General features: G+C 41.4%; 4 protein-coding genes across 10 annotated transcripts in view; 1 reads left to right on the top strand and 3 right to left on the bottom strand.

The window, feature by feature from the left end:
* itprid1 (ITPR interacting domain containing 1) overlaps positions 1-13,404 on the bottom strand; it is a 24,711-nt gene extending 11,307 nt beyond the window's left edge. The window contains exons 1-4 of one of the 4 annotated variants that reach the window (XM_021620549.2): positions 12,200-13,404; positions 4,222-4,267; positions 3,904-3,944; positions 1,741-1,794 (exon numbers count right to left, since the gene is read on the bottom strand). In XM_021620549.2, the coding sequence (XP_021476224.2) occupies positions 1,741-1,794; positions 3,904-3,944; positions 4,222-4,267; positions 12,200-12,320 (262 nt within the window). In that variant the 5' untranslated portion in view covers positions 12,321-13,404. Of the gene's footprint in view, positions 1-590; positions 1,155-1,740; positions 1,795-3,903; positions 3,945-4,221; positions 4,268-12,199 lie in introns of those variants that run through there. The other 3 variants (XM_021620548.2, XM_036935213.1, XM_021620550.2) reach the window with 3 other exon arrangements.
* A 17,866-nt stretch (positions 13,405-31,270) lies between these two features.
* neurod6a (neuronal differentiation 6a) lies at positions 31,271-34,769 on the top strand. Of its 2 annotated transcripts, none has more exons than XM_021620547.2 (2): positions 31,271-31,471; positions 31,894-34,769. In XM_021620547.2, the coding sequence occupies exon 2, from the start codon at positions 31,944-31,946 to the stop codon at positions 33,006-33,008; it is 1,065 nt and encodes a 354-aa protein (XP_021476222.1). In that variant the 5' UTR covers positions 31,271-31,471; positions 31,894-31,943; the 3' UTR covers positions 33,009-34,769. The 2 variants fall into 2 exon arrangements, with proteins under 2 accessions (XP_021476222.1, XP_021476221.1); XM_021620546.2 differs by having other exon boundaries at positions 31,940-34,767.
* A 23,553-nt stretch (positions 34,770-58,322) lies between these two features.
* eif1b (eukaryotic translation initiation factor 1B) lies at positions 58,323-61,033 on the bottom strand. The gene is made up of 4 exons (XM_036935212.1): positions 60,793-61,033; positions 60,053-60,216; positions 59,304-59,405; positions 58,323-58,506 (listed from the first exon to the last, which is right to left on the bottom strand). Exons 1-4 carry the CDS (start codon positions 60,821-60,823, stop codon positions 58,462-58,464), a joined length of 342 nt encoding a protein of 113 aa, XP_036791107.1. The 5' UTR covers positions 60,824-61,033; the 3' UTR covers positions 58,323-58,461.
* A 100-nt stretch (positions 61,034-61,133) lies between these two features.
* On the bottom strand, positions 61,134-69,895 carry LOC110535505 (putative ferric-chelate reductase 1). Of its 3 annotated transcripts, none has more exons than XM_021620541.2 (16): positions 69,751-69,895; positions 69,124-69,307; positions 68,841-68,974; positions 67,216-67,313; positions 66,853-67,012; positions 66,491-66,685; positions 66,143-66,244; positions 65,782-65,926; positions 64,304-64,411; positions 64,069-64,181; positions 62,604-62,690; positions 62,311-62,402; positions 62,160-62,218; positions 61,904-62,041; positions 61,611-61,636; positions 61,134-61,488 (listed from the first exon to the last, which is right to left on the bottom strand). In XM_021620541.2, exons 2-16 carry the CDS (start codon positions 69,305-69,307, stop codon positions 61,399-61,401), a joined length of 1,731 nt encoding a protein of 576 aa, XP_021476216.2. In that variant the 5' UTR covers positions 69,751-69,895; the 3' UTR covers positions 61,134-61,398. The 3 variants fall into 3 exon arrangements, with proteins under 3 accessions (XP_021476216.2, XP_021476217.2, XP_021476218.2); XM_021620542.2 differs by having other exon boundaries at positions 67,216-67,310; XM_021620543.2 differs by lacking the exon at positions 69,751-69,895 and adding an exon at positions 69,369-69,663 and having other exon boundaries at positions 69,124-69,251.
* Between the last annotated feature and the right edge of the window lie 2,194 nt (positions 69,896-72,089).

Genomic DNA, 72,089 nt, shown 5'->3' with positions numbered 1-72,089 from the left:
CTGAAAGCAAACAAGGCTGAATATTTGGAATATCTTGCTATGACTGACAACAAGCTAGTTATCCACTGTGTCTCTGCTAGTCACAACTGCTAATTCAGCACATCCTGTCTCTGGGATGGCTCTGTTTAGTAGCTATATTAGGCATTAGTGTTCTTTCAGTCAGTGTTTTCTCTTGGCTGTCCTCTCTACCTCTATTCAAGGTTGGGACTCCATTTTACCCTGGCATGGTGACAGGGACAAAGTGGTCTGTGCTGCCGGCCGAAGCTTTATTTTATTTCATTTACACGGAACCTTTTTTTGTCCAAGAACGTCTCCAAGATTCCAACATCCAACTCTTATTTTCTGTCAGGTCTCGTTCTGCAAAGTTCTTCCATCTGAAGAGGAGTTCTAAAATGAGTGTTTGGAAAGTTGGTGATGATGCATGCCATTCCATTGGGTTCTGTTCCGAGCTGACTCCCTAAAGTGCCATGTCATTTGGTGTTACGTAACCAGGTCTCCTAAGGTGGTGCTTTTCAAGGCCAAGGGGCACTGAACTGTATATTCCCATCTAACATCGGAGTTTGGGGTAGCATTCTTTTCAGTTGACTTACCTTTCTGTTGAGTACACTGGCAGTTCCTTGGAGGAGATAGAGTAGTCTGTGGGGTGGTCAATCTTTCCTTACGGTTTGGGGCAGCAGTCCCTTTTGGTTGACTGGCCTTTCTAAGTAGCCAATCCCTTTAATATCTTGAGTAGCCGGTCCTGGGAGGAGATAGTGGACAGCCTTGACCAATCTCTCCTTGGGTCAGTGTCTGGAATTGACCCCCTGTCCTCTCTGTAAGGACAGGATCTCCCTGTGCTCTCTGACTCTGAGGAGAATACAGTGGTTCATGCCAAATGTCCTTGGCTGTCCCTTCTAAGACATCCTGTCTCCTTCTGCTTCTCCACTTTCTTCTCTTCCTTTACTGTCTCACTCCAATTTTATTCGATTCTGAGGCCGGCCTAAGTGATGACTAAGAAAGGATACTGTGGAAGTAATGCTACTGTACATGGATACGGGGAATCACACGCGCGCACATACACACACAGCCCCCAGTAGGTGTCAGTGAGGACTGGTGAGCATCAGATCCTAGCTGTGTTTGTATAAGATTTGCTGTGGTGTTTGCCAAAGCTAAGCAGCATGATTTTCCTTAGCCATGTTTAGGGTGAACTGCCTGGGAGGTGTGTATAGTCCAGACCTGGGCTCAAATACTAGTTAATCATTTCAAATACTTTATCCGTGCTTGATTGCACTTGCCTTTCTTAATGAACCAATAGAACAGTCCCAAACCCAGAACACAAGGCATTCCAGGCAGGCTAGAGCAAACGCTCAAAGTATTTTGAAGGTTTTCAACCACTATTTGAACCCAGGTCTGGTATGGTCTTCTCCCTGTCTCTCTGAGGCTTTCATCCTGGTCTTAACTGTCCCTCCCTCTGTCTACTGCTGGATGCTCAGCCCTGAGATTAGCAAGAAGTACAGACACCACCTCTCCTCTGCCAATATTTTACCCCCCTCGCCTAAATATACCAGCCCTCAGCAACATTTTTCTCATTGTGTACCCACTCTCAGACAGCTCAAATGTTCCTCTGAGCACACAGTGGATAAATCATTGTGATGGTTTAAAACCACATAACCTGTTTTTAACTTACTCCTCTGTCCTCGGCTCTACCTGGTGTTCATGTCACCCTAAAAACAACGACTACAAGATGAAAGATCTATTTACCTTCGACGCCCAACGCTAAGTCATCCTCACTGCTGGCGTTCCTCTTTAAAAGCCCTGTAATATTTTAAACATAAAAACAGAAGAGATTCAGAGAAAACACCAAAGTGCTTTTACTATACTATATATTACACTGAACAAAAATATAGTGTTGGTTCCATGAGCTGAAATAAAAGATCCCAGAAATGTTCCATTGGACAAAAAGCTTATTCTTCTAAAATGTTGGGCACAAATTTGTTTACATCCCTGTTAGTGAGCATTTCTCCTTTGCCAAGATAATCCATCCACCTGACAGGTGTGGCATATCAAGAAGCTGATTAAACAGCATGATTACACAGGTGCACCTCGTGCTGGGGACAATAAAAGGCCACTCTAAAATGTGCAGTTTTGTCACACAACACAATGCCACAAATGTCTCAAGTTTTGAGGTAGCGTGCAATTGTCCTGCTGACTACAGGAATGTCCATTTCTCTACCACAAGCCTCCTCCAACGTAATTTTAGAGAATTTGGCAGTATGTCCAACTGGCCTCACAACCGCAGACCACGTGTAACCGCACCAGCCCAGGACCTCCACATCTGGCTTCTTCACCTGTGGGATCGTCTGAGACCAGCCACCCGGAAACTGAGGAGTATTTCTGTCTGTAATAAAGCCCTTTTGTGGGGAAAAAAAAACGTTCTGAGTGGCTGGGCCTGGCTCCCCATTGGGTGGGCCTGGCTTCCAAGTCAGTGGGCCTATGGCTGCCTCCCAGACCCACCCATGGCTGCGCCCCTGACCGGTCATGTGAAATCCATAGATTAGGGCCTAATGAATTTATTTCAATTGACTGATTTCCTTATATGAACTGTAACTCAGTAAAATCGTTGAAATTGTTGCATGTTGCATTTAGATTTTTGTTCAGTTTACTTTCGACTAGGGCCCTTAGGAAATTGGGTGCCATTTGGGGGACACCCTGACTGTGAAATAGAGATTAGACAGAGCACAAACACAGAACGAGATAACAAACATCACCGTCTGATTCTTGAAATACCAAGTCTGACAGAAGAGGCAGACTTGGTATTTCTGTACTCAGCTTCTAACAGATACAAATGACCTCAGAAGAAGAAAGTGATAAAGGAATCAACAACAGCAGTCTTGTTTTGTGTGACATAATAAACCAGTGATGGCTAAGACCAACAGTAAAGGACATTTAGTGGATGTTTAGGGGCTGGTTGGTTACAGCACAGAGTTATTGTCACACCCTGATCTGTTTCACCTGTCCTTGTGCTTGTCTCCACCCCCTCCAGGTGTCGCCCATCTTCCCACTTATCCCCTGTGTATTTATACCTGTGTTTTCTGTCTGTCTGTGCCAGTTCATCTTGTTTGCCAAGTCAACCAGTGGGTTGCCAAGTCTCTGGTTTTCGTGTTCTGACTCTGTGCCCATCTGCCTGACCATTCTGCTTGCAGCCCTGTACTGTTTTGGACTCTGACCTGGTTATGAACTCTTGACCTGCCTTTTGCTGACCCCTTGGACTATAATAAATATCGGAACTCAAACCATCTGCCTCCCGTGTCTGCATCTGGGTCTCGCCTTGTGTCGTTATGGTTATAACAAGATGTCGTTCCCATGGTTTTCACGGTCCTAGTTTGCATGTCGTTTGAATCTATCTGCCTTGCCGAGTCTCTGCCTTTCTAGCTACACAACCTCTTCATTACCCAGAGATAACACCCATGTATGGTGAATATGACAATTCCAAGTTACGTATACAAATACATTTCCATATATCATCTCTGTTATACTAAGGCTTGATTTTTAACCTTTACATTACAGGATGAGTTGATTGGTTTTGTAATGACAGGTGTATTGTCGTGTACCATTTCTTACACTCACATTTTCCAACAGTTTCAATCTAGCTCAACTGGTAGTATGTCATGCTCAAGTTTAAACTTGACTTAAATCCAAACATCTTTCAGTAACCACTGGTCTATGGCTAATATTGAATGTACTTCACGGTGTTAAGCTGAAGTGTCACCAAAATAACCACAATGAGCAACTACACTGTAGATAGAACTCCTACTGTACCAGCACTAACAACAAATGACTCATGAGAAATGACTCAAACATTTTTAGATGAACCTTCTTGGTATTAAACTTCAGTAAATCAAAGTAAATGTCTATGTGCCGTACCTGCTGCAGCTTCTCTGGTGTGGTCTGGTTTTGCATCCGCCCTGCAAGTAAACGTCAAGCGCTATTTAGGAGGGGTAGTCAGGAGGCTCACACCAACCCAAACAGCACACAAAGATGTGGGAAATAAACAGGCAAGGAGTGAGCTATGAAATCCCAATCAGTTATCTGCAAATGAACTCTGTTCAATAAACTCTATTATAAATACAACTCTATTCATTCAAAGTCCACTATGTAGACATTGGTGGAAATGAATTCTAGATATTTTCCATCAACAAAGCAAAACATCTGTCACATGTAAGTAGACTTCCTAATACTCACTCATGACTTCTAAGCCACTGCTGGACGTTGTTCTGTCTACAGATTCCTGTACAAAAGGCATGGAAACACGCATCAAGACTCATCCAAGAAACATTCATCAGTTTTTTTATAGGATGTGAAATCATACCTGGGATGAGTACACTCTTAGAAAAAAAGGTTCCTTATAGAAGGGTTCTGTCGCTTGCTTCATATATGGAACCCCTAAAAGTTCTATACGGAACGCTTTTATAGGGTTCTTTGATCAGAATCCTAGAGGTTCTTCTTCACTGAACCAAAATGGTTCCATATAGAACCCTGCATGGTGCCTTTTATGAATTATGGCTATTCATAGCCTCGTGAAGTAGGGGTGCTGATAAATTAGGGGGTCGACAAAAAATATGCAGCACCCCCATCCCTAAACATTTTCCTGTGGCCATGTAGCAACTACTATTAATAAAAGAGTCATATTTTTAGCTATGAATATAATTTAATACACAGTTAAACAATGGACAAAAGAATAGCAGCATACTTTTTTAGAATTTATTGGCATTATATGCAAACATAGTTTGGAAATATGCACTGGTATATAGTTTACTTTTGTCATGTTCTTCTTATTTCTATTTCTTGTGTTTTTGTTCTACTTTACTTTATAGCACTATATTGATATTGTTTGTTCTACTTTACTTTATAGCACTATATTGATATTGTTTGTTCTACTTTACTTTATAGCACTATATTGATATTGTTTGTTCTACTTTACTTTATAGCACTATATTGATATTGTTTGTTCTACTTTACTTTATAGCACTATATTGATATTGTTTGTTCTACTTTGTAGCACTATATTGATATTGTTTGTTCTACTTTACTTTATAGCACTATATTGATATTGTTTGTTCTACTTTGTAGCACTATATTGATATTGTTTGTTCTACTTTACTTTATAGCACTATATTGATATTGTTTGTTCTACTTTACTTAATAACACTATATTGATATTGTTTGTTCTACTTTGTAGCACTATGTTGATATTGTTTGTTCTACTTTACTTAATAACACTATATTGATATTGTTTGTTCTACTTTACTTTATAGCACTATATTGATATTGTTTGTTCTACTCTACTTTATAGCACTATATTGATATTGTTTGTTCTACTTTACTTTATAGCACTATATTGATATTGTTTGTTCTACTTTACTTTATAGCACTATATTGATATTGTTTGTTCTACTTTGTAGCACTATGTTGATATTGTTTGTTCTACTTTACTTAATAACACTATATTGATATTGTTTGTTCTACTTTACTTTATAGCACCATATTGATATTGTTTGTTCTACTTTACTTTATAGCACTATATTGATATTGTTTGTTCTACTTTACTTTATAGCACTATATTGATATTGTTTGTTCTACTTTACTTTATAGCACTATATTGATATTGTTTGTTCTACTTTACTTTATAGCACTATATTGATATTGTTTGTTCTACTTTACTTTATAGCACTATATTTATATTGTTTGTTCTACTTTACTTTATACATCTGTACAGAAAGCAGGCATTCCTGGTTTCTCTGGTTGCCTGGAACATACTAGTATGATTTGGCACCAGATCCAAACAGCTAAGAAGGACAAGAGAGACCTCTATGTCATCTTCCTCGACCTGGCCAATGCCTTTGGCTCAGTTCCCCATGAACTCCTATGGGAATCCTTCAACTTTTTCCACGTACCAGAACCCATCACTACACTGGTAAAGGCCTATTTCCAAGACCTGCAATTGTGTTTCACAACACCTGACTTCACAACAACATGGCAGCGCTTGGAAGTAGGCATAATGGCAGGCTGTACAATTTCTCCTCTGGCCTTCACTATGGCCATGGAAGTCATCATCAGGGCATTGAGATGGGTGGTCGGCGGTGAGAGAACTAAGGAAGGGCTCCATCTCCCACCTATCCGAGCATACATGGATGACATGACTACACTGACCACCACTGCAGCATGCACCAGGCGGCTACTTGTAAACTGCAGGATAACATCAAGTGGGCCCGGATGAAAATCAAGCCAAGCAAATCTCGAAGCATTTTCATAGTCAAGGGACAGCTTAAAGATGTGAGGTTCTGCATTGGAGATGACCCGATACCAACGGTGTCTGAGCAACCCATCAAGAGCCTGGGAAGATGGTACAACAAAAGCCTCCGGGATATAGATCAAGTGCAGCAAGTAAGGCAGGACATCGCCGACGGTCTTGAGAACATCAACAAGACCCTACTGCCTGGGAGGCTCAAGCTTTGGTGCCTACAGTTTGGACTTCTCCCCCGGGTAATGTGGCCACTCACCGTCTATGAGGTCCCAATAACAACAGTGGAGAAGATGGAGCGAACCATTACCTCATACGTGAAGAAATGGCTGGGTGTCCCACGATGCTTGAGTAACATCGGCCTCTATGGCAAAGGGGTCCTTGAACTACCTCTTACAAGTCTAACGGAGGAGTACAAGTGCTCTAAAGTAAGACTTCAGATGACATTGAAGGACTCCAAAGACCAGACCATTAGCAAGGCTGCACCTCCCCTACAAACTGGACGGAAATGGACATCATCCAAGGCTGTGCAGCAAGCAACATCAGCCCTGAGACACCAATACATTGTGGGGAATATCCAGCATGGAAGAGGAGGCTTTGACCTGGCAGCAAGCAAACCAACGTTCCATAAGGCAACAACATCTGAACGCAGGAAGCTGGTGGTCGAGGAGGTGCGCAGACAGGAGGAGACTGCAAGAAGTGCAAAGGCTGTCTCTCTTGCTAAACAAGGGCAATGGACGCAGTGGGAAGGCCTGGAGAGGAGAAAGATCAACTGGAGTGAGCTTTTGCAAATGGAGGCAAGCAACATCAGCTTCATCATAAGAGCTGTTTATGATGTGCTTCCATCACCAAAAAATCTACATCAATGGTATGGCGAGGACTCGACCTGCCCCCTCTGCCCAGCTCCAACGACTCTCAGGCATATAATGACAGGTTGCAAGACCAGCCTCTCACAAGGCCGCTACACCTGGAGGCACAATCAGGTCCTCAAGAGCCTGGCTGCAGCACTTGAGACCAAGAGGAGTGCAACCAATTCATTACCTCCAAAAACAAGCAATCCCGTCAAAACAACAATATTCATCCGGGAGGGACAGAAAAGGCCCAAGTATCCTCCTACAAAGCCAGAAACTGGACACCTAGCCATGGCCCGGGACTGGAAGATGCTTATCGATATTGGCCAGCAACTAATTTTTCCACCTAAGATTGCTTCTACCAACCTTAGGCCAGACATGGTACTCTGGTCCCCTTCACGAAAGGCTGTGTACATCATAGAGCTCACAGTCCCGTGGGAAAACTCTGTTGAAGAGGCCTACGAGCGTAAGAAACTGCGTTACACAGAGTTGGCAGCAGACGCAACTCAGCGTGGCTGGAATGCAAAAGTCTGGCCAGTTGAAGTGGGATGCAGAGGATTCGTGGCTTCTTCCACCATCAGGTTGCTGAAAGAACTTGGAATCCATGGACAGGCTCTGCGGCAGACCGTCAGAGCAGTTTCTCAAGCAGCTGAAAGAGGCAGCCAGTGGATCTGGATCAAACGGAAGGACCCTTGCTGGGCTATAACTTCATGACCCCCCACCCCCACCTGAGAATCCAATTCAGATCCCTCCAACTTGAGGAGGGCATATGAGGTATGCGGTCAGCTGTAGGACTGGCTCAGGGAAGAGGACGCCCCTGCCTTGCATAGTCCCGTGGGACATCTTAATTGGGCATGGGACACAAGCTAAGGCTTGATCACCCTTTAGCTGGCCACCTTTGATGAGAGTGTTTAGTGATTAAAGGCCGAAACACCCACTGATTCGAAGGCACACTACTGAGGATGTGTCCCAAAATTGACATCTTAACCCAGTCTAAGAAATAAACCTCCCATGCCACTCTGTCAACATCACGGCAAATCTCATGCGAGTGCATTCCATCTATTGGCACAATGGACAGTTTTTAACATCTCGTCCCGTGTTTTATGATTCTATAGCACTATATTGATATTGTTTGTTCTACTTTACTTTATAGCACTATATTGATATTGTTTGTTCTACTTTACTTTATAGAACTATATTGATATTGTTTGTTCTACTTTACTTAATTGCACTATATTGATATTGTTCGTTCTACTTTGTAGCACTAAATTTATATTGTTTGTTCTACTTTACTTTATAGCACTATATTGATATTGTTTGTTCTACTCTACTTTATAGCACTATATTGATATTGTTTGTTCTACTTTACTTTATAGCACTATATTGATATTGTTTGTTCTACTTTACTTTATAGCACTATATTGATATTGTTTGTTCTACTTTACTTTATAGCACTATATTGATATTGTTTGTTCTACTTTACTTTATAGCACTATATTGATATTGTTTGTTCTACTTTACTTTATAGCACTATATTGATATTGTTTGTTGTACTTTACTTTATAGAACTATATTGATATTGTTCGTTCTACTTTACTTTATAGCACCATATTGATATTGTTTGTTCTACTTTACTTTATAGCACCATATTGATATTGTTTGTTCTACTCTACTTTATAGCACTATATTGATATTGTTTGCCACATTGTTGGGATAAAAGCTTGCAAGAAAGGAATTTCACTGTACTTGTGCCTGAGACATTAAAAACTTGAAACTTGGTGTCCAGGGAGGCATCTCTTTACTTAAATGATGGCCTATGTCAACAGTGACTGACTTTCCAGTACAATACAGTCCATTAGTTACAGCAAACAACAATGTGTCTTGGATGGAGAGCATGTTGTGTATTTTTTGAATTGTTTTTATTATTTGAAGGGACTTGCTCAAGGGCCCAATGGTGGGGGAATGTTTTGAGGATGTGAACCCAGTAGCCCTCCAGTTTTCAGAACCCGGCCCAGGATTTGAACCGTACACTTTTCGGCCACAGGTACCACTCCTCAGCCGCTGGGCCACTATTAAAGTACATGCAACTTTCACGTGTTCTACTGCAAACAGTCATAAACAAATCTCACAAGTATCAGGCATCACAAGCTCCCAACTACTATGTAATGGAGTACCACAGTATGAGTCATAATACTGATAAAACCTAGTGTTCAAATAGGGAAAGGTTCCAATTCTTTTTCCACCATTCATTTTTCCCATAGGGTTATTTAGAAACACTTAAAATAAGGGCTGTGTTTCATGTAGTCTTACCCTGGCCTGACGTTTAAATGTCTGTGTAAATCTCTCTAGGACAAGGTGACTTTTATCAATATAATCCCTGTATTTACCCCCCCCCCCCCCCAAAAAAAGAAAATATGGCTATCATAAAGAACTACAAATACCATGATGATCTGGACAAGACCGCCAAATAGAGGCAAAGGTAAGAATCTCTGGTTGAACTATTTAATTTTAGCTAAATGTAGTAATAAATAAATTGGCTACATTTGTTTAAATGGACAATTCTGTGAACTCTCCATGCCAAGTTTTAATTTGACACAATACCTGTTAGCAAATGTGTCAGCTCGAGATGGCTTGCAGGGATTTGTAGTTTTGCATTATATCCAAGTTGATGCTAATTAGCCTTTTTGAATCTGAGAGTAAATAGAGCTCAATATATTGATGAAAGTCACCTTGTCCGAGAGAGATTTACATAGTTATCAAAACGTCCCGCCAGGGTAAACCTTAGAGAAACACAGCCCTTATTTTAAGTGTTTCTAAAATCCCCTATGGGAAAAATGAATGGTGGAAAAACGATTGGAACCATTTCCCTGTTTGACCTCTAGGTTTTATGGGTATCATGACATCTCCACTGTTGGGCTCTATCAACTCAACATTGACAATATCCCACCACTGGTTAGCCACTATTGGCTTAAATAGCCAAGTCTAACACAATATCTGCCAGTTAATTTCCAGCAATATTGCCCATCTGTGTGGTGCGTTCGTTTGTCTATCACTCTGTGTGTAGCCAGTTTATATGATAAGCGGTCTTGTGGGTCGACAGAAATACTTTCCCCAAAACCTTCTCAATTAAATGTTAACTGCAAAGTAGGCTTACCTGGCAGAAGTATATCATGAGTAAGTAGTAGTAGCATTACAGAACCATCACTAGACCGGCACAATAGATGCACATTCCTCACTTGCTAGATGCACAATTAAAGGGCCAGATCCGCAATTAAAGGGGAATTACTCTCAAAATCCAAATTTGTTCCAGACATTCTTCCAGACCTAAAGAAAAATGTATTATGTGATTTAAGCATTGACATGGACTTAGAACATCCAATTTCGTTGTTACTCTATGAACGATTGCAATTTTAAGATTGAAAAACAAAAAAATCTAAAACCAGGAAAAATGTAACTGAAAACATAATTTGGGAAAATATAAAACATTATTTGGGGGGGAAATTTCTGATTTTATAGGGCACTCAGAGTTGTTTATGAACCATTATTTTACCAGGTATATTGACAGAAAACATAGTGCACTACTTTCTCTTGTACACTATGGACAGCAGGGAAGAGTTGCAAGGGTGAGGAGAAGAGAAGAATGTACCTCTTTGAAAGCTAGAAAAAAATGTGTAGCTTGCCAGGTTCATTTTTTGTAAGTAGCTCCCATGCTAGAAAAGGTTGGAGACCCCTGTTCTATATAGAACCCCTTTTTATCTAAGAGTGTATGCTTTTATTGAACACAGAATTTCCTCTTTCTTCCAGATAGCATTTAGTTTGCAACAGTACGGGTTTGTATGAACCTTGCTGTTTGCCACTCAGACCTCATCAACAATGTTAATAAAATATGAATTTGATCTTCCCCCACCAAAGAGAGCGGTGTCGGATGTCAGCTAGCCATTGTTCTGACCAGGTGAAATCATACAGCAACATCATTCATATGGATATAAATATCAATGCGAAATAGCTGAAACAAATTCAAAGTGAATGTTAGCTGTCATTTCAGAGTTTGATGTGACTGGGTTAGCTCTTGTTAGTGATTGTTTTCAAAAATTCCCATTCAACTCTGGGGTAGGGATAGAACCCTCTAGGTTCTTTGTCTTCACTGGTTGTACAAAACATTAGGAACACCTTCCAAATATTTTGCCCTCAAAACAGCCTCAATTTGTCTGGGCATGGACTCTACAAGGTGTCGAACGCGTTCCACAGGGATGCTAGCCCATGTTGACCTCAATGTTTCCCACTGTTGTATCAAGTTGGCTGGTAGTGGATCTCTACTCAGAATAGCTCATTCCATTTCATCCCACACAAGCTCAATTGGATTGAGATCTGGTGACTGGGCAGGCCACTGCAGGAAGCTGAATTCACTGTCATGTTCGTGGAACCATTCCTGGACAATCCTAGGCTGCAGTGTGGCAGGCCCTGATCGCAAAGATACTATACTTTTATAAGAATTTTATGGCAAGTGTTATTGAATTACCTTATGTCTCACTCATTATGAAAACATATTTGTTTGTCATTTTGAAGCTGTAAAAGTGGTCTACTCTAATGTTGAGGTGATTCCATCTCCCTCATGAATTTAATTCTAGGCTATAGACTATAGGCTATATTACGATTCCTATCTAAGAGCCCTCCAAAAGATGTGGTTATGATCATGTATTTAGACTAATTCAACTAACTATTGTACTGTTTGGTTCTTCTTGAAATATTTGTCAGCCATCAAATAAATACTTTTTTTGTTTACCTTCAAATATTATTTGTTTTTTTGAGACATTTATTTGAATATCAAAGAAAATAGTTGCATTTTAGTTGAAACTCTATATAAAATATATTAGACTACATTTAGTATTTAAAAATCTGGTATTTTCTGCCGAGGTCTGAGTCATATACATAGATATAGAGATTCTAGACAGTTCCAAAAATGTAATCTACAGTCTCTAATATCGCACAGTTTTCTTAACAGTGTCATATTCCTCAAATTGAAAATCTGCAATCTACAGAACAATAGACTATAGGAAAGAGGTCTTACCAGCTCTGTCACTGCCATGTGACCGTTCTGGTGCTGACATAGGTACGTCATCCCTGTTACTCCACATGACTTTAGATGCCACCAAGTTGGCTCTCTTCTCTGTGGCCCCTTCAGCTGCCATCCTGGTGTCTCTCTCTTAAGATCAGAACCACACAACACCGTCCGTCAGTCAACCTGAAAATCCACTGCAACATGAGGCTCAAGCAAACACCACAGGATTGGGTTGCACCCAGGCATCCAGGCTACACTATCTACACTAGTAAACACACCAGTCATGGAAGAGATGCAAATGATGTCAAAACTTCAACAGCGAACACATCACAGCTCACCCCTGCTTCTCTGACACACACAGAAATATTGTTTCCTGCTGGCTTATTTAAATGCTTTCACCGTTTCCTGTCCCAGTGTTTATCGGTTACGAGCAGCTCCTGCCAAAGGGATGTGCTTTTTCAGGAACTCTATCTCAAGTTCAACCTCCCCCTTCTATTCCCAGCAGGAAGTAGAAGTCAATCAGTCCAACTGGATGGTCTATTTTCTGGCATAAGCTATAGGTGATAGTCAAAAGCCTCAGTCACTTCTATAGAAAAAAGAAAATCATATTATATGTATGTTATCAATTTATATGACAATTTCAATGATTTCCTTTTTATTGCATGGTTCAAATACCATATGGTGGTTTGTCTTACTGTAACTGGGTCAGTATTCTGGACACTGTGAACTGTAAACTGCATTGGCAAATACTTGATACATGAAACAGACTCATTTCAAGACATATTCCAGGAGGATTTGGGGCTTTTATAATGCCAGTCACTTCCACTTAAAGTAATTTATACTCCATGTGGATTATCATGTTTCAATACACTTTTTAAACATTTTAGTTACTAAGAGGAGATTATATTTGAAATCCAACACTTGCAAAAATGTCCAAAACACCGCTGACATTCATAACGTAGGCTAGACTCACATCCTTCAACCAAGACACATAAATTGGCTGACACAGTGTTGGCTAAGTCCCTACTATGGTTAACAGAATACTAAATATACCCTAGGTCTTCATAACGTTTATAGTACCTATAACAATGATAGCTCAATTTCATTCAAACTGTGACAGTCAACATAGATTAGTAAAACGGTGAAGAACAAAACTGCACATCGTGGTTCATTGGAATGAAAGGACTCACCTTTGAATGAAAAGACTTACATGATGCATCCGTGGCCATCACTGCATTCAAACTCAGTGCACCCGATGACAACAGTCCCTGTTGTCCGCAGTTTGTACTTTGCATAATTGTATGCTATACATTACAAGCTACAGTTCAATTTGGTTTCTCAAATAAAAGTCACATGCAAATAGGAACTCGATTTAATCCTCGGTACATTTTCTGACAAGGCACATCTTAGGACCTACGTGACACTGAAAATCATTAAAGGGGAAATTGATATTTGCTGCATACTGGCCCGACAAGGAAAAACGAAGGCCTAGAATAAAACACCAAAGTGAACCCCTTGTTGGTTTCAGTGTGTTGGATTCAGTGTGTGTGCACAGCATATTATCCAGGTTTAAATCAACACTGACACTAACCAGGTTTCCATCCAACCTTTATAAGCGAGTAAAGTACATGTCAGATAAAAACTTTCATGACATGCCTGATAGAAACACAACATTTTTCTGTAAACTTTCCAAATGTTGATAAAACAAAATATACTAGACAAGGTGTGATCTTTTTGTGTCGGGTAAATTGAATTATCCGAGAAATGTAGGTGGAAACGCTTTTATGCGCAAATGTTGATATAATAACTTGGAGTCATGCCATGACATGTTGTGTGGTCCTCCCACTACGACTGGTCAGGAAAGCATGCAGTTTATTAGGCTACAGATTAAACAAATGATGATAAACGCCACAGGGTGGTGAAAGTGCAAGGTGATGAGCTTGATGCTCCTTTCCAATACATATCGAAGGTCTTATTCTGGTGACATGATCATCGATGCTTTGCTGCAGTTTGACAAATAAAAATAATATTTTTTTTAGAAGAAAGAAAATATGTATGTTATCAATTTATATGACAATTTCAATGATTTCCTTTTTATCGCATGGTTCAAATACCATATGGTGGTTTGTCTTACTGTAACTGGGTCAGTATTCAGGACACTACACAGTGTCCAGCCAACAGCAACCAGACACAGTAACTGGATAGCCAACGGCAACCAGACAGCAACCAGATGGCCAACAGCAACCAGACACAGTAACTGGATACATATACTGTATCTGAGCGCTGTTGACTAAAGAGCACCTGCCAATATTGGAGTGGGTACACTCGCTTTTATCTGCAACAAGCCAATTTGATGGAAACATCTCTGATGGGAAAATGCACGTTTTGTTTTTATGCAGATTTTAGAATATTGGCATGAAAATCTGTTGCCAATTGGACGGAAACCTAGCTAGTGTTAAATTTAACACTGGTCCAGTGTCTGAACAGGTCAACACTTTTCAGTGTTGAATTAACACACTGAGGGGGTTTGTTCATCTAGCCCACCTTGCCCCGGTGGGAGGAGTTTGAACCAGGTTTAAAAGTGATCGTATTTGTTTTGGAACATAAGCACTGGGAATGATGAGTAGGATTATGTGTTTTCACATGTAAAAGTGATTGCTTTAAGTTAAAAAAATGCTTTATCTGCCTTCCCAATGAAAACTAGTTTGAATATTCAAACATTTCCTTTATGTAAAAGAAATATACTGTATATTTCTGGATGATGCATCATGTTGCCTTCTTAACAACATGACAGAGCGGTGCAGATTACTGTTTGATTTGAGGGCTCTTCTCCCACTCCGCTTTCGCCCGATGACGTGATGGGCCATTGTCCTGTACAACACGGACCAGCGTAATTGAACTCCCTGCCTTATTTGCATATTTCCCAGAGTGCCTTGCCTTTCGAGTGAATTTTAGAGATACCACTCATGACTGTATTTGTTAGAAACAGAGACATTGTCGTGACAGGCTGTTGCATTCATCGATTTTCAGTCCTGTGGCCTTCACAAAGTGAGATCCTAAGTGAAAATGTTATCATTCAAATTAAATGATTTAACAAAATACAACATGTATTAAATAATGCCTTATTTTGAGGGCCTAGTTTAACCCTAATACAGTGGCCTGAAAGTCAAGGTTGTCAGACTTGTAAGTCACATTATGATGTCTTGCAAAGCAATGAGTAATTCCTATTAGAATCCAGCCAGAGTGGGGATATCCATCATTTGGAATATTTATTCACCTGCATCCTGCATTCAGAATGACTGCCAGGTTGGGAAGATTAAGATATGAAACTACTTAAAGTTCAAACTATGTAAGCTGGGACAACCATTTCAGTAATGAATGCAACAGTGGTGTGTGTTCATGGATGCCAAGAGAATCCAGGCTTCACTAAATATTTGACCAATAAAAAAATAAAAAAATTTAAAAAATATATTTATTTCATGTCTCTGTGTTTTCATCATGTGCCGTCAATTTGCAAGTGGGTGAATCTCACCGGAGAAGTCTTCCCGAACGAGGGAAACAGCAGCCCCTCTGTCTCAGTATGTGTAGCCCATGTCTCTGATGCTGTCTGGAACAAAAGAGTATGACATGTTGCTACCGTAGCATTTCATTGATGCCAGTAAGCATTTGGCCTCCCTTGATAATGTTTTAAAAAAGAATTAGCCAATCAGCATTGAGCTGAGCTCAACTGTGGGTTGTCCTGGCGCAGCAAACACCCCCCAAAGGAGACCAGGTTGGATTTAGCTTCATACCAATCAAATCACATCCTAAGCAAAACGTCATCATTGTCAGAAAAACAGGTCTGCTAGTGTTGATTTCCTGCAGTGGCTAGCTTGCTAAATCGGCCATTTCCTAAGCCATGGATTGATATGTGGATTTGGACTTGTGGTTTGACTTAATTCCCTTCACAGGCCACAGGAAGTTGGTGACACCTGAATTGGGGAGAACGTGGTAGTGACTGGAGTGGAATAAGAGGAATGGTATCAAATTCATCAAACACATGGTTTCCAGGTGTTTGATGCCATTCCATGTGCTCCGCTCCGGCCAGTATCATGAGCCATTCTCCCCTCCTGTGGTACAGGCCAATGATTATGACACCGATTCTGATCTAACCCTAAATGATTATATTGTGTCACTGGACTGAGATGATTGAAGTTCAATATGTAGCCTAGTAGACTCACGTTAACTAGCTAGCAAACTTAACTGGTTCATGTGAGAAAGCTAGCAAGCATTTTAGCTATGTGGGCTATGAAAACCAAAACTTAAAGTGTACTGTATGACAGAGCCATAGACCGTTTTGCCAACATGAACGAGAGGAGGATGGCATTGACATTCAACTAGCCTACAAGTAGGTTGAGTTAAAATATATATATATATACCTGCGCACATACACACACAGAAAGAAAGAAATCAGTACCATGGACTGATTTTATTCTTAGCAACATTGATTGGACAATTTTGTTTTCAGTGTATACACTAAGCAGCTCCGGACCTAAATAGGCGTCTCCTTCCTGAGCGGTATGATGGCTGCATGGCCTCATGGTGTTTATATTTGTATACTATTGTTTGTACAGATGAACGTGGTACGTTCAGGAATTTGAAAATTGCTCCCAAGGATGAACCAGACTTGTGGAAGTCTATGATTTTTTTTTCTGAGGTCTTGGCTGATTTCTTTTGATTTTCCCATGATGTCAAGCAAAGAGGCACTGAGTTTGAAGGTAGGCTTTGAAGTACATCCATAGGTACACCTCCAATTTACTCAAATGACGTCAATTAGCCTACCAGAAGCTTCTAAAGCCATGACATCATTTTCTGGAATTTTCCAAGCTGTTTAAAGGCATTGTCAATGTAGTGTATGTAAACTTCTGACCCACTGGAATTGTGATACAGTGAATTATAAGTGAAATAATATGTCTGTAAACAATCGTTGGAAAAATTACTTGTGTCATGCACAAAGTAGATGTCCTAACCGACTTGCCAAAACTATAGTTTGTTAACAGGACATTTGTGGTGGTTGAAAAACGAGTTTTAATGACTCCAACCTAAGTGTGTGCAAACTTCCGACTTTAACTGTATATATGAAGTGCCTACAGTGCACGTATCAACTTTCACAGTAAATGCTTTTTTAATGCGTTTTGTGTGAATGAATTGAACATCGCCAAACGCATCATTAAAACATTGCGCCTATTTAATGCAACCCTTATTAATAGATCCCAAAGCAGCATACAACCGTAGTAAACATTTGGAACAAATTCACTTTCTCATCCATATCCTAAAAACTGATAACATCGGCAAGTTAGCTGAAGGCTGGGGGGCATTTAGGACGTCTTCTACTGCAGATCGCTGACATATCCTAATTATTATCAACACACTTCCTCAATTTAAATATTATGGCGACATTATACCAAAGTTGTTTTGGTATGGATTTGAATTCTTGGGAACCAAACTCGAGTTATCAGTGTAGTTTGTTATCGCCTGGAATTTCTTCAAGTCTAGAAAACAAACTCCAGGCTTCCGTAATAGCTGTCGAATTATAGAAAAAAAGAGAGAAGGTTCTCTAGTAATACTAGTCCGGTGCGAATAGGGCTATACCCTTAATAATAACGCATGCAGAATTAAGCATTTCCTGCAGTAAAATTATCCACCAAATGTAGGCAAAATTTGGACTTGGGAACAGGAGTGGAAAAATATGATTTATTTATTTTTGCATCTTGAGAGAATGGAATGCTAGCTAGATACCATTTGTATATGTGCTGTCTTTATCATAAAAACATCATAAAACCCAATATTAGGTCTATTTCAACAACATAGAATATGCATCGAAGCCGAACTGAACACTTATCAGAAACAGTTGGGTGGTTTTCACACCTTTCTTTTTTCTGCGTTATCTTATTTTCTCCCTATTCCCTAAACTTCTTTGCTCCCGAAAGATGACAGAGAAAACTTTACCTATGTCAACTAGATTGAATAGTGAATTATATCGATCTATTACATTATTCTGTTGAGCAAGAGTTTGTTTAGTTTTGCAGGGCAACATATAATGTCAAAAGAGAAGCTACATGTATCTAATTATAGACAATTGACTAACAAATAGCCTACCAAAATGTCGGAAATTCTAAGCAGAAACATATTTAAATCAGGCAACAACAAAAAATCCTTCTGCTGACTTTGACTGTAGCCTATAGCGCATTTTCTATAATTACGGATTTAGCTTGGGCGATTTTCACCTTATCACATATAGCTGGGCGGTTCCGAATGGGTTATTAGCGATTGCGGGTGGGTGCGGGTGAACATACAGCTGACCCGCGCACCACTATTGCGTACAGTTATCAGGAACTGTATACACCACGCCACACTGAGCAAAGTTGCACCCATAGAACTAGAATGATTCTATTAATATGGTTGCACCATTCCCTTTACACCGTTAGGTGTCACTGACAGACTAATCTCATTGAAATATCCCCAGTGCTGAGATGCTAACCCTAAAAGGCGTAATGCAGAGGACGTGCGAATGTATATAAAATCCCCTATTTGTATCAAGTCTATTTGTAACGGTGATGGTACAGTTTCTTAAAAGCAGCTAGATTAACACCTACATTAATTGTGAATAACTAACACCTATCGACCAATCAGATACCTGGCATGCTGTTACCCTGATATGGGCCTATATGTGCAGATAAAAACAGCATATATTACCTATAGCCTAATTAAGCGGCATTATATTAGGTTTACGTTTAATGGTATACATTCTCCACGATGAATATCTAAGCAGCTAGCAACCTGCCAGTCTAATCACGCAACATCTGGCGCGGTTTGTTAGGGCTTAAAAACACATCCTTTTAGACATACCACTGTAGCTGTTAATCTACATCAGCAGTAAGCCTATAAGAACGAGGGATTTTGCTTAGGATAGGTGTAGGATGTTCAGTTAACTATTTGTATGAAGACATAATACAGCTGAGAAATAATATGTATCTTTTACAGGCCAAGTTGGCCTTTTCTTTCTTTTACTTTTTAAACATCAATGCTCAATTCTGAGACCTGGGCCTGTATTCATAAAGCGTCTCAGAGTAGGATCAGTTTAGCTTTTTAGATCATAACAATATGGACATGTGAAACCTGATCCTTGATCAACATCCCTACTCTGAGACGCTTTATGAGACCTGCAGTCGGTATCCAGTAATAACAACCGAATACAAACTAGTTATTTGTCTCAACGGCTCATTATGGAATGCCATTTTGGGTCTTTGCGTGCCAAAAAAGATACACGTCAAATAACGCTATTTAATGCGTCAAATAAGCTTGTTGACCAATCAGGACTTGAATATGACTGTTATCACAAAACCCCTAGGTGCCTTATTGTTATTGGAAACTGGTTACCAATGTAATTAGAGCAGTAAAAATAAATGTTTTGTCATACTTTTTTTGTGGAGATCAAGTTTATAAATTGGTGGTAACTTGTGGAATAGACACTGGCTGGAATGCTGTTTTAACCAATCAGCATTCAGGATTAGACCCACACGTAGTATATAATACACATTATACAAGGGGTGAGTCAAATCCTGAATACTGATTGGTTAAAACCGCATTCCAGCCAGTGTCTATTCCAGAAGTTACTACCAGCTAAATCTATGATGTTAAAATGCCTATTTACTCGGTTCCATCTGACTGCGCAATCCACTGTCTCATCAGCCCAGCCAGGCAATTTATACACTTGATCTCACTATAAAGAGCATCTAGACATAATCTCACATTTCTTTTTGACTAACATTTCATTTTCAACAGTGGAGATTTGTATAAACCTGTCTGTCTCTCCAACTTTTGCAACGTTGTTTCAATGTTCAAATTCCATCAACAGCTGTCCCGTAGTAATGAAAGAGTGGGGAGTCGGGACAAGACAGACAGGCAGACAACGTTTCTCAGCCAGTCAAAATACTGAATCAGATGGCATAATTTTATGGATATATACAAAGAAATGTCAATTGAAAAAAGGTAAAACGAAATTAAGTGCAGCTAGTTTGCAGTCTTTCCAGCTTCAATTTGAAATAATTGTGATAGCTGTGTTGTTGGTTAGTGAGCACATTTTCTATGCCAGGTGAAATCATGCCTCATTATCTCATTGCTATGGATGTCTCCAAATAAATTTCACTAGAATACAGCTTAAACAAACGCAAATGCGGCTACTTTGCTGTAATTTTTGCTGCACTTAAATACTAATACTTTTTTTTTTCCCCCCAATCTTGTCTCATCGCTGTAACTTTACAACGGACTTGGGAGGCAAAGGTCGAGTCATGCGTTCTCCGAAAACATGACCAGCCAAACTGTGCTTCTTAACACATACCATTTTAACCCGAAAGCCAGCCGCAACCAATGTGTCAGAGGACACCCCCGTTCACGGCTAGTTGTGATACAGCTCAGGATCAAACCCAGGTCTGTCGTGACGCCTCTAACCCTGCGATGCAGTGCCTTAGACCTCTGCACCAATTGGGAGGCCCCTGGCTGCACTTTTTTATGTGACTAAGCTAGCTGTAGTTGGTTAGCTAGCAAGCAAGGGATAAGAGCTGGCAACGGAACATTTAGAACTAACGACTGGGTCCGTCCATAGATACAGAACAAAAAGACTGAATGACTGGGTCGCTTCTCTAGCAACCGAACCGATTAAAGAACAACTAGCCGGCTTGGGTAGCAACCCTAGATTTGTGTAGGGACTATATATTGTGGAAGGATGAAACTATGAATACATTTAAAATAACGTTTTTAATGAAAATATGTCAATCATTATTTGAATATGTTGGTAACCCTGTTGTATAAAAGTTATAATGCCCGAGAAGCCGGTGTTTGAAGAATATACAGTGCCTTGCGAAAATATTCGGCCCCCTTGAACTTTGCAACCTTTTGCCACATTTCAGGCTTCAAACATAATGATATAAAACTGTATTTTTTTGTGAAGAATCAACAACAAGTGGGACACAATCATGAAGTGGACCGACATTTATTGGATATTTCAAACTTTTTTAACAAATCAAAAACTGAAAAATTGGGCGTGCAAAATTATTCCTGTAACATCTCACAGCAAGAACTGGCAAATCTGGTGCAGTCCATGAGGAGGAGAAACACTGCAGTACTCAATGCAACTGGTGGCCACACCAGATACTGACTGTTATTTTTGATTTTGACCCCCTCTTTGTTCAGGGACACATTATTCCATTTCTGTTAGCCACATGTCTGTGGAACTTGTTCAGTTTATGTCTCAGTTGTTGAATCTTGTTATGTTCATACAAATATTTACACATGTTAAGTTTGCTGAAAATAAACTAAGCATAGTCACTTTACCCCTACCTACATGTGCAAATTACCTCGACTAACCTGTACCCTTGCACATTCACTTGGTACCCGCACCCTCTGTATATAGCCTCACTATTATTATTGTGTTACTTATTTATTTTTTACTTTATTTTACTCTTTTCTTAACTGTTTTCTTAAATCTGTATTGTTGGCTTGTAAGTAAGCATTTCACGGTAAGGTTGTATTCGGCACTTGTGTCAAATAAAATAACATTTGATTTGAACACTTTTCTAGAGGAAAAACAATACAACGTGGTGTTTTGGAGTCTGATAACTCCGAGGAGGACTTTGGTAAAAAAGCACTTGGGTACTGAGTAGACTGATGCCATATTTCATTGATCACAAATCCTTAAGTAAGAGTGTACAGTGCAATATGAATGTCAATATATGCACAATAGGCTGACTGGGGAGGCAAAGTCCCACCGCCAAAGTCCTGCAATGAGCTACTATGCTAATATTTGCGTAAACTCTTCACAGTTGTGTTCTGTGGGTGTCACCGAATAGACTGATACCGCATTTCATTGCTCAACATTCCAACACTCCAACCTTGTACCTCTTAAGGATCAGACCCTTTTTTTAAATTTTCGCCTAAAATTACATACCCAAATCGAACTGCCTGTAGCTCAGGACCTGAAGCAAGGATATGCATATTCTTGATACCATTTGAAAGGAAACACTTTAACGTTTGTGGAAATGCAAAATTAATGTAGGAGAATATAACACATTAGATCTGGTACAAGATAATACAAAGAATACATGTTTTTTTTTTTTTTTGTTTTTTTGGTTCCATCATCTTTGAAATGCCAGAGAAAGGCCACAATGTATTAAGCACAATTTATGTTTTGGCCACTAGATGACAGTAGTGTATGTGCAAAGTTTTAGACTGATCCAATGAACCATTGCATTTCTGTTCAAAATATTGTATCAAGTCTGCCCAAATGGCCTACCTAGCTACCTAGCTAATACTTACTCACATGGATCCCTAAATCATTTCTGAGAATATTGAAAATGACTGCAGTTTCTGCTGGTCATTGTTTTCAGGCTGGTTGCATTGGTGCTAGCTAGGATGGTACCAAGCTAAAGCTAGCTAGCTACCCCAAAGTTTCTAATAACATATTATTATATCTAATAACATAGATATTTGCACAATTTTTTTATCCTGCTCGTTTGATCTTGATCTTATTTAAAATGCTCACACAGACGGTGTGTGTGCTTGTTTGCAGACTTGTTTTTTTGTACATTTTTGACAGTGCTACTGATCGTAGTGGTGACACCTGGCTTGCTTGTGCAAATGTAATAGTGTATTTGACTTGTACCTTTTTTTGCATGCAGACCCAAACAGCGTTCTATAGCTCATAGGGTAGTTCATCTCCTTCAACACCATTCTTCCATCCATATTCATTAGCCTTATGGCACTGAATGCTTTTAAAAGTGAAGGGCCATATGTGACTTATTGTTGTTCAACTTCTTGCTGTTATTCCATATTCCATGGTGGTTCACGGTGTTCCTTCACAGCCACACAGTACATCCCTCCATCCGTCCGGCCGCTCAGGCCTAGCTCAACTGGAAAAGGCCGGGCAGTGGGCACAGCAGCCTGTCTGTGGGTGGCATGAACACTGCCCACTGGACAGACCCCAGAGAGACAGGCTGGAGGGTGGGCAGTGGGCAGAAGTGGACACGGCCAGGCCAGGCCATGACTAACGCAGCAGCAGCCCCAGAGCAGGCTGACCAGATGGGCCTAAAAGATATCAGATCGGCTGTGAACAGAGAGAAGAGAGAGAGAGAGATAACGTTCCAATGGGCACGACAATAACAAACCCATGCAGTTCACTGGCTGCTTAGTGTTACATCATGTATTTACTCACAAAGTGAGCAGCATTTATTAGGGGATTAATGGAGACTATATTAGCATTTTGCCAGGAAGCATCTGTGATAACGATGAAGGGATACTCTGAAATTATACAGTCAGCTTTAATTCATGGTGTTTTTATTTTGAGACAATGTGTAGATAAGTAGACACATAAGTAGATAAGATATGTAGATAAGTAGATGAACCTGTAACTTTTAAAACTATGCTGTTGCTTGTTTCAGATGCGTAGTGTAGTTATACCAGTGGAGGCTCCTCAGTGGAGGAAGGGGAGGATCATCCTCCTCAGTGAATTTCATAAAAATTAAAATAGTGAAACATTAAAAATGTTATATTAACCTATATTAAAATATATTCAAATCTCACTAAATATTGATTAAAACACTGTTTTGCAGTATGTTTTAGTAGTCAACTTGTGGCAAATTCACTTGAATGGACATGATTTGAAAAGGCACACACCTGTCTATATAAGGTCCCATAGTTGACAGTGCATGTCAGAGCAAAATCCAAGCCATAAGGTCGAAGAAATTGTCTGTAGAGCTGTGAGACAGGATTGTGTTGAGGCACAGAACTGGGGAAAGGTACCAAAACAATTTCTGCAGCATTGAAGGTCCCCAAGTTTGCAACCACCAAGACTCTTCCTAGAGCTGACCTGTCGGCCAAACTGAGCAATCGGGGGAGAAGGGCATCGGTCAGGGAGGTGACCAAGAACCCGGTGGACAATCTGACAGAGCTCCAGAGTTCCTCTGTGGAGATGGGAGAACCTTCCAGAAGGACAACCATCTCTGCAACACTCTACCAATCAGGGCTTTCTGGTAGAGTGGCCAGAAGGAAGCCACTCCTCAGTAAAATTCACATGACAGCCCACTTGTTTGCCGAAAGGCACCTAAAGACTCTCAGACCATGAGAAACAAGATTCTTTGGTCTGATGAAACCAAGATTGAACTCTTTTGTCTTATTGCCAAACGTCACGTCTGGAGGAAACCTGGTACCATCCCTACGGTGAAGCATGGTGGTGGCAGCATCATGCTGTGGGGATGTTTTTCAGAGACTGGGAGACTAGTCAGGATCGAGGGAAAGATGAACGGAGCAAAGTACAAAGAGATCCTTGATGAAAACCTGCTCCAGAGACTTCAGGACCTCAGTCTGGGGGCGAAGGTTCACCTTCCAACATGACAACGATCCTAAGCACACAGCCAAGACAATGCAGGAGTGCCTTTGGGACAAGTCTCTGAATGTCCTTGAGTGGCCCAGCCAGAGCCGGGACTTGAACACAATCAACATCTCTGGAAAGCCCTCTGCAGCAACGCTCTCCATCCAACCTGACAGTGCTTGAGAGGATCTGCAGAGAAGAATGGGAGAAACTCCCCAAATACAGGTGTGCCAAACTTATAGCATCATACCCAAGAAGAATCAAGTTTGTAATCGCTGACTAAGGTGCTTCAACAAAGTACTGAGCAAACAGTCTGAATACTCATGTAAATGTTATATTTTCATTTTATTTGTAATACATTTGTAAAAAAATATATATATAGAAACCTGGTTTTGCTTTGTCATTATGGGATATTGTGTGTAGATTGGATTGGTGGTTGGAAAAAAAACATTTAATCCATTTTAGAATAAGGCTGTAATGTAACAAAATGTGGAAAAAGTCAAGGGGTCTGAATATTTTACGAATGCACTGTACATATTTCTCTTCCCCAGTCTCTAACACACGGCCCATCCTTTAATGGCTCAGGAAATTAATCTCCACAACCATCCCAGATCACAGAGTCAAGTAGTGGTCCGAGTTCCCTCGGTAGCAGCACTGTGGCTGGGTAGATTAGTTTAGTCAACAAGGCGGGGGAGTGGACGTGGTGCCAGGCCCTTGTTTCCAGTCTATGAATGCATCTTATCCACCAGACTGGAGGGAGAGGAGGGGTGGGAGGAGAATATGAAATTAGAGTCTAAGTAGGGACAGCTGTCTGTTGAAACCAAGGACATTTAACCATGTCCTGAGGGTCCAGAGACCCAACTAGACCAGCACGCCTCTCTAACCAACCCCACTCCAAGCATCAAGTCTCCCAGCACTGGTACCATTCAACAGAGGTGAAATGAGTTAAATCAAGCAACTCATTAGTACAAACCAACCAGATGGTATTTGTGCTTTTATTTGACATGTGCATTAACTTTCTGTAACGTTGAAAGGTGTGTTGGTGTTATTATGAGTTATGTGTTTGAGCATGTTTCACTGTTTGTTTGTGTTCATGACATACTGTACATAGCTACGTACATATCTCTGCGCGTATGTATGTGTACATTTTACAACCCAACTCCATTTTCCTTTTCCCATGGCACACCAATCTTTCTTTACAGGAAGAGCAACATGAGTAAACAGTATGTGTGCGTTCAGTACAACGTCTCGACGGCCATTAGCGTCGTAGCAAGCTGTGTCATTTGCATCTGATCTCTCTCTTCTCTGCCGAAGCTCCTCTGTTTTCACACGGGTCATTAGCAACCCCTATTAGAATGTAAGAGTTCTATTAGTGTTAAAGTGTTCAGCGATATGATGCACTTCCATTGAAGAACACATGCAGATGCCACCGAGATGGTTTCTGTTCGGGTTATAGAAATGGCAGAAGTGGTTCGTATGCATGTGCCTATGCATTCCCATCCATATCCATCAACTATCATGTCCATCCATCTATTCATGTATTAATGTGATCTTGATGTGATTTTTTGTAAAGGATTTCCAGGAAAGCGTCCAAAACAATATTTGCCTTAGTGCCTCACTGTACAATAGGGTGCTGTTCCATTCCAGTTTAGACAATTAGATTGGCTTTGGAACAGAGGTTTGATGGCACGTGATAAAAATGACATTCCCACAACCAGCTGGGGCCCCACTAACTAAGCCATAACCTTCCTCTAACATTACTGAAATGCCACAACAACATGTAAGTCATATTACTGTATTTTAACTATAGTATCCAGTAAATATTGGACTTGGCCTGATACCACCCGAAACTGTACAAGCAACCTAGTACTGTCAGCGCTCTATTTGATTTATTAAACTAAATGTGCTGAAATAGTTCATATCTGGTAATATCTATGCTTACTTTGAGTACAATTTAAATGCTTCTTCTCCTCCAATCAAACGTGTATCTAATTGTCAGTGACAGAACATGTACTTAACACTCATTAAATGAATAGAAATTACATTTCAAATGTCAAAGGTGTTGCACGGTGAGCGACAGATTTGTGAAATAAGAAGTGTCATTCCTGAATCCTGGCACATGTCTTACACAGAGGAAGCCAACACCTCCGTTGGAGAGGTAATCACTAGGCTCAAACTATATTCACTTTCTATTTCAAAGGTTGCAATTTGTTCATTTGTTTACACCTGCCAGCGGGGACACATGAAGGTGATTTTCATCATCTGAGAAACTGGGCAGAAGTCCAAGTTTCACGCCACAAAATAACAACCTTCATTGTGATGCCCTTTCCACCAACCAACCACCCACCTCATATTATGAATAATAATGGCAGGTGATGTGACTCACCTCTGGGGATGCTGTCAATAATATAAACCTGTCTTTACCTCCACTTATGAATATTGATTTTCCTTTAGGGATCAATAAAGTATTGGTCTATCTAATCTTGGCACCAAGAACCAAGTCTATCCATCTATTGTTGTTTATTTGTTGTGAGAAAGTCCACTGGTATACCTGTGCCAGTGATAGACTCATATTCAGAAGCTGTCCTGTCTTCATGAATAGTCAAGCAGCTTAACTAAGAACAAACCTTCCAAGCTCCAGAGCCAGAGCCCGAGGAGGCAAGGTTCCCTAATCTGGACTGGGCATCGCCTGCAGGGAACAATTGGCTAGAGAGCTGCCTCAAGCAGGTGGGGAGATTATTTATTTAAACTTCATTTTACCAGGTTAGTCAAGAGAGACCTGGAGGAGGCAGGGGAGACAGGGGGAGGTGGGTAGGGTGACAAGGGGAGGTAAACTGGGGAAGGGTGGCAGGGGGAGAAGGGAGTGGCAGGGGGCTGCATGTAGGCAGGACCGGATTACCGAACAGGCACGCAGCGCATGTGTCCTGGGCCCCCCGAACTCCAGGGTTGGGGCCCCCCTGGAAGTCTGGAAGGCTCTAGATAGCAACATTTGTAGAATTTCAGGAAATTTGCTATAAAACAGCAAAAAATCCATCCCTGCCCCATGGCAAAACGTGTAGAATTTCATTATAGAGTTATAAAAGGGGAAGGTACTGGAGGCAGGGGGAGACAGGAGGAAATAGAGGGGGACAGGGGAGGCAGGGGAGGCAAGAGGAGACAGGGGGAGGCAGGGGAGTTAAGTGGTATGGAGACTGTAGGAGGCAATGGAGGTAGCCAGATCCCTTGCCAAACCCCCCTCCCCCTCCCCGAGTCCCCAGACTCAGTCTCTGCCAGCCAGTCTCCCCACAGCAATAACCACCAGAGGTAAGATGTAGGGTGGCTCAGGGATGTTCACACAACATGCATCCTGCAGGAACTCAGGTGAACTAACAGCCAAAGGGCTGGAGCGAAGAAAACCCTGGCCTGATCTCCAAATCTGGCACGGCAAAGATATTAACAACACTCAAATCAACATAGCTGGCATCCACTCACCCTCTGCTCCTCCCTGGTCTCAATCCCTTGGTGACATCGTTGGCTGAATTCAACAACAAAATGTAAAATAATTTGACACATCAACCCTGCTGGAACTGAACAATACTTCATTTTCATAAATTATTGGAAGTCAAACCTCTGAATCCCTCCTAATATCTGGCGTAACACGGAAAGGTTATGATGAAAAATAAATGTTATATTGTGGCCAGAATATGCATCAAATGCTGTTTGCACTCTAAATGACATGGGGTCAAATAGAGTATGAATTTATGAAAATACCTCAGTAGACAGGAAATTAGCTCATTCTATAAAAGCCCAAAGTAGAATGTTAGATTATGATCGTAGTACTTCACCAATTCCACCCCTTGCTATTAAGATTAACAACAAATAATCAGCAAAATATTAGGTTACAATGTTAAAAATGTTGGTCAAATAGAGTGAAACACTCATTTCTTTGAAACAGTTCCCATTGCACCAGAGCTTCCCACCAAGGTAACCAATTAGCATTCTGATTTCTAAAACATTAATGAATTATTCACAGCTCCATATTTCCATACCATTAACAGGCTATGTGTCTTACACCTGGGTACCTTTGTATGTCAACACTTCTGTTTATTTTTTATCCAAGTTTTCAAACTGAGACAGAAGTAAATTAATATTTTCACACAGGGGATATAGAAACAAACTCTTTAAGCGAACTACAGCTCTGAAATGAAAGTGTGAAAAGTCTTCACTTTTCCAGGGCTGGGCCTTTTGGTATCCAAGCTTTTTGTATTCTATTGCAATTGATCGTTTAAATATTTAAAGTATTGATATCAACATAAAACAGACAGTCAGTAAGAGAGACACCAAGAATACCTTTGATGCTATTAGAGTTCTCAATTACATTCTTTGTTTGCACCTTGTCTGTCTGAAATATGTAATAATTAAAACGCTGGATGACATTCTACACCAAGCATGGTATAAATACAAAGGATGATATGTTCCCTTTTTATAAAATGTTTTTTAATCACAACCCCTTAATTTAATTATTCTTCTTTACAACAGTAGTGAGCAAGCGTCTTTTTATATTTTTAATTTTTAAAAAAAATGTAAGTAAGCACGTGCACTATTTCGGAGCTGGGGTGTGTATTAAATGTTTTATGTGAAATGGGATGGGTCTAGTCTCTCTCCCTTCTCCTGCACAATGATTTATGGCCCAAAAAGACCAGAGAACTAATTAACAGAGTAATTAATTAATATAAATTTGCATATTTGCATTTGCAATTAGTGCAGTCAAGTGATTAGTCTGAAATGGGAAGTTTGACTCATCAGATGTTGGTGTGTGTACTGGACCGGAAAGCTTGTCGCCAGCTGAGGCATCTATAGAGGGGGGCGAGGTGGGCAGGCTGAGATGGAGGTGTGTGTGTGTGTGTGTGTGTGTGTGTGTGTGTGTGTGTGTGTGTGTGTGTGTGTGTGTGTGTGTGTGTGTGTGTGTTTGTGCGTGCGTGCGTGTGTGCAGACTCATAAACATGAGCATGGGCTGATACATACCAATCAAGCATGAAACATCTAGTCAACCACCAACCAGAGATGCCACCCACTCAAATGTTAGTTTTTTTCCCTAAATCCCCAATGTAAATACTAGTCAATCTACGATGCTCTTTAACAAGTATAAAAATGTTATTAGGTAGAAGCATGTGGCTTTCTTGGTGTCTCTGAGTTGATTGGCACCAGTGAAATTTGTCCTCATGACCCTCATTTTCCACAGACCACCAACAGACGTATCATTTTAATGTTTTCATCTTTCACAAGAGATTAGCGAATGAGTGGCTTGTTCATCATATCTGATAGGACTAAAGCAGCTATGGAGGCAGCCCAGTCCCCTAACTGGTATTTGAATGCATGGGAGTCATGTCCTTCAAATTAACAGAAGAATACAGGCAGATATACAAGCCACCTCCCAGATTAACCCCAAATCACCAGACAAGGAACAAAAGTGTTAATGCTTGGTCATCTGGTTCAATAAAGACATGCTATTCATATTGTCAACTCATATACATAAGTATGGACTGATACATACCAATCAAGCATGAAACATCTAGTCAACCACCAACCAGAGATTCAGAGATGCCACCACTCAAATGTTAATGTTTCCCCTAAATCCAAAAGGTAAATACTAGTGAATGTAAATACTAGTGAATGTAAATACTTGTCTCGAGGACCACAGTGGAAATAAGTTCAAGAGGTTATTGTGGATTATCCTCAATGATTTTATTCATGTATGGATTTTTCAAGTGTTATGTGTGCTTGTTTTTGTTAAACGGTCTAAATTAATAAACTAAACTAAACTCAAAAAACCTTTGATCTCAATCAACCCTCCATTCTCAGTTATCGTACAACAATTGAGTTTACTCTACGGTAACAATAAACGGTTCATATTGAAAGATGTTGTGTGCAACTATGGAATGAGGCACACTAGTATGATTGGCCTCTGGGGGCCTATTGGTAGGAAGCTGCATTACTCAACACATCCATAACCGGTGTTAGTGCATATTAATGCTAGCTAATCGCAGGTTATTATTTTTATGACACTCCTCTCCCAAAAAGTCTACATTTAGGAGAGGCCTTGGGAATCTCCTGATCGGTGCAAACTCAGCCAATTGGCAAACGCCCTTGACAACATGACCCAAAAGACAGGAGCTATCAATCATGTCACTCTAGCTGTCACTCATTTGTGTAACCTAAGCAACTTCTGAAGTGGGTATTTCTGGCTTGTATGCATTACATGCATTTCATGTAATGTTTTATGTACCTTCAACATAGCATGTCATCAACATTGAATTCAATACAATTGCTTAAAACTACATCCTTAATTCCCCCGTAATTGCCTTGCTTTTATCATTTAAAATCCACACATTACCATGCCCTGAGACAGAACATGGATATTCACATTGAATACATCTATTCTTTGGAATTTACATGCATCTGTTGTATCTGTTCTTTGTGTGAGGTCCCTACTGGTTTCCTCCCGTTCCTAAAGAAGCTATAGGGAAGCTTTACGATGTTTCCCAGAAGCAAGAAGCATGCCAGATGATCAGGGAGAAATTCAACAGTCCCTCGAGACCACACCACGTGGCCAACGCTGCCAGGTGACGTCATCAGCAGATGGCATGGGTACCAGCTCTGGCGGTTGGCATCGGTGTCATTTCTCAAAGAGAGAGAGAGAGAGGGGGGAGAGAGAGAGAGAGAGAGAGAGGGGGAGAGAGAGAGACAGACAGACAGAGAGAGAGAAAAAAAGACAAGGAGAAGAAGGAGAGTAGGACCACTCTGGTGCTATCTCCCATCGCGATAACAAAAAGGTGCTGGCGCGTAAAGCTACCTGGAAGGCTATTGAGAAGATGTGCACTGTTTGACACAGGATCCAGGTGAGGGAAAACATGCATGTAGACTGAGTGTGGGGAAAAAAAGAATGCAGTGGTGTCATGTTGTGGGATGGAAATTGAATTGAAATCAAAGTATCTAACAAAAGGATAGTTTATAATTAGGGTTTAAAAGGATGCTCAGTTGAATGAATTAATTAATTAATTAATTAATGGTATGGTGTCTAGGCTACTGTCCTTATCATGGGATTATTATCAGTAATAGGCTAATCATGTAAAGATGTATACTAAAGTCATACAGATGCATACCATCTATATGACATAGACCTTTATAGATATATTTCAAAAAAATTGAATGATTTTAGCCTATAATATTCAATTCGGTTGGATGTCAATTTGTCCAGATAAGGCCATGGGTAAAATATAATGCTAAGAATGTTAATAAATGTCTAATGATAAAATCACAGATAACATCGGACTAATCAGCCGTATCTTCCCTCTGTCACGCTGAAGAAAGATGTTGACCTTACCGTTTGATGAGCCAGCAATGAGGCCAGGGACCGGGACCCAGTTTGGGGCCAACTTCCCTCTAGACTGCGTGCGCGAGATCAAGGTCAGTAAACAAGAACCTTTCCTAAAAGCAGCCGATACCATCTCCCAGACCCACATCAAAACCACGGAGGATGAGTTAGAGTCGGAGAGGGATGAGGACGAGAGAGAGGAGCTAGGCCAAGAAGACGAGGACGTGGACGGTTTACCAGGAAGGAGGAGAGGCCCACGTAAAAAGAAGATGACCAAGGGGCGCGTGGACAGGGTGAAGATTCGGCGCCAGGAGGCCAACGCGCGCGAGCGGAGCAGGATGCACGGGCTGAACGACGCGCTGGACTGCCTGCGCAAAGTCGTGCCCTGCTACTCCAAGACGCAGAAGCTGTCCAAGATTGAGACTCTCCGACTGGCCAAGAACTACATCTGGGCGCTGTCGGAGATCCTCAGCACCGGCAAGAGACCCGACCTATTGGCATTTGTCCAGGCGCTCTGCAAGGGACTGTCTCAGCCAACCACCAACTTAGTGGCGGGCTGTCTCCAGCTCAATGCCAGAAATGTCATCACGGACCACAACGGAGAGACATCTTTCACTGGTAGGTCCCCATTCGACGCTATGTACCCTGCGCCTTATCACAGTTCCACCGAGGCTGTGGCGTCTTCAGGCCACGGCAGCAGCACCATGGACAGCGCCAAACCTTTCAGACCATTTAGCTCCTACTGCAGTGCCTACGAGTCCTTCTACGAGAGCACGTCCCCAGAATGTTCGAGCCCTCAATTCGACAGTGGTGCTCTGAGCCCTCCAATCAACTTTAACGGGATATTCTCCCTAAAGCACGAGGAGCCAGCGGACTATGGAAAGAGCTGTCATTACGGTATGCGGTACTGCGCGGCGGTGGCGGGTCGCAACTCCCTCGGTCAGAACTCAATGTCACGGGGGTCCTCTGACATCCGGGATATCCATGTCCCCTATGACATCCACCTCCGCAGCCAGTTCTACCCAATGCAGGAGGAACTAAACACGCCTTTTCATAATTGATAAGAGAAAAGTCAAATGTGACCAGCTTATAGCGGAGTAGCCTAATTAGGCTAAAATACAGAACCCACACATGTATTATTGACAACTTGGCCCATTTTGGGCACTTCCCACTGGGCACACACTGGTTGAATCAACGTTGTTTCCATGTAATTTCAACGAAATTACGTTGAACCAACGTGGATTAGAAGTTGAATTGACGTCTGTGCCCAGAGGATTGGTTGTGGTGTGGGCCATCTGATGTATAGTCACTTATTCGTTGTAATTGAATGTTAATTGTCCTGAGGGTAAATACGTTTTGTAGTGGGATCATTTTAGGGAAAACACACCATGCAGGCAACGGAAACAAACAGAGGTCTGGGAGATTGTCAAATAGCGTTCAGTTAATAGGCCCACTACATCTCCTGTAGGAGTCAAGAAGTAGGATAGGCTATGTTTATTCACAAATTGTTATGCAAGAACATTCTTTTTGGAAATAATTTGTTGATGCCCTTACACATTAAAGTAATTTACCAAACTATACTTATGCTGAATATGCTCTATTCCTAATTGTATTCATCCAAAGGGTAATGTGACATGGTGGAGTTCGGCCTAGTGATGCAACGTCTTAAATAAGACAGCAATAAAAGGCGAAGGGAACTACAGTATGCAATAAAGAACTCCATGCAGTCTGAGACAACTCTATTATTACCCACTAAACGTGCAGGTCAGTAGGGCACCAGTCAGCTGGAACAAATGAGCTATTAGAAGACGCTTCAGACAATTCCTATACGTTTTCATTGCCTCAAGTGTTGCAGAAATTGTTCCAAGCCAGGCTTGTATTTATTTGTAAGTTATTTAATCTGGATTTATTTATCTAGATATCATTTGTCTATGGATGGTAGACATATGTAAATAAATGTTCACATATTGTGTGTTTTCTACAGTGTCAAACGTTGTGTTAATTATCAAGTGAAATATGAATCGAAGAATGTACAGTTATCCTATTTATAAAATATGAAATACACGTGTCACTGAATAGATGTTTGAAAGGGGGAACATAACCCTTTGTATTTATAACATGGTTAATGAATCTCGTTATTCAGGTTATAGCCTATCTCGTTATTCAGGTTATAGCCTATCTCGTTGTTCAAGTTATAGCCTATGCCTTGTGACAAATTAATCAATGTAGGCCTACACACATTTCTGATATTGGAACTGAACACGCTATCTTTCTTATTTCTTGCAACAAATCAATGCACATTTTTGTATATAGTGGGCACATTCGATTTGTTACCGAGGACTATTGTTTACATGTTAATATTTTGTCTATTCATATGCAACTATGGAGAGAATTTTAGTCTACTTTATTTCCTAAATTCTCATCTTAGAAATATTGGCCTATTGGCATAAAGCTTATTTTAGCTCTTTAGAAATTGAATACTTTTATAACAATAATGTTAGGCAAATTATTAACATCTCTTTATGGAAAATTCTCACGTAATAATTTCGTTTATTTGAACAGGCTGCCTTAATTTGAAATGTATATTTGGCACACACCAATTATCTAATTATTGTATTATTCAATGAAGTGTTCGTGGGGGTATAGTGCGCTTCTGTTTTTTTTCCCTTCTTTCAAATTTGTATCTGGTAATGGGATTGTTTTATAAACAACATAACGTTGAATAAAAAGGAATTAAAGAGCCTCCATTGTTTTCCGTGTTTGCCGAATATAGAAATCAATGCATAAGGTTTTTCAGTGATAATGTGACGTTCAAATACATTATTGAAGACGAATGACTGATGGCTTTTGTAATAATATTATATTTCAGAGTTTATGAAACGAACCTACCTGAATTTATTGTTAGTCACACAATCAATGTAATCATGATATTATTAAGCAATATTTAGTTGCAAATGTAATTGAATTAATTCATTATACTGTCCACACGACCCGTTTGACCTTTCGATTATAGGCTGGCAGCCCATGTCCAAAAATCACACAGAAATTGATACATTTTATTCACCCGAAAATAGCTTGTATTTCTTGGGGACAGAAAATGTATCTCTACTTAATTAATAAATCAGTTAGAGAAAGACAACATCTAAATGTGTGTGTTAGAGAGCGAGAGAGAGAGAAAGCGAGAAAGAGAGGGAGAGGTGGGCATGCGTCCATTGTAAGCCTGTGCCATAAATGTCGCCAAGTTGGGCGCTATAACTGCGTGGACTTCAGCCAGATAGCGACAGACTGCAGATCAGAAGCTTGCTGGGAAGCGTCGTAGGCTATAGGTCGCGCTAATCCCCGGGCGAATGTGCATTGTCATCCTGAGAAATTAGTCCCCGGATGCACGAGACCATGCAAATACAAAACATGATTTGACAGGTTACCTTCAAAGAGCTCTGTTGAAAATACATGTTCCGTATCCACTCAGATATCATGGATAGGCTAATTGAATTCACTTGCCTTAAAGATCTATAAAACTACAGTAAAACAATGTCCAATCAGTCGTCTACATTTTAGGTCTCAACGTAATCGCTACATTTTAGTTTAGCATACTTGTGAATGGCGCATTCCCTGATAGTTCTGCTCTGGGGCAAGATGTGTAGTAGGCCTATCGCTGGGTCAAATATTGTACCTTTCAATTGAAAACCAATGCATATTTGAAGATAATTAAGTTTATTAACAAACATTTTCCAAAGAAGAACCATTAAGAACTAATATAGACTAGCTACAAAGGTTTTAAAATGAAATACAGAATATGAGCCATTACCTTCTAATATCTAGTACTAATGAAATACAGAGTACTAGTCATTACCTACTAATATCTAGTACTAATGAAATACAGAGTACCAGCCATTACCTTCTAATATCTAGTACTAATGAAATACAGAGTACTAGTCATTACCTACTAATATCTAGTACAAATGAAATACAGAGTACCAGCCATTACCTGCTAATATCTAGTACAAATGAAATACAGAGTACCAGCCATTACCTACTAATATCTAGTACAAATGAAATACAGAGTACCAGCCATTACCTGCTAATATCTAGTACTAATTAAATATAGAGTACCAGCCATTACCTGCTAATATCTAGTACTAATTAAATATAGAGTACCAGCCATTACCTGCTAATATCTAGTACTAATGAAATAGGAACACCTCTAGCTTTTGACAGACTGGTGCAAAAATGATACCTGTGAATTAACAAGTGCTTTTGATGAGCTTGTAATTCTTGGGCTGCATATGTAAGTGTCATATAACCCAGAGTGGTGATATTTCACATGATGAAGAGAGAAAGAGCCTAGCAGACAGCATATGTTCCTATTTCAGGAGACAAAACTGTCTCCTGACAGAGGCCCACAAAGGAGCAGAAAAAACTCAATGTGTACTACATCTATCCAAGCCTTTTTGTCACTTAGTTACTGTATTAACAACTTCAAGATTGATGTGTGTTATGCTATATAAAAGGTGTTATAAGAATTAACTGTAAAATGTGGCTGAGAAAAGCCTACCATATCCTCATCCACTTCACTTTCTTTCTTTGCCAATGGAACCTGGGACAGTTTTCACTTATCACATTTTAGGGCTGACCTAGGATCTGTAGAAGAGTGGTTTATTGACCTAAAGCCAGCTAACCGATACCAGCCTTTCATCAATGCCCTTAGTACGGATAGCTCTGTGTGTGTGTGTGTGTGTGTGTGTGTGTGTGTGTTGGGGGTTAACAGACACCTGAGTACCTCTATAGAGAAACATCCTCCTGAATGAATAGCCTGTTAATAATACCGTCCCCGTAATTACAAGTGAAACATGTTGTGCTCCTGTGATGTTGATTTATCTGTGTGGGGCTGCATGACGGTGGCCCACTCTCCACCTCTACTTCTACTTGGCTCAGATGTCCCCCTCTCTTTCTCTCACCCCTCACACACACTCTCTCTCTCTCTCTCTCTCTATCCCCATCTCTCTCTCTCTCTCTCTCTCTCTCTCTCTCTCTCTCTCTCTCTCTCTCCCTCCCTCTCTCCCTCTCTCCCTCTTTTTGTCACCGTTCCCACAATTTTGCCACAAGTCCAGGGTCTCAGATGGTGTGCGATGCAAAATGTCCCCCATTAAATTCCTAATAATCTTTTTGGGTGGGTTGCAGTGGGGGTCTTGGCGAAGAGATTTCTTGTTTTAATTAGAAGGTTTAAGGAGCTAAGCCCTTCAGAAAAGCAGGTCCTCTGAGAGGTGGTGTGTGTATGTGAGTGTGTGTGTGTGTGTGTGCCCTTGGAGAGGTGGTGGGTGCAGGTGATCCTCCTAACAGAAGTTGCACCACATCGGCAGCCAATAACTCGTTTAAATATTAGATTGGTGTCGGCTTGGCACCCTTCCTGGTCCTGGTCCGTAAAAGAACACCCCCCCCCCCCCCCCCCCCCTATTTCTACACTTGGCACATTCTCACATTTTGTCTTGGCATCAGGGAAATTAAATCAGGGGTTCTTAGGTTCTAATACTACTGAGAGGTAGGCCTAACTAGTAATGTCTGCACATAAAATGGAACAGAATTATACGATAATGTGGTATGGTAGACCTACAATTGCTGTATTGGCTGAAATGTTCTGGAATGAGCTATATGACATGTTGGGATGTTCGGCATGGTGAGTGAAAACAGAAAGCGACAACACCGTTGGTATAAAACAAATATTCTAACTTTAGACTTCTTCAGTATATTATCTGAACTTCTGTATCTGGGGGTGTCACTTTTGTGTGCAACATCCCTTTCAACTGCCAACAAGTTACAGTTCAGTCTAGTGGAATGAGAGAATATAGCCCAACCATTGACCTCATCCATCTACAGGACCATTAGTAGAACTAGAGAACCAGAGATTAAATATGTAAGAACTCTTCCTATCTGGACAAATTGCATGAAGTTTGTCTGCACTAGACACAGGCTAATCAGGGCCACATTAACAGTCATTTGGAAAGGGGTTGTCAGACACTTAAAGCCATTTATATTATCTGCTAATGCTAAGCACAAAAATGCTAATGAACTAAAGTCCCTGAACAATGTCATCAGTTTCATTCTGCGCTAATTTAGCACACAAAGACACATCTAGTGCAATATAGGAGTAGACTGCTGCTAGATGCATCTACTTCTGAACAGTATGGTCACTGCATGGTCCAGCGGTTAGCTCACTGAAATGGCCCAAAAGGTTGCTGGCCTAAATCTGCATTGGCGTAACGCATTTAACCTTGACTTATCCATCCGTTATCAGAAATCACTGTCAATGCTAGAGCCCTGTTCTGTTTCAGCTACAAGGCCAAATATGCCGTTGGAGCTCTACCATTTAATGATGATTTTGTTTTGTCATTCATCTACACAAAATACTCTATAATGTCAAAGTTTTATTTTTGTATTTTTGTATTTTTACAAATGTTTACCAATCAATACTAATTAAATAGCTAAAATATTGTTGTTGCATAAGTATTTCATCCTCTTTGTTTAGGCAAGCCTAAATTAGTTCAGGAGTAAAAGTTGGCTTAACAATTCAAATAATAAGTTACATGATTTTTAAATGACTACCCCCTTCCTCTGTCCCCCATAGATACAACATCTGTAAGGTCCCTCAGTCAAACATTGAATTTCAAGCAGATCCAAATACAAAGACCCGGGAGCTTTTCAACACCTCATAAAGAAGGGCAGTGATTGGTAGATGAGTAACATTAACAAATCAGACATTGCATATCTCTTTAAGCTTGGTCAAGTTAATAACTATGCTGTGGAGGATGTATTAAACCACCCAGACACAACAAAGATACAGTCGTCCTTCTGAACTGAGCTGTAGGACAGGAAGGAAACTGCTCAGGGATGTTAACATGAGGCCATTGGTCATTTTAAAACAGCTACAGAGATCAATAGCTGTGATGTTAGAAAACTGAGGATGGGATCAACAACATTGAAGTTACTCCACAATAATGACATAAATGACAGAGTGAAAAGAAGGATACAAACATACATAATCAAAATATTTCAAAACATGTATCCTGTTTGCAACAAGGCACTAAAGTAATACTGCTAGAAAAACACGGCAAAGGAATGAACATGTTGGCCTAAATGCAAAGCCTTATGCCTCCTTATTTTCAAGCATGGTGGTGGCTGCATCATGGTATGGGTATGTTTGATATCGGCAAAGTCTGGGGAGTTTTTTGGGATAAAAATAAACGGGTTAGAGATAAGCACAGGTAAAATCCTAGAGGAAATCCTGATTCAGTCTGCTTTCCACCAGACACTCGGGAGAAATGTACCTTTCAGCAGGACAATAACCTACAACCTACGCGTCGAGAAAATTCAAATTAAAGGTACACCAAATTATTTTTTTTTATTTATTTATTTCACCTTTATTTAACCAGGTAGGCTAGTTGAGAACAAGTTCTCATTTGCAACTGCGACCTGGCCAAGATAAGGCATAGCAGTGTGAACAGACAACACAGAGTTACACATGGAGTAAACAATTAACAAGTCAATAACACAGTAGAAAAAAAGGGGAGTCTATATATACATTGTGTGCAAAAGGCATGAGGTAGGCAAATAATTACAATTATGCAGATTAACACTGGAGTGATAAATGATCAGATGGTTATGTACAGGTAGAGATATTGGTGTGCAAAAGAGCAGAAAAATAAAAATAAATAAATAAAAACAGTATGGGGGTGAGGTAGGTGAAAATGGGTGGGCTATTTACCAATAGACTATGTACAGCTGCAGCGATCGGTTAGCTGCTCAGATAGCAGATGTTTGAAGTTGGTGAGGGAGATAAAAGTCTCCAACTTCAGCGATTTTTGCAATTCGTTCCAGTCACAGGCAGCAGAGAACTGGAACGAAAGGCGGCCAAATGAGGTGTTGGCTTTAGGGATGATCAGTGAGATACACCTGCTGGAGCGCGTGCTACGGATGGGTGTTGCCATCGTAACCAGTGAACTGAGATAAGGCGGAGCTTTACCTAGCATGGACTTGTAGATGACCTGGAGCCAGTGGGTCTGGCGACGAATATGTAGCGAGGGCCAGCCGACTAGAGCATACAAGTCGCAGTGGTGGGTGGTATAAGGTGCTTTAGTGACAAAACGGATGGCACTGTGATAAACTGCATCCAGTTTGCTGAGTAGAGTGTTGGAAGCAATTTTGTAGATGACGTCGCCGAAGTCGAGGATCGGTAGGATAGTCAGTTTTACTAGGGTAAGTTTGGCGGCGTGAGTGAAGGAGGCTTTGTTGCGGAATAGAAAGCCGACTCTTGATTTGATTTTCGATTGGAGATGTTTGATATGGGTCTGGAAGGAGAGTTTAGAGTCTAGCCAGACACCTAGGTACTTATAGATGTCCACATATTCAAGGTCGGAACCATCCAGGGTGGTGATGCTGGTCAGGCGTGCGGGTGCAGGCAGCGAACGGTTGAAAAGCATGCATTTGGTTTTACTAGCGTTTAAGAGCAGTTGGAGGCCACGGAAGGAGTGCTGTATGGCATTGAAGCTCGTTTGGAGGTTAGATAGCACAGTGTCCAAGGACGGGCCGGAAGTATATAGAATGGTGTCGTCTGCGTAGAGGTGGATCAGGGAATCGCCCGCAGCATGAGAAACATCATTGATATATACAGAGAAAAGAGTCGGCCCGAGAATTGAACCCTGTGGCACCCCCATAGAGACTGCCAGAGGACCGGACAGCATGCCCTCCGATTTGACACACTGAACTCTGTCTGCAAAGTAATTGGTGAACCAGGCAAGGCAGTCATCCGAAAAACCGAGGCTACTGAGTCTGCCGATAAGAATACGGTGATTGACAGAGTCGAAAGCCTTGGCAAGGTCTATGAAGACGGCTGCACAGTACTGTCTTTTATCGATGGCGGTTATGATATCGTTTAGTACCTTGAGCGTGGCTGAGGTACACCCGTGACCGGCTCGGAAACCAGATTGCACAGCGGAGAAGGTACGGTGGGATTCAAGATGGTCAGTGACCTGTTTGTTGACTAGGCTTTCGAAAACCTTAGATAGGCAGGGCAGGATGGATATAGGTCTGTAACAGTTTGGGTCCAGGGTGTCGCCCCCTTTGAAGAGGGGGATGACTGCGGCAGCTTTCCAATCCTTGGGGATCTCAGACGATATGAAAGAGAGGTTGAACAGGCTGGTAATAGGGGTTGCGACAATGGCGGCGGATAGTTTCAGGAATAGAGGGTCCAGATTGTCCAGCCCAGCTGATTTGTACGGGTCCAGGTTTTGCAGCTCTTTCAGGACATCTGCTATCTGGATTTGGGTAAAGGAGAACCTGGAGAGGCTTGGGCGAGTAGCTGCGGGGGGGGGGGAGCTGTTGTCCGAGGTTGGAGTAGCCAGGCGGAAGGCATGGCCAGCCGTTGAGAAATGCTTGTTGAAGTTTTCGATAATCATGGATTTATCGGTGGTGACCGTGTTACCTAGTCTCAGTGCAGTGGGCAGCTGGGAGGAGGTGCTCTTGTTCTCCATGGACTTCACAGTGTCCCAGAACTTTTTGGAGTTGGAGCTACAGGATGCAAACTTCTGCCTGAAGAAGTTGGCTTTAGCTTTCCTGACTGACTGTGTGTATTGGTTCCTGACTTCCCTGAACAGTTGCATATCGCGGGGACTATTCGATGTTAGCGCAGTCCGCCACAGGATGTTTTTGTGCTGGTCGAGGGCAGTCAGGTCTGGAGTGAACCAGGGGCTATATCTGTTCTTAGTTCTGCATTTTTTGAACGGAGCATGCTTATCTAAAATGGTGAGGAAGTTACTTTTAAAGAAAGACCAGGCATCCTCAACTGACGGGATGAGGTCAATGTCCTTCCAGGATACCCGGGCCAGGTCGATTAGAAAGGCCTGCTCACAGAAGTGTTTTAGGGAGCGTTTGACAGTGATGAGGGGTGGTCGTTTGACTGCGGCTCCGTAGCGGATACAGGCAATGAGGCAGTGATCGCTGAGATCCTGGTTGTAGACAGCGGAGGTGTATTTGGAGGGCCAGTTGGTCAGGATGACGTCAATGAGGGTGCCCTTGTTTACAGAGTTAGGGTTGTACCTGGTGGGTTCCTTGATGATTTGAGTGAGATTGAGGGCATCTAGCTTAGATTGTAGGACTGCCGGGGTGTTAAGCATATCCCAGTTTAGGTCACCTAACAGAACAAACTCTGAAGCTAGATGGGGGGCGATCAATTCACAAATGGTGTCCAGGGCACAGCTGGGAGCTGAGGGGGGTCGGTAGCAGGCGGCAACAGTGAGAGACTTATTTCTGGAGAGAGTAATTTTCAAAATTAGTAGTTCGAACTGTTTGGGTATGGACCTGGAGAGTATGACATTACTTTGCAGGCTATCTCTGCAGTAGACTGCAACTCCTCCCCCTTTGGCAGTTCTATCTTGACGGAAGATGTTATAGTTGGGTATGGAAATCTCAGAATTTTTGGTGGCCTTCCTGAGCCAGGATTCAGACACGGCAAGGACATCAGGGTTAGCAGAGTGTGCTAGAGCAGTGAGTAAGACACACTTAGGGAGGAGGCTTCTGATGTTGACATGCATGAAACCAAGGCTTTTTCGATCACAGAAGTCAACAAATGAGGGTGCCTGGGGACATGCAGGGCCTGGGTTTACCTCCACATCACCCGCGGAACAGAGAAGGAGTAGTATGAGGGTGCGGCTGAAGGCTATCAAAACTGGTCGCCTAGGGCGTTGGGGACAGAGAATAAGAGGAGCAGGTTTCTGGGCATGGTAGAATATATTCAGGGCATAATGCGCAGACAGGGGTATGGTGGGGTGCGGGTACAGCGGAGGTAAGCCCAGGCACTGGGTGATGATGAGAGAGGTTGTATCTCTGGACATGCTGGTTGTAATGGGTGAGGTCACCGCATGTGTGGGGGGTGGGACAAAGGAGGTATCAGGGGTATAAAGAGTGGAACTAGGGGCTCCATTGTAAACTAAAACAATGATAACTAACCTGCACAACAGTATACAAGGCATATTGACATTTGAGAGAGACATACAGCAAGGCATACAGTAATCACAGGTGTTGAATTGGGAGAGCTAGCTAAAACAGTAGGTGAGACAACAACAGCTAATCAGCTAGCACAACAACAGCAGGTAGAATGGCGATTGATTAGGCAGAGAGGGTCGGATTAACTACACACAGAGCCTAAATGCGGCTGGGGCCGACAGATAAAACATAAACAAGCAGAATGGATTACCGTGAATTAATGGACAGTCCAGCATGCATCAGCTATGTAGCCAAGTGATCAGTGTCCAAGGGGCAGCGGTGGATGGGGCAGGGAAGCTGGACTGGCGAGTGTTATCCAGGTTAGAAAACTAACAATGACTAAATAGCTTGTAGCCAGTTAGCTGGTTAGCTTCTGAAGGTTCTTGAGTGTGTTCTAAAAGTGTAAAGATAATAGCGGTTCCGTATCACATTGGGTGAGGCAGGTTACCGGAAGGTATAAACAAATAAAAAATCGAAAAGGGATAGAAAGTAAATATGGGTTCAGTGAGTGTTTGGGACGCGGCGATTCAGATGGTTAGCAGGCCTGTGCTAACAAGCTAACAGTTAGTAGACGGTGCTAAACACGGTAGCAGTTAGCGGACCGGGCTAAACAAGCTAGCAGTTAGCAGGCCGAATTTGCAAGCAAGGAGATAGCAAGGGCTAGAGAGTTAGCCTTTGGGGACGTCGCGATGGGGGGAGTCTGTTTATTCCTCTTCATGCGGTGACATCAATGGACCGGTCGTGGGTCTGGATATTGTAGCCCAGGAGCTCAAAATGTTCCGTTTGCGATGGGAATCCGGGGGTGAAAAATAAAAATAAAATAATAGATAGGTCCGTTATGCTCTGGTTAGAGTCGCGTTGTTCGAACTGGCGAGAGCTTTCCGAGCTAAAGGTTAAAGGGATGGCTTTTAAAAAATGTACAGAAAACCCTATTGAATAAAAACTTCACAATAAATGATGTTGGCCAGCAAGTGGGAGGGTTTTCAGTGGTTGAATTACATTTATTCAGCACATGCAAGGGAACCACGCCAACAAAGCCCATTAAGCACCTGCATACGGTAAGTCTGAATACCAACTACTGACATTTGCGTAGGAAAGGCGTACATTTCCTAAGTCTGAATCGGGCCCGTAGAGACTAACCCATTGCCGAAATTGCCACAGGGAATGGGGGAACAATAGGCAAGCAGCTTGGTGAGGCAACAACTGTTGGCGCAATTATTAGCAAATGGAAGAAGTTCAAGATGACGGTCAATCACCCTCGGTCTGGGGCTCCATGCAAGATCTCACCTCGTGGGGCATCAATGATCATGAGGAAGGTGAGGGATCAGGCCAGAACTACATGGCAGGACCTGGTCAATGACCCGAAGAGAGCTGGGACCACAGTCGCAAAGAAAACCACACTACGCCGTCATGGATTAAAATCCTGCAGCGCACGCAAGGTCCCCCTGCTCAAGCCAGAGCATGTCCAGGCCCGTCTGAAGTTTGCCAATGACCACCTGGATGATCCAGAGAAGGAATGGGAGAAGGTCATGTGGTCTGATGAGACAAAAATAGAGCTTTTTGGTCTAAACTCCACTCGCCGTGTTTGGAGGAAGAAGAAGGATGAGTACAACCCCAAGGACACCATCCCAACTGGGAAGCATGGAGGTGGAAACATCATTCTTTGGGGATGCTTTTCTGCAAAGGGGACAGGACGACTGCACCATATTGAGGGGAGGATGGATGGGGCCATGTATTGCGAGATCTTGGCCAACAACCTCCTTCCCTCAGTAAGAGCATTGAAGATGGGTCGTGGCTAGGTCTTCCAGCATGACAACGACCTGAAACACACAGCCAGGGCAACTAAGGAGTGGCTCCATAAGAAGCATCTCAAGGTCCTGGAGTGGCCTAGCCAGTCTCCAGACCTGAACCCAATAGAAAATCTTTGGAGGGAGCTGAAAGTCCATATTGCCCAGTGACAGCCCCGAAACCTGAAGGATCTGGAGAAGGTCTGTATGGAGGAGTGGGCCAAAATCCCTGCTGCAGTGTGTGCAAACCTGGTCCAGAACTACAGGAAACGTATGATCTCTGTAATTGCAAACAAAGGTTTCTGTACCAAATATTAAGTTCTGCTTTTCTGATGTATCAAATACTTATGTCATGCAATAAAATGCAAATTAATTACTTAAAAATCATGCAATGAGATTTTCTGGATTTTTGTTTTAGATTCCGTCTCTCACAGTTGAAGTGTACCTATGATAGAAATGACAGACCTCAGACCTTACATGCTTTGTAAGTAGGAAAACCTGCAAAATCGCCAGTGTATCAAATACCTGTTCTCCCCATTGTATATATATATATATTTTTCATTTGTTTTGGTGGGTTGGGGGCCCCCAGATAGCATATGAAAACGTCATAAGTAATGGCCAAATATGCAGAGTTGCAGAAAATGTGCATTAACGGTCAACTTTGTGCATGATAACCGGTCCAACACCTCTTTCTTAATTTTCAAACAGAAATGGGGTGTGCCTTTGGGGGTTCATCAAAGTGTCATTCTGGTTATGAGCACCACAATCGACATAGCTAGTCCATTAGCTAATCTAGCCACTTGTAGCTAGCCAGCAAACTGCTCCAGTATGTGTTGACGCCAAATTGACAGGATTTTTTGGTAGACAGAAGCTGTAGAGATTGGTAAGAAATGGCACTTCTGTAGCCAAATATCTTATTCATCCATTTAGTTTTTGTTTTTAAGCAATACATGACCTGATATGATGGTGCATTGATCAGTTATACAGTTTAAATATGTTATTTTATCATTTTTACCTTTAAAGTAACTGTCCAGTGTTTCCAGATTTCTATGAAATATGACCTATAATTGATTACAATATGAGTGAAATAGTTTTCCTTCCAAAAAATGCCAATTAAGTATGTTAAAATGCTGCTTTTCTGTGTTGGAATGGTACTGGTGTACCCCAACAACAGAATGGTGTGACCGTATACCAGTCATTAAAAATATTAATGTAAGGAGACCAATGATTGGCCAGCACATCCTCCTCCTCTGGAGGATGACATCATCATCTATGAGGAAATAGCAAGCATTTTTGAAATGGCCTGTTAGAGATACAAGTTTGAAGTTTTTTTTCTCCAGTTTATGCTTTGCCACAAATATGAGTATAGGATGAGTCAACAGCATTATTTGGGTGTGAGTTTACAGAATATGAACTTTTAAAAGTGATATTTTCACAAGACAGTTACCCTAACCCTCCTGCTGTGTTCTGATCGAATTGGACCGATTTACAAGTTTTCTTTCTGAAAAATGTAGTAAATTTAATCTGATTGTCATAAGGTTCCATGACTTTGTCCACACAGGGAATCTGAACACACAAAATACATTTTCATAAAAATGTGGGTGTTTTATTTAACCTTTGTACACCTGTGGTGTTGACGTTTAACAATGGTAACGGAATGGGTGAGACTACAATTAGTGTATAAAATTGAGTTCAGGCACATGCCCATTCATCAGATGGACACACTTCCTCTCCCAGAACCCCACGTGCATGTGTGTTTGAGCACACACACACACACACACACACACACACACACACACACACACACACACACACACACACACACACACACGCACACACACACACACACACACACACACACACACACACACACACACACACACACACACACCTCACTCCCCTTCTTGGCTTCCATGGCAAACCCCACGGGAACCTTTCCCCAATATAATCTTTCCCCCACTGGAACCACACCTGTTGACATTCTCACAAACAATTGAAACATTGTTTCAATAATATATAGAACTTTTCTCGCGGCTCTGGTATATAAAGCTTTTTTGAGGCCTTGCTCACAATTCATTCTGTGGCAGCACAATGACCAAACGATATACTGCATATGAGACTTTGATCATGACGCTGGTGAGGAGGAATGTGTAGAGCAGCAGGAAATGATCTTTGAAACTGCTCAATTTTCTCTCATCCTCATGGCAAAATATGAAGAATAGCATGAAATGAGCTATATGAAAAAAGCATTTGTTTTTCTCTCTGCCACATGGCAAAATGTGTAAAATTGCATGGAATTAGCTTTAAAACTACAAAATCTGCAGAATAGCATTTTAAAACTGCAAATGTTTCTCTCAGCCACATGGAAAAATGTGTTGAAATGCAGGAAGTTAGTTGTTTTCCTAAAACAAATACAGTACCAGTCAAACATTTTGGACACACCTACTCAATCAAGGGTTTTTCTTTATTTTTACTATTGTACATTGTAGAATAATAGTCAAAACTATGAAATAACACACATGGAATCACGTAGTAACCAAATATTTTTAAAGAAATCTAAATATGTTTTACATTTGAGATTCTTCAGAGAAGCCACCCTTTGCCTTGATGACAGCTTTGCCTACTCTTGGCATTCTCTCAACCAGCTTCATGAGGTAGTCACCAGGAATGCATTTCAATTAACAGGTGTGCCTTGTTAAAAGTGTTTATTTATGTAATTTATTTTCTTCTTAATACATTTGAGCCAATCAGTTGTGCTGTGACAAGGTAGGGGTGGTACACAGAAGATAGCCCTATTTGGTAAAAGACCAAATCCATATTATGGCAAGAACAGCTCAAATAGGCAGAGAGAAAAGACCATCATTACTTTAAGACATGAAGGTCATTCAATCCGGAAAATGTCAAGAACTTTGAAAGTTTCTTCAAGACCCAGAGTTACCTCTACTGCAGAGGATAAGTTCATTAGAGTTACCAGCTTCAGAAATTGCAGCCCAAATAAATGCGCCACAGAGTTCAACATCAACTGTTCAGAGGAGAATGCATGAATCAGGCCTTCATGGTCAAATTGCTGCAAAGAAACCACTACTAAAGGACACCAATAATAATAAGAGACTTGCTTGAGCCAAGAAACATGAGCAATGGACATTTGACAGGTAGAAATCTGTCCTTTGGTCTGATGAGTCCAAATTTGACATTTTTGGTTCCAACCGCCAACCGCTGATCTCTGCATGTGTGGTTCCCACCGTGAAGCATAGAGGAGGAGGTGTGATGGTGTGGGGATGCTTTGCTAGTGACCCTATCTGTGATTTATTTAGAATTTAAGGCACATTTAACCAGCATGGCTACCACAGCATTCTGCAGTGATATACCATCCCATCTGGTTTGCGCTTAGTGGGACTATCATTAGTTTTTCAATAGAACAATGACACAACACACCTCACGGCTGTGTAAGGGCTATTTAACCAAGAATGAGAGGAATGGAGTGCTGTATCAGATGACCTGGCCTCCACTATCACCCGGGCTCAACCCAATTGAGATAGTTTGGGATGAGTTGGACCGCAGAGTGAAGGAAAAGCATCCAACAAGTGCTCATCATATGTGGGAACTCCTTCAAGACTGTTGGAAAAGCATTCCAGGTGAAGCTGGTTGAGAGAATGCCAAGAGTGTGAAAAGCTGTCCTCAAGGCAAAGAGTGGCTACTTTGAAGAATATAAAACATATTTTGATGACTCTTTGTCCCCCCTCCCAAATGTCTACACCACATTTTTGCCCTTGGACTATCTCAAAAAGACTCACAGCTGTAATTGTTGCCAAATTTTTTTCTAGCATGTGGATACCTATCTATTCAAAGTATATTAGATTTTACTTTTTCTTTCATTATTAAGAAATACAGAGTATTATTTGCAGATGTTTGTATCCCACTTTGTAACATAATACAATTTACTGAAATCCAAAGGGGTTGAATATGTATGATACCCAAAATAGAACAATTTTGAAGGCTATACAGAACCTTTTGTTTGTTCCTAGATATAGAACAGTAGCTTTTGGCATTTCTAGAGACCTGCTACAGATCAACTGAACAATACTATATGTGTTATTGTTCAGATTAGACTGATAGGAAGCAGTATTATCCATCTCAGTTGTAAACTAACTACTTGATTTGAGCTTTGCTTATTGTCAAGGAACAAACAGTCACCAGGTTGTGTTCTCCCTATTCTCTCTCTTCTCGCACAGTGTTGGCTGATTTGCAGGAGTTGTTGCCTGCACATATGTTGCACATTTCTGCATGTGCACATGTGTGGGTGGTTGTGAAGGGGGTGGTGGTACCTTGTAAGATATAGCGCTGAATTTTTATATCTTGTTTTTCATAAGCATCTAATTGCAAGAGCCAACCTGTGAAATAAATAAAAAAAACACCACTCCCAACACCACATTGGGTCTAAACATATTCCTCCTCCTATGCAACATACAGTGCACAAACACAACTACCCTGACTATATACAGTCATCTATAGGGGATGCTAGCCTGCGATGGACCATGGTACTCTCCTTCTGGCATGGTGCCATCGCCCTCCTTCACTATACCATGCCCTCCTGGGGGACCAACTACTATCCCAGGATTCCACTGGTATACATGCCTCACTGCTGCTGCCTTGTCTGCCCCACCATGGAGGCATAAGAGAGGGGGAGGAGGTGTGTGTTTGCGCATGTGTGTGCATGCGTGCGTGCGTGCGGGCGTGTGCGTGCGTGTGCGTGCGCGTGTGCGCGCGTGCGTGTGTGTGTGTGTGTGTGTAGGGAAGGCCTGAGGAAACAAAGAGGGGGAGGGTGGAGGGGTCCGCAGTCTGTACGTGATGGGTGGAGGAGTGGAGGGTGGGGGGAGGAAGAATAATAGGGTTGTCGTTTGGTCGTGGTCCAACAAAATGTCATGCTAGTCAATGTATCACCAGTGGAGGCACAGACAGAGGCACTAGAGGCAGACACACACACACACAGAGTTAGAGCCTCCGACAGCCTCTGCAGGCCCAGACACCACCCATCTGGGAAAGACAGGAGCACAAAGACTGCAATAGGCTAAACATGTTCACCAATAAAGATCTTAAAGTCCATAGTCTACAGAATGTGAACCGTTCACCAATCGACAGAGGATTGAGGTTCCTTCACGTCGGAAACAAAGGATGGATTCTGTAGAAACATTTACAATTATAAAAAAAATGTAATGTCAAGGAATTCTGTTATAATTATGAAATGTATTGTGTACGACAGACAGAGTTACATGTTTGGGCCATTGCTAATCATTCTTATACAACAATGGTAACAATGCCAGAATGTAATTAAAGCACCATGGGTGATTTCCTTGTTCACTATGTGTATATGTGGTTTATATCAGGTTTATCTTTAACTCCAATGTCAGAGAAAGTTTTTTTTGTGTTAATTTTGGCACAAATTTAAAGTCATTTCCTCCAATTATTTCCTCATGTCCGAAGACACAGTGTCGTATTATTGTGGAAATGAAACAAACACACACACCACCCATCACTCCCGGCAACAAATTCATTCTCCTCTCAACCCATTTTTTGTTGTTGTTGATTCCATTAAAGTGGTCTTTTTAAAGAGAAAAAAAAAAAGAAAAAAAAAGAAAAAAAAAAGGGATGAATAAAAAAAGTGTGAGCGATAAACATGCAGGCAGGTGTTGACGATGCAAATGAAACAGAGGACAGATGGTTAGCGGCTCCATCACTCACTCAGAGGAAGGAGGATAATAAATAGAGGTAATCAAATTCCCTCAGTGGGTTTGGGACTTTCTTCAGAACTTTCCTGTCTGTGCCACCATCAAACAGGCACCGTGTGGCACAGCTCTGGAGGATAGCCTAAACGGGATGATGGCCTAAACTTCTGAGAGGCTTTTGAGAGTTTTTCTACCAATGCCATTTTGCTCTCCCGCATCGCCTGGAAATGTGCCAACCTCAAAAACTTCAAGTTTTTTGTTTTGAAATCATAGTAAAAAAGAGGGGTTCTGTGTGTGTGTGTGTGTGTGTGTGTGTGCCTGTGGTGGCCTAAGGGTGTCAGAGAGGAGCAGACATATAGATATGGTTATGGTGTGGTATTGTGCTTGATTACAAACATCAAGCTCAAAAACAAAAGCACTCACATGCACATACACAGTTATATAGTATTGTGTGACCATTAGGCAATACAAAAACACAGAAAAGGCCTTCAGTATGTCAATACATATGTAGACGTCATTGAAGGTGTCACAGTCATTTGTATACAGTCATAAATACACACACACACACACACACACACACACACACACACACACACACACACACACACACACACACACACACACACACACACACACACACACACACACACACACACACACACACACACACACACACACACACACACACACACACACGTGTGGGGGGCGGTGCAGCCATGGAGCTGCTTGGTTGCAGGAATGCTGCCTGGTATCCTCGGGCACCACACGTGCCAAGCTGCCAGTCTGTGCCGTCACACCTTGCTACCTTTTAAGATTGCCCTGCAGAGACGGCGGGGGGGAATGCCAGCCTCTACCCGCCGCAGTCTGGAGGCCCTGGAGAACCATGAGTCAGGGACCGTTGCCAACATTATACCCAGGAGAGCAGCTGAGGCAGGGGGACTAGGGGAGCTACAGCCTCCTGTCCCGCACCCCAGGACCAGGCACCACACAGCGGGCCCAGATAGTAGCAGCGACATTCTCTGGATGAATCTCCCATTACACTATACATCAAGATAGATTTTACTAGTGAATCTATAACATGTGTGACATACATATCTACAACATCTATACATCAGTCTGAGGCTGTGGATGATCCATTAAGAGAAGTGTGCAGTATCTGTGAGTACGTCACTTTTTTTTGGTCTCATCTTCGTCTACAAATGGCGTCGGATGGCAGAATGTAAATTAGATGGTTATTACGGCAGTGTTCATCAAGCCAGGCTGGAGAGACTTCAATAGCTTGATGAATATGCATGCAAATTTGTTAATTAAGTTAATTATTCTGCTGAAAATTCATTTGTCTTCCAAGGACTTCTCCTGCAATGATTCGAACATGTTTCTGTCATTAGTCATGCACCATGCTATTTAAAATCACTTTGGTCCACTTTTTAAAAGTTTGACAGGGCCAAAAAAGACAGAGGGGGAAGTGTAAGACCAAAAAAAGAGGGTGAGCGATAGAACGATAAAGGAGGGATGGAATCTGTTTTTAGCAACTGAAATATTTCTGGACTGCTCCAAGGGAAGGGGCTGACTGGTTGCCAGTAAAGATGGCAGAGCAGAACAGAGCTTAAATACATTGGGTGAAACGTTTACCACTAAAGTACAAACCCATTGACCACCCAAACCCCTTCATATCAGAGATGTTTTAGTTCCCTACATTTAATGAGTTTTACTGTATAAGACATTAAGTGTAGCTGGGAGTTCAATAACAAAATAGAGAGGTATTTTGATGAGCTGTAATGTATTATTTACAAGTTGGTGTTCACAATATATCAATAAAGCTATTCGTGGGGGAGCCTTCTTCTTCCAGGCTTCTTGTTCTTTTGGTCAGGCTTTGTTGTGTACATTTTTAGGGATTCTCCCAGTGGGGAGTGACTTCGCCTTAGATGGCAGCTGTCCACTGTTATGTGGTGCTGAAGTTCTTCATTCTGACGCCGTCGATGTCAGTGGTGCTGAATCTCTGATAGGCTAAGGCTTACCTACATGAAGTTTATGACTCAACATAGTTTGTGTAAGACTATCCTCAAACAAAACTTGATCGGTTGTTTTTGTTGTTGTTGTGGGCTTCCTGTCAGCATATAGACCTTACTCAAGAAGTGTGAGGAAGAAAGCTCACGAAGTAGAACGGCCCCCGCTGAGCGCCGCTACCGCAGTGACAGGTGTTTGAGAAAATACCGCGTGTTTGAACGTTGTGTAACTCCCACCGTTGGAGGGACATCTGAAAACCACACCTCACAGCTGCCACAACAAGTGGACTAAGGTAATAATGCCAAACGGTGTTTCTTCTTCCTAATTTCAGATTCAGGCAGCCTACATTTTCTGTTGAGAGAGAGAGAGAGTGATAGGTCAGTTTGCCTAATGTACATACACACAAAATATTCTTCACAGGCCTACTTTACTTCTCATCTCTTAAATGGAATGCTCAGAGGAACATATTGCAACATAACCGAACCCAACCATTCTCTGGCAGCGACCGCAGCAGTGTTCACGGGCCAATGAAAACACCTAGTCCCCTGTCTCCACTTTTAATTGGGGATCTTTAGTGCTATTAGCTGCAGAGGCTGCTTGCCTGCATTGGCTCCCTCAGTAGTGTCACTACCACTGTGTCTCTACTGACTATCACTTTATGTGTCTTGGCACAGCTCCTCAAGTGGGCGCGCACACACATTATCCATTCTGTGCTGTAACACACACACACACACACACACACACACACACACACACTTGGGGAATACTGTTTAATCAATGATATAATTTTTTAAAATTAATTTATTTGTTCAATCATTAATTTGTGGTACATATGGAAATATAAGCTATAAACGTATATGATAAAAGGCAACATCATCCATAAACAGGTGAAAATGCTTTAGAGGAAGTTGTCTCCTACAAATAAAAATGTGTGAGATGGCCTCCCAATGATTCCCCTGACTGCTAATGCTTATCAATTAAACATCGCCATCTGGTGGGAGCAAGAGACATGACAAGTAAATAAATTCAACTAGACAGGAGTTGTTTGACTCAGAGCCAAATGCAAACCACTGGTACTGAACCTGAACCAGCACGTATCCAGTAATACCATGAGATTTATTTGCGCCAGATGTGTTCTGCTGAGAGTTCACTTTCTCAACATTGCACGTTATACCCATAAATAATGATAAACTTTAAATCAGCAACCCTGGCACAGAACATGCACAGTAACAGGTCTAAGTGTGTGTAAGGAGCTACATTCTTAGCTTGTACATATAGCGACGTAATATAGCTTTGGTGTCCATTTGATGTTGCACATACAGTGAATTTGCATCTATAGGCTGACGTCATTGGATTTAGCCAAGTTGTCAACAATCTCACTACCTTCAAACTAGTGAATAGGCTTACTGAATACTGAATGATGGATGGCTTAGGTTATAGTTTAGCAAAACTCCATGCAAACAATAGAACAAACATCATAACGTCCAAACAATAGAACATAGCACATAACACTAGCTGACACATCCACACTGAGTGTTTGTCAGCCTGATAGAATTCTGTTGGTTACCTGAACAGCTGTTATGATCACAGGGTTACACAGCCACACTCCAGATGTGAGGAGCATCAATTACAGATGCACCTGAGTCTGGTGATTGCATAAATTATTAAGTACAATATTGATGTCTAGAGCCGGTAGTCTCCTCAAGGGAGCAGGATTTAGGTAATATGAACTTTATCAAAGGCCCACTAGGCTTAAGTGGTTTTACTGTCTGTCTGTGAAATAAAATGCATTACTACAAAGATGATAATGTGGAATAGCTACAGGACTCATTTGCAACACACATTTGATGACGCTTCTGATAAACAGCATCACAGACTAATTGCTTGAACAGACAGATGGTATAGGCTTAAGATTTTAGAGAATAACCCCAGGGGCTACAAAATAAATGCACAGATGTGCAATAACCAAACACATAAAGAAATATTGGATGAAAGGAGAGGAACGAAATAAAGAAGAAATAGAAACGTATGGGCTGTTTTCTTTTGTTTTCTCACTTCTATCTCTCTGGCATCTGTTGATGAAGAGTAATGTTAACAATACCAACTTACTAAAAGACCAATCCAGGCTAAGGTAAGAGGTGACATAAACTTTCCCTTACCCCCTCTGGTGGTCACAGCCTATACATACAGTTGGCATGAGCATGACGACTTAGCCTGAGAAACTGATTTACCGGCCATCTAACAGCAGGAGTTGAACATGTTTTTTTTCTTCTCTAGAGTCTGGCACAACATTTTGAGGTAGTAATACACAAACAAATCATCGTAGGTTTGATATTTTTTCGGTGCCCATGCTTTTGATGAATTATACTTTTTGTTGATAACCCTGATCATGTGTAGGCTTCTGCATCTGCAATGAAGTGGACTGAAATGCGTGAAATGTTCAGGAGGCAAGGAATGTGACATTAGGAGGGAGTGTTCAAATCAATCAAGTAAAAAAAAAAAAAAAACATCTGCATTTGCCTCTAGCAAATATCCGACAAAACACTAGATGCTATTGACTGCCAAATCTAGTGCCCAATAATTGTGTTGTTTTACATGTGTTGACACCTCTACCAAATGCATATATGCATATGCATTAGCATTCAGCACCTTTTTGTCTGAAATATCTCAACACAATCTCAATTTTAATTGCTGTTAAATGCAAGTTTAATTCAATCGCTTACAATAAAAAGGCAAAATTCAATTGAGGCATCTTGCATTCTGACATAAATGTTGTTGTCATTAATAGTACGTATGGAAGAGAGAGAGAGAACAAGTGCCTGGTGAGGACTATAAGACATCCATCATTAACTTTGCCCATTTCTCTGTCGTCTTCTAGGGTGAATTAATAGAGTGTCACAGGGAGGACGGTGGGTTGCCTGAGGCTCCGAGGCAACACTCCCTCCACCGTCTGTTCCTGCTGCTGCGTTCTCACAACTCAACTGATGACGATTATTAGCTCACTGACTAGTCTCTTCTCACAGGCACTGTGCAGGATGCCCCGAGTCTGACGAGAGAGACGACATACAGACAGACTGAAAGGAGTGAATCTCACCCTGACTTAACTGTCTGGCAGGCACAACAAGTCGACAGACACCACAGCTGGTGGTGGTTAAGAGACAATGGAATTCCAAAATAGCTACTGATGGGGAGTGTCTTCTGATAGAGTACCCCTAAAAAAAGAGTTAAAGTATATACTTTCAGGATGTTCCTCGGTATATATGTCATTGAGTCAGTGTCTCTGTTATCAGAAAGAAGACATAGAAAGTATAGAGAGGAACCTAAACTATGCTTGTCTGTTAATGAGGAGATGGCGTTTGTGGAAAAATAAATACTCTCTTGTAGTAAATTTCAAAGGAGTGGACAAATGTCCTTTAGAATTGTCTGTATTTAAAGTAAGCCTCTGCTTCAAATTTCATATAGGTGCACTAGAGCGAAGTCTAGCCAACATCACAGTTAGCGGTTGTTGTCCACGGGCAGCCTGAATCTTTTCCTCTTATGGTCTGGCTGGCAGGCAGCAGTCATTCCCTACCACAGCCCCCCCACACACGCCTCCTCTAGCCTGTTTAAGAGGATTATGGGCATGTTTTGACCCTGTAGGACGGTCAGGAGACTGGCTGTGGATGAGACCAGAAGTAACCCGATTAAAGGCTAGAGCTCCAGAATGGAGGCAAATGCACAGTATGACAGAACCAGAGGTGAACCAAAATGAAACGCAACATCTATGTTTTAAGTGAGAAGTTACACTGGTCCGAAGCCGAAAAAATAAAGGAAATTCACATGAGAAACAGAAGGGACAATTTCACCCAGGCACTATCAAGGTTTTCCAGCACAGAGCTTTGACCTAGGACTCGTGTTGGGTTACTACTGTGCTGACAAACAAACATGGCAAATTCAAACAATGTATTGTGCAATTACATTTGTCATTAGAAGATATTATCATTGGGTCATATACAGTTTGCTCATAACAAGTCACACGGTCAATTGTAGATATGAGAGGAAATTGAAACATAGATTGTAACCTGATGGTATTATAGTATTAAGGTTAATATAGAGGACATGCTATTAAAAACTGTTCAGGGTCATTGATATGATAAATTAAATGAATAAAAGGTAAATACAGTATTTTGTCATGCAAGGAAGGAAGGATTTGTTACATATATAGGGCATGGTTTTCCATATCAAATATTCATAAAACAAACTGCACTTACTGCATTTTTACAAAAAAAAACATTTAGCAACAAATCTCTGAGATCCATGATTAGACTATAATAAAACCCATTATATTGCTTTGTAGTTTGTAGTAACAAAATGACACATTCTAACAGCCCTATTCCCTAATAGGCACTAGAGATTAAGATGAGAAAGGTGATCAAATGCCCTGGGATTTTATCCTGTAATCCTGAACGTCAGACATCAAAAATCCACTCCCACCCCCCCCAAAAAAGGTAGCCTGGTAACCCAAAATACACTGCTCACATTCTGTTGTGAAGTAAAACAAAAGGCAAACATAACATTTCAGTTTGGTTCCAAGCTATGATCAATTCCAATAGTATCAAAGTATGCTAGTGATTTGTCTTCAACAACTACCAAGTAACAAGTGATGGGATCGTTCGTAAACAACCGGCTTTTTTGTGAATGTCGGGAACCGAATCACATTAGTGAAAAAGCCATTAATTTGGTATACTGTTGCTACTGCTTTTAGAGTTCCAGACAATTATCTGCAGATAAATTATATAAACATCCTCTGAAGATTGTAATTCCTCACTGCAGGAGCAACAGTGAGGAGACATTTTCAGGTCCACACACATTATGCAACTTTGTAGATTAGCCATTTTTTCAGTTTGAGGTAGTTTTAAGCGCTACTGAACAAAGAGCCATTTGGGAGCCAATTGAAATGCTCTTTTAGATGAACAGAGCCAAATAAGCAGGCTCACTGAAAAGACCTGAAACGCCAATCACTACTGGTCCCTATTCAGATGATCACCTGTACATAGTTCATCTTGGGAGAGTGATAGTTTAGATAAGTATTTTCTTTGAGGCAAAAAAACACAATGATCTCCCTAATATCATAAATACAGTTTAAACGGATTACACTTTTTGGCCAAATATGAACACAATGCACTTGTTAGGTTTGTCCATGGAAGACATCTGGGAGGCATCGATTGAGTCACTCACTTTTCCTTTGCTTGTTCGTACACCGAACACAGAATCTGATTACCCTGTGGCTCTAGCTACGTGTGGGATTTGTAGAAATTAATAGTGCAGCTAGGGCCCTTCTGTTCTGCTGCAGACTCCCCAATATAGGCTGGTTAACGCTGCAGTGTTTAATCTGGTTTAACCAGGGTATCCAGAAAAAGCAGACAACACATCAAGCTCTGACTGACTAATAACATGACCAAGAGTATCCATCCATTACTCTACAGCTGTGCAGGTCTGATAATCTAGGATATTGCATAGATGACAGGAATTGGCTAAGTGGAATTTTGTACCTCTGATAAGACCGCTTCCTGACAGCACCATTTTACATGCAGATGTTTCACTGGGCAGTGATGTTAAGAAAAACATGGGCCAGGTTACAGTCCAACACTGGACTCCTGTCAGACCCAATACCCATCTGTTACAGGCCACAATGGGCAAACACTGCATGCTTGGGTGTGCTGAAGGTAATGTTGCATACATACAGGACATTGGGAGTTAATTTACATTTTCAACAATTGTACATGTTTCTATAATCAGATCCGAGATGGAGGATACGGTGTGAATAAGAGGCGAGATTGTGTTATGCGCTTTAAAAAATGTGACATTGTGTTTTTATTGCCTCAGAGTTTTACATCAGACATGCGGCTGAACTTTATTGGTCAATACATAACAGAAAAGTCTAAAAGCTGATGAGGTCCTGGTCTTGAAGCAACAGCATTACTTTAAAATCCGTGGACCTTCAACTGCTCCTCCCTGACAATGCCGATCTGTGTGTGGGGGGGGGGGGGGGGGGGGGGGGTAGACACAAATTAGGCTACACAGTGACAGTAAGACCACAGGACACACTAACAATACAAACAACAGCCAGTAGGTTACAGTCGATGTGACTACAGAGCCAAGAGTATGTGGGGGAAAAAGCCCATGTTATGGGACCAATATTAGCATTTTTCAAACATCATGGTAAAAACATCTATACATGACTGAGCTTCACAAATCGATTTTTCGATACTTCCAGATGATTTGGACAATGATACACGAAAAATTGTAATATCGGTCCCATGACTTGAGTGGGATTTGTGTCACAAATGCTAAAACTTTAGCAGGTGGAAACAGTGTCGGGGAAAATAAACCAAATCTTGGATTGCTGTCATACCTTGTCCGTAGACTGCTTACAGGGTAAGAAAACCAATGAATGATTTTATCATTTGGGTGAATTACCCCTTTAAGGATTCCAGCATTAAGTTTCTGCACCACTGACAACCCTGTTTTTTTTTTTAAAGGGGCTACCAGATTCTTTCTAGGTGAAGTTCTACCTCAGAATCAAAACATTGTCACAACTTTGATAATGCTCCACTACAGTTTGGTTTTTCTATTGGTTTTCTGTTAAGTATTCATTTTAGACTATGCTTAAGTAGTATAGAGTATGTGTGTGACCAAGTTGTGTGAAATGCAGCAAAGTATCTAACATCTGATTACTTGAAGGCATTTACTTATCCAGAGAGACTTACAATCAGTGCATTCAACAAGTGTAGGTAAAACAACCACACATCTGAAAGAAGCTTACCTCCATGAGAAACTGGCAGATGTTTTTTCTCTGGTCTCCCTGCAGCTGGATGACCTCACCGTACTCAGGGTGTTCAATCACAGTACCATTGCAGGCAAATTTCTGTCAGGCACAGACACAACCCCAGTAAATCACATGATTAGCTTTGTGTAAATTAGCTGACATTGGCATGAAAAGTTGAAATAGTAAACAAACACTGTCTTGGGTATTTGTTTTGTAACACATTACAATTAGAGACATCTGAAAACATGACCAGTTAAATAATAGAAGACACAGGGAGAGGTTGAGAGGGGCATGTGGCCAAGTAACCTTTCTATTAGCATTCAGTGCAGGACAAGCCCAAAGCCCCTTTCAAGCACTAGCTAGCTACATCTTCGTGTGTGGGGGGGGGGGGACCCCAGTAAATTCCCCAGTGATAACTGGTGGCTTATGGAATAAAACAGACCTATTGATGCTGCAAATAGATTTTCCACTCTGCAAAGGGTAATAGCCATAGGGGTTCAGCATCATGCACTTTGAGTGTTGCTTGTCATTACAAATGGATGTAAACAAAAAGTCCTCAAGCTAATCCCTGCCTACACATACCTCAATACTCCAGTATCTCTGCACATTCGGTACTGACAGTGTATATAGCTTCGTTTGTTTTCTTAGACTTTAATGTTGAATATTTCACTAGGCTGGGGCTTGCAAGTTAAGATTCTTGTACATAAAAAAAATACAACTTGAATACGTCTAGACCGCATCATCACCTTCTTGAAGGCCTTCACAAGCTTCTTCTTGTCGTAATCGGCCGCGATCCCTTGAACAGTGGTTAGGGTCTTGCGTCCGTTTCGTTGCTGTATCCTTATGTGGATTTTATCTTCTGTCCCTGCCGGGAGTAAGTCGTCACCCTTGGTTGCATCAGCAAAGGGATCTGAAAAGCGAAGGGGGGGGGGGGGGGGGGGGAGAGATCCTACGCGTTTATTTAGCTACTCATGCAAGGCTAAATTCGGTGACGGGTGTCATATCAAATATGCACTGTTAATAGCTAAAAAATAAATAAAAAAAAACCTAGAAATACCACTTTCTCTCGTCCTGGCTGGCTACTGTAATCTATTAGATGGTTAGCTAGCTTGGATTCAACGTTCACTAGGTGACTGACTGGTCGTCTTGCCCCGTTTAGACACCCAACACGATAGAAGCGTAAAACATGGATAACATCCCTAACCAACGTTAACGCGTAAGTTAATGACAGACCGTAGCTAACAGTTCAGCAGTTGCCATGGGAAGTTGGCCAGCCAACGTTAGCGCCAGCTTTTAGCTATACAACTAGTTTACAATAATTTAGCCGGGCCATCGTATTTCATTAAGCTGTTTATTTTCAAAACAGCCGTGGCTAAATTGTACCATCAAGTCAAGAATGGTCTAAATGTACATTTGCTAACGTAGTAACGCTACAGTCAATTAACGTCAGCCTTTCTCGCTGGCTAGAATTTGCGCTTTAACTTACCAAAAGATTGGAGGTTCTGAATAGAGGACATGCGATATTAGGACGATAACTTTGTGGAGATGAAATATCTCGGCGATGTAATGCCGTGCCTATTTATACGAGTATTATTTAACAAAGTAGCTCAAATAAAAAGGACAAAAGCAACCTCAGCGCACGACTCGTATCCTTGACAAAATGGCTTCGAACAAAAAGTATTCGAATCCGTTTGCTTTTGTTCGACTTCATCGTTGGTGCTAGCAAGACATCCACCACAATGAATCTATGGACTCAATACTGCCATCCACCTTGTTGGAGGGACGTTGCCTAACTAGTAACTTTGGTGAATATAAATAGGAAATGCATAGTTTGCACAATTGTTTATTACACATTTTGAACAATTACTTTATTATAAGTCACTTACAGTATTAATAATGATATACATGCAATTTAAACATTATGGGTGAAGTCAATTTAAAATACCGTTTTATCATCCAGTGTAAACAAGGTATCACAACTATTTTCGGTATGATTCTGAGCATAACGTTATAAAATTTCAAATATACAGTCAAAGTGAGCTATATTATAGAAATATCATGACAGCGCATCTGTCCATTGCTCAGCAGCTCTTCATGACATGGCAATTCCAACAAGTAGTGCTCCCAAAAAGGCCATATTTCCTAGGAAAAACAGGACCAGTAGTAACAAAGCCTTGCATGCCTGTGGGGAGAAATGAAAAGTCAAATCACACCATAACAGAATAGTTAAGAATGTATCACTTTACAAATCATTAATAAAGTAAGCATATTAAAAATGTGATTCAATGGTGGGATTCAGCCTACCGATTCAGAAGCACCCTCTTCGTTATCTAGAAAAAGGAAAAAAAGTTATTGCTGTAGTATTTTTAAAGAAAAGTGAAACCTGTACACTGCTGTTGCTGGTATTCGTTTGTTTATTCAAGCTTATGTGTCGCCTATCGTCCTTCATCAGAGCTTTAGACAAAGGCCAAGAGTCATATTTTTTTGGGGGGGGGGAAGAAATCGTCTTTAAGATACAACCCCCTACAATATTGAGCAACCTAATATTGTGGATAGCATTAACCGGAATTTAATATTGTATATTTGTTTTCGCTCACCACTGCACTTGCAGCGCATGTGAACATCTAGCAGGATGTACAGTGTTGCCTCCCATCCAACAAAACCACCCATCACCTTCAGAAGCCACTTATCCTCAGAGCTGTCAATCAACGACAACCCAGTGAATATGGCCACCACTGGAAGAAAATGTGAACACAATTACTAACGTGTCCATAGAGCAACAAACGTCTGACAAATACTGACTGAGAATAAACACTGTACTACGCAAATAAAAAATATATCACAATTCCTTACCAGCTAAAACTTTTATCGCCACTGCATTTAAAGCATGCGACCAATTAAAGAGGAATCGCCTGTGAAAAACAGATAAAATATGGCACATTGTCTATAAACTATTACACATACGCAAACTCCCATACAGGAGGTATGATTATAGATCCCTTACCAGCGATGGTGAGGTCCACATCGGAACATGGCAACGATCGGCTGGAAGAAGGCCAGAATCATCATGACGCAGCCCAACACAGGATGGGCTCCCTATGAACACACTGGCCTCATAAAGTGTCTCGTAACCATTTCAATTATCTGAGCCTTCCATAATGAAGTAGGTTTGTTTTAGTAAGAAAACTGTAGGCTAGCCAGCATTAGTCAACTTCATTCAGAAGAAATTGGCTATTAAGACTGACGTTTGTTTTAATAATAAATGTATAGGCGCAATAAAAAGGTTTGATTACATACCCCACTCCAGCCTCTAACATGTGAGAAGGACAAGATGAAGGCAATGATGGTGGCAGCAACAGTTAGTGTCATAAGAAACACGTGTACCTGATGAACATAAAAGCCAAGAGGACATAATGTGGCATCATTATTTAGTACTAAGAACTTTCCACCTAATACAATTTAGACCAGGAGTTCTTAAACTTGATCAACTCCAATGAGAAATGTACCATCCTCCCGTGACGCAAATAGTCTTCCAACAAGCCAAATTAAGGCAAGGCGCGACAGGGTGAAATTACATTTTGCATTGGTCCTTTAATATTAGAAAACAAAATCAAACTTGATGCAAACTCTTTTGTTTTATCATACTGTCAATGTTATGGAATTTGAACCACATTCAAATTGACATCGATAATTTCAAAGCTCACTACATTAAATCACAACCTAAAAGCCCATTACATAGAGAACGTTACAAACTAATATCTACATAGTAACTTACTTTGTGACGGTGATATATATATATATATTTTTTTATGTGTGCGATTGATTGGCTAAATTCGGCAGAGTTGTCTTTAACTGCCATTTTCCCGAAAGTTGGACTGTTCAACTAATTTCTCATCTATCGTCATTCAAAGTGTGGTTACATTAGATAATCTTTGTACACGTTGAATATACTGATGTGGCAAAACATTTATTCTAGATAACATTTTAATTTAAAAAAAATGCACTTCATGTTTAGTATTTTGCATTGAAAGATTAAGTTACACCAAGTATACCAAACATTAGGAACACCTTCCTAATATGGAGTTGTGCTTTTTGTCTCAGAACGGCCCCAGTTCATCGGGGCATGGACTCTTACAAAGTGTCGAAAGTGTTCCACAGGGATGCTGGCCTATGTTGACTACAATGCTTCCCATAGTTGTCTGGATGGTGGCTCATTCTTGATACACATGGGAAACTGTTGAGCGTGAAAAACCCAGCAGTGTAGCAGTTCTTGACAAACCGATGCACCTGCCATCTACTACCATACCCTGTTCAAAGGCACTTGCCTTACCCATTCACCTCCTGAATGGCAAACAATCCATGTCTTAATTGCCTCCTTTATCCTATCCTGCCCCCCACCAGGGTGTGTTGCCTCGCCTTAAAAACAAAGTGTTTGATTATAGATGTATTCTCATAACTACGACACACCTCACATGCCTAGGGCCCACATCCTGACCCATAGACAAAGAAACCGTTATCTAGACGTGCCAATGTGATTGACATCTATGTGCTGGCTTAATATAGCTTCAGATGTCTGCGACTGGGAGTTCCAGGATTTCGGCCTCGCAAACACACGTGACAGCCCGCTTGACACTTAGCCAATCATGCTATAGTAAAAGGTACCAATTCGATAGCAGTGGGGTGGAGACATTTCAATCTAAGGCGGGCGATTAATCGAACGCCGTTATACTGTACCCAATATGTTAGTGTAACAGAAACTCACCAGAAACCAAACATCGTGCCAACATTCCTTCCCATTGGCCACACCTTTGAGATACCTGGCTGTGATCATTCCTAGACTACCTGTGGTCATCCATGCTATCAACATCAGGGCACCTGAAGCGCAACAGGATAACCAGTCATCAATACACTAGTATCTGTAGTTATAATCAGTATATTACAATAACGTTTGAGGTTATGCATGAAAAGTCTGCTCACTAGGACAACAGTAACATTACCATGTGCTTTGATAATAGGAGGCTGGATTGCATTGGTGATGCCCCGAGGTCTTGAAATATCCATCTTAGTGTCACTGAGGAAGGTGCTTGTATGATGCCCAATTTCCCCTGTAAAAGTCAACCAAAAAGAAAAATAGGATAACCTTAGTTCAGCATTCATGTGTGTCGTATGTTGGCTTGACGTCATCGGTACCACGCCCAAAATATTATAATTAAGCAATAAGGCCTTAGGGGGTTGTGGTACATGTGCCTTCGGGAAAGTATTCAGACACCTTGACTCAGGTTCCAGCCTTACTCTAAAATGTATTAATTTGTTCCCCCCAAATGTGACACTTGGCATTCAGTCCAAAGAGTTCCATCTTGGTTTCATCACACCAGAGAATCTTGTTTCTCATGGCCTGAGTCTTTTAGGTGCGTTTTGGCAAACTCCAAGTGGTCTGTTATCTGCCTTTTACTGAAGAGTGGCTTCTGTCTGGTCACACTACCATAAAGGCCTGATTGGTAGAGTGCTGCAGAGATGATTGTCCTTCTGGAAGGTTCTCCCATCTCTACAGAGGAACTCTAGAGCTCTGTCAGAGTGACCATAGGGATCTTGGTCACCTCCCTGACAAAGGCCCTTCTCCCCCGATTGCTCAGTTTGGCCGGGCGGCCAGCTCTAGGAAGAATCTTGGTGGTTCCAAACTTCTCCCATTTCAGAATGATGGCAACCACTGTTCTTGGGGACCTTCAGTGCTGCAGACATTTTTTAGTACCCTTCCCCAGATCTGTGTCTCGACACAATCCTGTCTAGGAGCTCGACGGACAATTCCTTCGAACTCATGGTTTGGGTTTTGCACCAACATGCACTGTCAACTGTGGGACCTAATATAGACAGGTGAGTTGCTTTCCAAATCATGTCCAATCAACTGAATTTACCACAGGTGGCCTCCAATCAAGTTGCAAAAACAAGGATGAGCAATAGAAACAGGATGCACCTGAGCTCAATTTCAAGTCTCATAGCAAAGTGTCTGAATACTTGTTTTTTACTTAACACATTTGCTAACGTTTCTAAACCTGTTTTCGATCTGTTATTATGGGTTAGTGTGTAGATTGATAAGGAAAAATAATTAAATACATTTTAGAATTAGGCTGTAACGTTACAAAATGTGATGGAAGGGGTCTGAATACTTTCCGAATGTACTGTACCAGGGCTAAAGGCTGGTCTTCTGCACGACAAGGCTTGGATAGCCCTTAGCCTTGGTATATTGGACATATTCGCAAAGCACCTTATTGCTATTATAAACTGGTTACCAATGTAATTAGAAGTGAAAATAGTCATACCCGTGGTATACAGCCTGATATACCACGGCTTTCAGCCAATCAGCACTCATTGTTCGAACCAACTAGTTCATATTCCTTGTTAGATAACAAATCTGTTATAGTAATCTGAAAATCAAATGGAAGAGGGATACAACCATGTCCTCTCCCTCATACTCTACCATTACTGGTTGGTCCGTGAGCAAACATGAGGTAGTAGGGGGAACTGGACCGTACCGATCGCGGAATTGAGATGGGGCTCCTAGTCGTGAAGGAACAGCTAATGATATCATCCTGCATTGAGGATTTAACATCAGAAACATTTCCCTACAAAATGACAAACAAGAAACATTTGCATCAATACCGATTGTTTTAGGATTTATTAAGCATCAGGGTTGTGGTCAATTCCATTTAGATTCAGTCAAATCAGGAAGTAAACAGAAATCCCAATCATTGGAATGGACCCCAACCCTATTAAGCTTTATGTAAACACCTACGTCATTCATGTCATAATAACAAGCGATCGTGAGAGAAGTGCAATACCAGAGGAACTATGTCCGGCCGCCTTCTTCCTGTTGAATAGGCATGTTGCAATTGGATGAACCCGTTACTGTCCCGGCCACAAATAAAGATATCATCATTTCCCTTATGGGAAGAGGAGAGGAACACATTCACATCTGTTGAATTTGCTCATTCAAATGTAGAGACATTCAGTCCAGTTACTTTTATATAAATGAAAAAGTTTAGTTAGAAAATTGTTTAAGGGATAGCCTGGTTACAGATCTGCTAGCCCAGTCTTGCCAACTCCTAATGGGCATTGTCATGCCAAACATGTTTGACCATTATGAGTACCAGGCTAGATGAGGGCAGGTTGAAGGCAGTGAGCGTTACCATCATCTGGTCATCTGAGAAGCCGATGGCGATGTAGCCATCTGAAGGGCCAGTCATTTCCAAATGGATGGCTGTATCCCTGGTAGAGGTCATAGCAGATAGGAAGTAACAGTCTGGGCTGACCCCAGGGTCACAGTTCAGAGGTTGCCTGAAACAGACCTTACTGCTGCCACATCCAGCACTCGAGATGGACAACTGTTGCAAACAAATCAATCTTACTGTAAAGCACTTGGGACAACTGATGTAAGTTCTTAAAAATATATAAGTCTGAAAATCTAATATGGCATTATTGTCAGAGAGTCAGTTACTTGTGATACATTAAGACAGATGTTTCAAATACTATTATCCAACACCATACGTACTGAGGATTGGGATGGAAATACTGCTGTAGATGAGGCGGAGGTGGTCGAGGTGATGGGTATGGATGTGCTGTTAGCTGGTGTTGCAGTAGTGCCACTGAACGTGACTGGATAACTTGTCACGCCAACCCAGAAGATGGAGAAATCTATTACAAAGGATGCACTAGCAGAACAAATAGTTAATGTAATAGCATCAAGGATTGTTTTCCCAGACTCAGTATTACACTAAAAATCATGTTCAATGGTGGTTCTCCATTGAAAGTGCTTTTTAGTCTAGGACTAGGCTTAATCTGTGTCCAGGAAACCAGATCTGAGGGTATAAGTACTGAACATTCTGGTTCAGGAGCTACAGGATGGATGAATCACCTGAATTGGATAGAGTTAAGGCCATCTGATGTGGGGGCCCTCCATGTTCCCTGGATGGATAATTTAGCTGATGCTGATGTGTGAGAAACTGCAGACTTCTGGGAACAGGAACAAAATGATCCATGAATATTTAGTTAGGCTTTATTCCGACGCAGCAGGGTGATTCCACACCAGGAAGGCCTAAAAATGTCTGGTATTGCAGATTTTCTATGTGAGAATTACCAGAAGACGTTCTAGAAAGGATGTTTTATATTCTTTTTACATTTGTCTCAAACCATGATGAAAGTGGCCATTTTAGACCTATACATGCCTCCTGTAAGACCCTATCAATCGTACATGACAGACATGCTGTCATTTGTTTTACATTAACATAAAATCTAATTTATTTATATAGCCCTTCGTACATCAGCTGATATCTCAAAGTGCTGTACAGAAACCCAGCCTAAAACCCCAAAAAGCAAGCAATGCAGGTGAACATGAATTTATTTAACATTAAATATATATATTTAACATTCAATTTAACACACACACACACACACACACACATATATATACACACACACCAAAAGATGCATGTCTAAAGAAAACAGAGAGCACACTTTCCATGGGACAACCACAGCAGGTTCAACTTGCTCGGCTCCCATTCTTTGTCCATCTTTCACCAACGTGGATGAACAAGAGCTCAGTTTTAGGCTTACTGGAATTCAGTAAGCCGCAAGTTATTTTTTTAAATAAAAAAAATAACAATTGTTTAAAGGTGCCTGCTACTACTAGGTCTCAGAGTTTAACCTGGTCTCCACACACACCTCAGACTTGTGGTGCAACCTCTAAATTATGAGCACCACCAACAGTTAATGGAAGCACTGGTTAAAAGGGAACTCCCTCTGCTAGTGATTCGCTGAATGTGCGATCTTAGAGGGCTGTGGTTAACAACCTATAATGTCAATTTATATCTATAAAACTGGCATCATCTTCAAAAGAAAGAGCCCACTGGAAATTTGAGCAATTTGAAGAGAATCTAAAAAAAAATGTTTTTAAAACCAAATTATTTATATATTAAAAGGGTACTTGAGATTCAGATTTCATGTTAATTTATTCAATGTGAAAAAATATTTGAATCTTGACATATTCCATATTTAGATCACTGTTAGGAGTATAATGACACCAAGATAGCTGCATCATGTATGGTTCACCGATCATAGGGTCTTACAGGAAGCATGTTTAGGGCTAAAAGGCCTAAAATCATAATGATTTTCCCCCCAAAAGATTGTAATAAATATGCCCTCCCAAATTAAGTTCCTATGTGAAAATTTCCAGGCCAATCAGATGCCCCCCAAAAATTGCCTTCCTGGGGTCAAATGGCCCAAAACATATTTCATGAGCAAACTACATAATGTAGGCTAGTGGGTTTGGGGTAGCAGGAACAGCAATGTGGGAACAGGATATTTGATAACTTTGTAAATAGTGTGTTTCTTACATCTCAAATACATTTAGGGCTAAAAAGGGTTAAAAAAAATACCCTTTCAATGTTATGTAATACTGTAGCTCTCATAACAGCAAAACAGGCTATAGGCCATGTGGGAAGACATAATTAAATTACACAATCTCTATGGGAAAAGACTCACAGGTTGTCCGTTGCAGGTGAGGAGCTGGGCCTCTCCACCTGTTACAGTGAAGACTCCCAGAGGACTGCTTCCATTAACTGCTCTGGCTTGTAACATGAACCCAATGAATGGAGTGGAATCTGCCAGGAGCCGGACTGTCAACACAGTGTGTAGTTGATTTAAAACACCAGTTGCGTCACCATAGAAAATGAAGACAGAGATTCAGCTAAACCATAACATGAGTAAAAACTATAGTGGTGAGTGTTCAAGATCACTGCATGAAAAATATGACATGACTTTTCACCTGTGATTTCATCGCCCTCCTTGAAGCTGGACCGGTCAGCGGTGACAGAGAATGGCGCAGGGCTCTGCTGTGCGGTTACGAAGTGTTGCGGTGCCATATCGTCACACGCCTCAGTCACCTCTCCGGAGCTGTAGCACCGCACGACCCGCAGAACACACGCAATGATCAATATGTATCGATCCATCTAGATGAAATGAAACCGAAAAATAATTAAGAACAGGCTACTGATGGAGAGCGTGGCGTACCTGAGTCGACAAGTTAGGGAGTTTGGGTGAGGGCAGAATTTCTAGTTTAGTGCCTTGTGTGAGGTTAACGTTAAGACAGAGAGAGGACCTCCCTTCTGGATACTAGTGTGACAAGTACGGCGGTTGCCTTAAGCACTTAACCCTGTGAGACCAAAGTGTTTTTACAACACAAAAATACAGCTAGTTCTGGCTCAGAACAGTTCGTGTCATTACTATTTATTTTCTACATAAACACTACATCTTATAGAAGACAACAGTTGCTACTATACATCTGGGTATAAGGACATGAATTATGTAATACAAGTAAACTGAGGATGCAACTTAATAGAAATACTTAATTGCGCAAAATAGATTGGTATTAGGTGATAAAACAAAAGCTCGCCTTTCAGACAGACACACTACACAGGGAGTCTCCAACCCTGTCCCTGGAAAGTTACCCTTCTGTAGGTTTTCACTCCAACCCCAGTTGTAACTAACCTGATTCATCTGATCAACCAGGTCATTATTAGAATCAGGTGCGGTAGATTAGGGTTGGAGAAAAAACGTACTGCATGGTAGCTCTCCAGGAAGAAGGTTGGAGAGCCCTGATATAGAACAATCTGAAAACACCATTGTTGCTCTATCTGGCTTGAGCAATTAAATAATCAGGTACACCTGAAGTGTTACCTACCATGCAAAATTAAGCCAATAAAAATGAATACAATTTAAATACTTAAAGTAACTGTCCATTGTTTCCAGATTTCTATGCAATATATTACATATAATGAATTACAATATGAGTGAAATAGTTTTTCTTCCAGAAAATGGTAATTATATTAAAACGCCACTTTTCTGTGTAGGCGTACCCCAACAACAGAATGGCATGGAATTATACCATCATTAAACATATAGATGTGAGTGGACCGCTGATTAGCCAGCTCAGCCAATGGGCTAATATGACATGTTCTTTGAGGAAATAGCAAGCAGTTTTAAAACTGTTTGGATTGAGGTGTGGTTTTATAAGTGTTTTTTCTCTAATGTATGCTTTTGCCACAAATACAACAATAGGACAAGTCAACAACTTTATTTGGGTATGAGTTATATACAACATTTTAAGTGACATTTTAACTGGACATTTATTTTAATTTAACTGTTGGTAGTTGGGACTTATACACTGCTCCAAAAAATAAAGGGAACACTTAAACAACACAATGTAATTCCAAGTCAATCACACTTCTGTGAAATCAAACTGTCCACTTAGGAAGCAACACTGATTGACAATAAATGTCACATGCTGTTGTGCAAATGGAATAGACAACAGGTGGAAATTATAGGCAATTAGCAAGACACCCCCAATAAAGAAGTGGTTCTGCAGGTGGTGACCACAGACCACTTCTCAGTTCCTATGCTTCCTGGCTGATGTTTTGGTCACTTTTGAATGCTGGCAGTGCTTTCACTCTAGTGGTAGCATGAGACGTAGTCTACAACCCACACAAGTGGCTCAGGTAGTGCAGCTCATCCAGGATGGAACATCAATCCGAGCTGTGGCAAGAAGGTTTGCTGTGTCTGTCAGCGTAGTGTCCAGAGCATGGAGGCGCTACCAGGAGACAGGCCAGTACATCAGGAGACGTGGAAGAGGCCGTAGGAGGGCAACAACCCAGCAGCAGGACCGCTACCTCCACCTTTGTGCAAGGAGGAGCAGGAGGAGCACTGCCAGAGCCCTGCAAAATGACCTCCAGCAGGCCACAAATGTGCATGTGTCTGCTCAAACGGTCAGAAACAGACTCCATGAGGGTGGTATGAGGGCCCGACGTCCACAGGTGCGGGTTGTGCTTACAGCCCAACACCATGCAGGACGTTTGGCATTTGCCAGAGAACACCAAGATTGGCAAATTCGCCCTGTGCTCTTCACAGATGAAAGCAGGTTCACACTGAGCACGTGACAGATGTGACAGAGTCTGGAGAGGCCGTGGAGAACGTTCTGCTGCCTGCAACATCCTCCAGCATGACCGGTTTGGCGGTGGGTCAGTCATGGTGTGGGGTGGCATTTCTTTGGGGGCCACACAGCCCTTCATGTGCTCGCCAGAGGTAGCCTGACTGCCATTAGGTACCGAGATAAGATCCTCAGACCCCTTGTGAGACCATATGCTGGTGCAGTTGGCCCTGAGTTCCTCCTAATGCAAGAAAATGCTAGACCTCATGTGGCTGGAGTGTGTCAGCAGTTCCCTGCAAGAGGAAGGCATTGATGCTATGGACTGGCCCGCCCGTTCCCCAGACCTGAATCCAATTGAGCACATCTGGGACATCATGTCTCGCTCCATCCACCAATGCCACGTTGCACCACAGACTGTCCAGGAGTTGGCGGATGCTTTAGTCCAGGTCTGGGAGGAGATCCCTCAGGAGACCATCCGCCACCTCATCAGGAGCATGCCTAGGCGTTGTAGGGAGGTCATACAGGCACGTGGAGGCCACACACACTACTGAGCCTCATTTTGACTTGTTTTAAGGACATTACATCAAAGTTGGATCAGCCTGTAGTGTGGTTTTCCACTTTAATTTTGAGTGTGACTCCAAATCCAGACCTCCATGGGTTGATAAATTTGATTTCCATTGATAATCTGTGTGAGATTTTGTTGTCAGCACATTCAACTATGTAAAGAAAAAAGTATTTAATAAGAATATTTCATTCAGATCTAGGATGTTATTTTAGTGTTCCCTTTTTTTAGCAGTGTAGTAAGCACT

This window comes from Oncorhynchus mykiss, chromosome 11 (assembly GCF_013265735.2).
Source record: "Oncorhynchus mykiss isolate Arlee chromosome 11, USDA_OmykA_1.1, whole genome shotgun sequence".
NCBI classification, from domain to species: Eukaryota; Metazoa; Chordata; class Actinopteri; order Salmoniformes; family Salmonidae; genus Oncorhynchus; species Oncorhynchus mykiss.
The sequence above is the reverse complement of the archived record's forward strand: the minus strand, read 5'-3'. Positions and strand labels throughout refer to the sequence as shown.

Excerpts from the sequence above, each read along its gene's own strand:
- eif1b (XM_036935212.1), bottom strand. The coding sequence starts at position 60,823 with ATGTCCTCTATTCAGAACCTCCAATCTTTTG. Across the intron at positions 60,217-60,792 it reads TCAGAACCTCCAATCTTTTG|ATCCCTTTGCTGATGCAACC; the intron begins GTAAGTTAAAGC and ends TTCGCTTTTCAG. Across the intron at positions 58,507-59,303 it reads TCTGCCAGTTTCTCATGGAG|ATCGGCATTGTCAGGGAGGA; the intron begins GTAAGCTTCTTT and ends CCCCACACACAG.
- neurod6a (XM_021620547.2), top strand. The coding sequence starts at position 31,944 with ATGTTGACCTTACCGTTTGATGAGCCAGCAATGAGGCCAGGGACCGGG.
- LOC110535505 (XM_021620541.2), bottom strand. The coding sequence starts at position 69,307 with ATGGATCGATACATATTGATCATTGCGTGTGTTCTGCGGGTCGTGCGG. Across the intron at positions 62,691-64,068 it reads GGCACGATGTTTGGTTTCTG|GTACACGTGTTTCTTATGAC; the intron begins GTGAGTTTCTGT and ends TATGTTCATCAG. Across the intron at positions 62,403-62,603 it reads ATGTTAGAGGCTGGAGTGGG|GGAGCCCATCCTGTGTTGGG; the intron begins GTATGTAATCAA and ends GTGTGTTCATAG.